This window comes from Muscardinus avellanarius, assembly GCF_963383645.1.
Source record: "Muscardinus avellanarius genome assembly, chromosome: 4".
Taxonomy (NCBI): domain Eukaryota; kingdom Metazoa; phylum Chordata; class Mammalia; order Rodentia; family Gliridae; genus Muscardinus; species Muscardinus avellanarius.
Window position 1 is genome coordinate 128903267 of NC_137789.1, and position 72089 is coordinate 128975355.

General features: G+C 39.6%; 2 protein-coding genes across 5 annotated transcripts; both read left to right on the plus strand.

The window, feature by feature from the left end:
* Positions 1–792: 792 nt before the first annotated feature.
* On the plus strand, positions 793–29340 carry CC2D2B (coiled-coil and C2 domain containing 2B; the record flags this gene model as incomplete). Of its 2 annotated transcripts, XM_080695072.1 has the most annotated exons (10): positions 793–813; positions 6225–6323; positions 8940–9137; positions 10152–10241; positions 13305–13418; positions 16035–16169; positions 16511–16633; positions 24947–25005; positions 26598–26775; positions 29152–29340. In XM_080695072.1, 10 exons carry the CDS (start codon positions 793–795, stop codon positions 29338–29340), a joined length of 1206 nt encoding a protein of 401 aa, XP_080551198.1. The 2 variants fall into 2 exon arrangements, with proteins under 2 accessions (XP_080551198.1, XP_080551199.1); XM_080695073.1 differs by lacking the exons at positions 24947–25005; positions 26598–26775.
* Positions 29341–40138: 10798 nt separating this feature from the next.
* On the plus strand, positions 40139–55738 carry CCNJ (cyclin J; the record flags this gene model as incomplete). 3 transcript variants are annotated; one of them, XM_080693794.1, is made up of 5 exons in its annotated part: positions 40139–40207; positions 47012–47222; positions 54228–54527; positions 54615–54774; positions 55327–55738. In XM_080693794.1, the coding sequence occupies 5 exons, from the start codon at positions 40139–40141 to the stop codon at positions 55736–55738; spliced, it is 1152 nt and encodes a 383-aa protein (XP_080549920.1). The 3 variants fall into 3 exon arrangements, with proteins under 3 accessions (XP_080549920.1, XP_080549921.1, XP_080549922.1); XM_080693795.1 differs by having other exon boundaries at positions 54648–54774; XM_080693796.1 differs by having other exon boundaries at positions 54651–54774.
* Positions 55739–72089: the final 16351 nt, after the last annotated feature.

Sequence of the window (72089 nt, forward strand, 5' to 3'; positions counted from 1 at the left end):
AAAAAAAAAACCTGGATTTAGGATTTAGGTTAAGGTTCTGTCATTTTCCAGTAGCATCACCATAAAAAAGGCATTTAACTTCTCTGAGCTTCAGTTTCCTCATGTAAAGTAATTTCCTCTATAGGACTATGTTTTTCACCTCTGATGATGAATGCCCAATGGAGATTCAATATGCAAGTTGAAGCTGAGAGCAGAAGTTCATTGATTGTGATATACACTATCCTTTCAGTTACTTCTAAAACATATCAAATCTGTAAACCATCAGCAGGCAGCCTGCAAAGTTGAATGTACTCCATTATCCTAGTTTCTGGTTGGAGAAAATAAATATGGAAAAGAGAATAAACTCTGTGATTAAGTAGTTGTTATTTATTAACTGAGAGCATAAGATAATTTCAACTATAGTATTAACTAGCAGAATTTAATATTGTGTAAAATCTTAATGCAACATACTCCAATGGATAGCTGTAGTGAAAACCTTTCTGCTTAACACTTAAACATTTAACTTTTCATCTTAAGATAGATAAAACATAAACTACCAGGCACATGCTGGCTCTGATGGAAGGTCACAGCTAGTCTTCAAATCATATACCTTTTTCAAGTGTATACTTTATAAAAGAAAAGGACATTGGTGAGTTTAGTGTCTTTTATGAACAATGCTCTTGTAAAATAAATGGATTTTGAAAAAATTAACATTTAAGTATTTTTTAAATTTGCAGGTCACCAGGACATGATTATAGCTTCTCAAGTTTATCTAAAATAAAAGACAATATATATATCAACATTTTTGATGAAATGATGATTGAAAAACATGAGGTAAAGTAAAATATTTACAATAATTAATGTTGAAATAATTTTAAGATGGTCAAACTGTCAGTGGAGGAGGTCTACAAATTCCCAGAGGAAACTGGAGGGGGACCTCAACTCAGGACAAGTAGAGTCCTGGGTACATGATGGTAAGAATTTCAGCACATGCCAGTCAGACACAGAAAGACAGTGATTTAGGAGGAGATACACATTCAGGGAAGAATGTGGGTTATCTCAAGAGTGAGATGCCTTTGTGTGTAAAGCAAAGAATATATGTACACATACATACACGTACATACATACATACATATATAATTCATATATACACATTCTTATATATACATATAATATACATATTCGAGGAAGAATTCTTGAATATATATAATATAATATGTATGTATGTATGTATGTATGTATGTATGTATGTATGTATTCAGGGAAGAATATGGACCATCTTAAGAAAGAGGAGCTTTAGGGGTAAAGCAAGGAATATACATTCAAGGGAGAATGCAGAATATATCAAGAACAAGAAGCAACAACTACTGGTCTAAGGTGTTAATGTTTATAAAGGGAGATTAGCTAGAAGTGGACTCAGGACAAAGTTATGTGATTTTTGTGCCAGTTTTTTTCTCTCACTTTTGCATTGCCTTTGTATAATGTTATGGGATCCTTAGAGGGGTCCCCTGGTTCTCTGGGTCCTGGCAGACCATGAAAGACAAAGGCCAAACCCAAAATGGTTTCCTCTCAGTCTTGGTTGTTGAACCTCCAGAAGGCCAGTTCCATTAGTCAAAAAGTGGGAGTAGTGGGTTTCGACTTTAATTTTTTTAATTTTATAGTTACTCTTTTCATATTAACTGATTGGTATCAGAATTAGAAGTTAGTGTTATATCCTATCTTTCCTGTAGGTGATGGCTATTGCCTCAAATTAATTAAAGTTACTCTACAAAACACAGGGAGCAGCTATAAAGCTTTACAAGGTAAATTAAAAAATGAAATTAACAAGAGCAGAAACAGATTCAGTTTATATAATAGTTCTATACCAAAATATATTTTTTAAATAATAACTTTTTTGCAGTACTGGGGATGGAACCCAAAGGCATTCTACCTCTGAACTATACCCCCAGCCCTATTTTTCATTCTTTATTTTGAAACAGAGTCTCACTAAGTTGCAAAGGGCCTCACTAAGTAGCTGAGGCTATCTGTGAACCTTAATCCTCCTGTCTCAGCCTCCCAAATGCTGGGATTGCAAGCATGTGCCACCACACCTGGCTTAAAATAACTTTTATAACTCTCATTTAGATTCACCATTTGTTTTTAAAAAGTTATACTTGTTGAACTGATTACCATAGCCATAAGCAATCTTTAGTCTTTTTATTTTTGTTTTTATGTGGATCATATTGAAAATGGCATACATTCAGACTGTGCTTGGTGCCCTCTCCCCGTCCCACTTCCTCTTTCCCACCACCCAACAATGAGTGTCCAGGTTGACCATGCTACATTCATACTTTTGTGCATATTAGGATGTAGCTTCTCCATTAATTAACCTCAGCCTTCTTCATCTCCTACCCTTCCATTTCAGCTTTGCTGAGGTATCCCCTCCATTATCTGGAATTCCTCTGGTATTCCTAATAGTCCCTAGTTTGGGCATATTTGAGAAAACATATCTCCCTTCTCTTCCTGTGCTTGACTGATCTCACTTAACAGAATATTTTCCAGGTCTTTCCATCTTCTTGAGAATTACATGATTTTGTTCTTCCTTGATTGCTGAGTAGAATTCCATTGTGTGTATTTCCCATAATTTTTCAATCCATTCATCAGATTTGTTGATGGAGACCTAGGTTGGTTCCATAGTTTGGCTATTACAAATTGTGCTGATATGACCATGAGTATGCATATGTTACTGTAGTTCTCTGATTTCAACCCTTTTGGAAAGATACCCAGGAGTGGTATAGCTGGATTATATGGTAGATCTATTCCCAGTGTTCTAAGGAATCTCCACGCTGATTTCCATAGTGGCATAGTGGCTGAACTAGTTTGTACTCCCACCAACAGTATAAAAGAGTTTCTCTTTCTCCACATCCTCACCAGCATTTGTTGTTATTTGATTTATTTATGCTTGCCACTCTGATGAGGGTTAGATGGAATCTCAGCATAGTTTTGATTTGCATCTCCCTGATGGCTAATGATGTTGAACAACTTTTCATGTCTCTATTGGCCATTTGTATCTCTTCTTTTGTGATGTGTCTATTCAATTCAGTTGCCCATTTCTTGATTGGGTTATGTGCACACCTCACATATTTAGCACTTCCTCAATTCCCACCCTATTGCCTCCCCCCTCCCTCCTTCTCATGTTTAGCTTAGTGATTGACTTTGATATGTTTGTGAATGTACATCATGTACATTAGGGAATTTCCTTCTTCCCTCTCCCATCCCCCTCAGTTACTTTGCCCTATTTGTTCATATATAGTTTTTCCTTCTTCATCTAATGACCCATTTTCTCCCTAGCTTCTGCAGACTAGGGAGAACATCCAATTTCTTACTTTTTGTGACTGATAAATCTCACTTAGCATAATGTTCTCCAGTTCCATCTATTTCCCTGTAAATGACGTTATTGTGTTTTTCTTTATGGCTGAGTAAAATTCCATTGTATACATATCCCATACTTTTGTAATCCATTCATCTGTTGATGGACATCTTAGCTGGTTTCATAGTTTGACAATTATGAATTGTGCAGCTATGAACATAGGTATGCATGCATTAGGTGATAGTTCAGTTTCCATTCTTTTGGGTGATACCCAGGATTGGTAGTGCTGGATCATATGATAGGTCACTCAGTACTTTGAAAAACTATGCTACAACAAAATGGAAAATCTGGAAGAAATTGGCTTTCGGCAACTTATTGAGACCCTGTTTCCAAATAAAATATAAAATAGGTCTGGGAGTGTAGCCCAGAGGTAGAGGCCCCTGGGTTTCATCCTGGTATCACAAAAATAAATAAATAAGTAAAGTGAAGGAAGCAGTGGGATAAATTAGAAGTAAGAAAGCTGACATAGAATAAGTCATATGCAACCGGGTGTGGTGGTGCACGCTTGTAATTTTAGTACTTGGGAGGCTGAGACAGGAGGATTGCAGGTTCTTGGCCAGTCTCAGCTACTTAGTGAGGCTCTCTGCAACTTAGTGAGTCCCTGTTTCAAAATAAAGAATAAAAAATAGGACTGGGGATGTAGCTTGGAAGTAGAACATCCCTTGGTTTAATCCCCCGTACAGCAAAACAAAACAAAACAAACAAACAAAAAAAAAAAAAACAAGAAAGAGGAGAAGGAGGAAGTCGTCTTAACCAAGGCAGAAAAAAATGCATTCAGGTAAACTTACCAAAGTCTGCCTTAGAATTGACCACATTGGACACCAAGAAGATATGTTGCTGGAGATTTTGAGAATTCCCAGGAGTATGGACCATGACTGTGATAATAGAAAGCAGAAAGCACAGGGGAAATATTTATTTTTATTTTTATTTTTTGTGGTACTGGGGGTGGAACCCAGAGGCTTTCTACTTCCGGGCTATACTCCCAGACCCATTTTTTTATATTTTATTTGGAAACAGGGTCTCACTGAGTTGCTGAGAGCCTCACTAAGTAGCTGAGGCTGGCTTCGAACCTGCGCGATCCTCCTGTCTCAGCCTCCCAAGCATGGGGATTACAAGTGTGTGGAGTTTCGACAAAAAAATGGCACATAAAATTGGGACTAAGGAAGGGGTGAAATTGCTGTGAAGAGATTAGACACTAAAGAGAAGTTAAGTTTTGCAAAGAGACCATAGGAGAAATATCTTCAGGACATCTCAGAAATCAAATTTGTTCATTAGAGGTTGCTTTGAAGAGACCTTTAGGGTGCCCGGCTCCCACAGGGTAGCCTAAATATTCATTTCCCCCGGGGATGGATTCTGGTTTTTAATCCATTTTGCCACCTTCTGTCTTTTTATTGGGGAGTTGAGGCCACTTACATTCAGTGTGATTATTGAGAAATAATTTTTAATTCCTAACATGTTAAGATTTTATTTCTGTTTGAGATACTGTTTATTCTTCTTTGTTTAGTTGTCTGTTGGATGGGAAATCTTGTTTCTTTGGTTCTGGCGTGTATTACCTATTTCTTCTTTGTAAATCTCCTTGAGTATTTTCTCTAGTGCTGCTTTTGAAGACATAAATTCCTTCAGTTTCTGTTTGTCACGGAAACTTCTTATTTCCCCATCTAATTTGATAGTTTTGTTAGGTAGGAAATTTTTGGCTGGAAGTTGTTTTCTTTCAGAGTTTGGAATATGTTACTCCAAACCCTTCTGGCTTTCATGACTTAGTTTGGGAACTCTGGAGAGATTCTAATTGGTTTGCCTCTGAATGTCACTTGGCCTTTTGTTTTTGTTGCCTTTAATATGCTCTCCTTGGCTTCCACATTAGTCATTTTGACAATTATGTGGCGTGGGGATCCTCTTCTCTGATCCTCTCTGGTTTTGAGCTCCATTCTGAGTCCCCCTCCTCTCTGGAGCCTGGTTCTGCGAGGGAAGATGGCGCCAGTGTGGCTCTGCCTCAGCGATGCGGGCTGGTTTCTTTTCTGGTCTCTGGTTGTTCTTCTAGCCTTCTTTTTCTCTGTCCCTTGTATTTACAGTTTTTATTCATCTGCTGGTGGTGTTTTCTGGCTATGAAAAGCGCTGATTTTGTGGTAATAGAGATCCATTGTTAGCGGGACTCATACATGCCGCTTTTCTCGGTCACCATATTCCCGGAAGTTTTTCGATTCTGGCTTGTTTTATCTATTCCTATGATCTCTGCCTTTTAACGTACATCCCCATTTGTATTTTGTATTATTATTAACTTGAGAAGAGTCCATCTTCCTATTTGTTTTCTGACTACCTCAACTATTCTCTGTTCTTTTTTCCTCTTTTCCAGCCTTCTTCTGGATCTGTATTTTTACAATTCCATTTTATTTTACCACTGGCTCATTGGATATACTTCTTTGTTTTCTTAAGTGTTGCTCTAGGGCTTACTATATATTCTTTATTTTACCCCAGTCTGCCTTTATATAACACAGTGCCACCCCACATACATTGTAAGAATGGGCTATTACAACACTTCAGTTTACCTCTCCTCTGCTTTGTGCCACTATTGTCATTTGACTTACACCCATCATAATCTACATAATAAGTCTTCATTTGCTTTCAATAACCAATTATCTTGTAAATAAATTAAAAGCAAGAAAAATATCTTTTATTTTTTATTCTTTCCTTAAAATATGTTTTCGATTTGCCATTTGATTTTCTTGGGAAATAAAGGACAATTTTTATTTACCTGTGAGTTTGTGAGACTACTAATCACATGATATTAAGTAATAGAAATTTTATTTTAGTAAATTTAATTTTAACTTTTAACTAATAGGATCACTGTGTCAAGAGCTGTAGTGGTCACTCGTTTGTAAGAAAGAACTGGCTTGGCTCCGTTGTCTTCCCGTTCTCTGCTCTTCTACAACAATCTGAGGTAATAAAAAAGTGGTTCTTTTTGAATTGTTCTAAATTTTGACTTTTGGTGAATAAAAACATTTTCCATTGTCTCGGAATCTGATTCTGTGATCCACAGGCTGAAAGGTTAATTAAAATCATCCTATAGGAGACTACCCTGGGTTTTCAGCACATTTGAAGGTTTGGACTCTCTCTAGAATAAGGGGCATTCAGAAATTTATCTCTTATATCCTTAGAATGTTTGGTCAGAAACAATATCTACCCTTAGGTCTTCTTAGAGCAACATTCGTATCTGTATATAAGAGTTTAATAAGGCCAAGTTCCTGAAACATTCTGATAAATAGTGTTGCTTTGTCATTACGGGTCCTGGGAATTTCCACCTGTCAGTATTGTTCAACAGTAATGGCTACAGCGATGGTTAAACTGATCTCCATGAGACTCTCAGAGGATCCTGCCATTGGGCTATCTTGCAAGAATATGCTTGTGCAACCAGCAGAGCGTGTAAACCCGAGGCTAGACTCTACGCAAGGCACTTGACATGTCTGAGGCCATGCCTCAGTGCAGTCGGCTGTCGTGCTTTAGTGGAGGTGCTGCAACAGGTGTTATGAGCACGTAGAGCAGGAATCTTTCACTCTCCCTTGGCTGGAGTGGGCATGGAAGGCTTAGAGAGTTCCGTGGTGGCTAAGAGAATAAGGAGAAGAATGAAAGGTCAGGAAAGACTTCACTGAAGATAAAACTTCTCAATCAAATTCTTAAACATTAATGCCTCACGCAAATAAGTACATTTGTGTGAGAAATAAACAGGTATGTATTAGGACTGAACTAAGCCATATGCAGCAGAACACTTGACTAACAGCGGCTGCTGCGAGGAAGGGTCTATTTGCCTCACCTATAAAGAAATCCAGGTGCCAGTGCAGTGGCTCAAGGGCAGCATCAAGAATCGAAGCTGCTTTGCTTTCCTGCCCCTCCATCATCATATGGCTTTCATCCTCAAAGCTGCAAAACGTTCCCTTCAGTTCCAGCCCCATATCTATGTTGCAGCTGGAGGTAGGGAGAAGCAAAATCAGGTAGTGCCTGTATCAGGCCCTTGAAAAACCACAGCAGATTTCTGCTTGCATCTTACATGACATGGCTGCCATCTGGCTGTTATATTACCAGCTAAAACTGCTGGTAAGAAAGGAGGAGAGAATGAGCTTAGGTCAGAGAGTAGAAGTGCCTGCAGAATGTGCAGTCACACGAAATTCCGACAGAGCATTTTGCAGAGAGTGATAGAGATCTGGGTTGGTGGAGGTATAGGGCTTCCTTCCTACATTTGTAAATCCCCGCAGACACTTCTCAGGCTTAGGCCGAACTGTACCACAGAAAGATAGTTAAGAATGTGGTCACAAAGGTGGACAAATCTGGACTACAGTCCTGGCTTCACTACCTGTTGGTTCTGTGCTCTTGCACAAATTACATCAGCCTCTGAGCCTCTGTTGGAAATAAGAGCAGCATCTATAATCTGTATCAAGCACTTGTCACAGTGGATGCATATAGGAAGTGATCAGTAACTATCAGCTATTATTATTATTATTGTAATTCATCTCTTCTCTCCATCTATTCATGCATACACACACACACACACACACACACACACAGAGAGAGAGAGAGAGAGAGAGAGAGAGAGAGAGAGAGAGAGAGAGAGAGAGAGGATCCCTAGTTATATAGATAGCAGGGTTGTCTTTCCTGCTGTTATTTTTTTTTCCTTTTTCTGTGCCCAATTCAAAGTGTATAATGATCTTTTAGCATCTTCTTTGAACCTAGTTTAGATTTTCTAAGAGCTTTCATCACTGTGGTGTACTTATTTGCTTCCTTGATTCATCCCTTTTTTGCCCCTTCTCTCTCCATAGTGCGTATTAGGTAGAAGCTCAGGTGTCAAGGTGCTCAGGTGTTCTCTGGTCATCCCAGAGAATCTGATGATTTTCGAGCAAGTGCATATTAGGAGAAGCCCATGCATCTGTGCAAGCCTGTTCCCTCTTCTAATGTTGATTTTTATCCTATGTCATTTATTATATAATATATTCTTTCAGATTAGTGGAACTTTTCAAGTAAACATTCCACCAGTTTTGCTTGGGTATACTTGGAGCAATACTTGTATATCTCCTAAAGAAGATCACAATGGACAGAATGTAAAAGAATGCACCTTCCTAAATATTTTTGCTACCATTGAACCTCAAATATCACATGTCACCTATAACCCAAAACTAGATAAGGTAGGTTTAACACTCAATTTCTTTTAAATATATCATCAAAGAAGTGTAAACTAACTGGGCATAGTGGCATACACTTGTCATTCAGGACTTGAGAGGCTGAGATAGGAGAATTTTAGGTTTAAGGCTGACCCCAACAACTTAGTGAGCCCCTCCACAACTTAGTGATACCCTGTTTCAAATTTTAAAAAATAAATCAAATAGGGCTGGGGGTATAGCTCAGAGATAAAAATGCCCCTGGGTCAATCCCCAGTACCATAAAAAGAAGAAGTGTAAACTAAAAATCAGTAATAATAATTTTAAAGCTGGCAAAAATAAACATTGGCTCATTATTTCTTGTGGGAACAATATGGCACAGTGTTGAAATACTTTAAATTTGATTTCAGTTTTCAGATCAAATAGATATTTTGCAGAGAGCACAGATTTTTGAAAAAAATTGCAAAACAGCATTTCCCAACAGAAGAATCGTGACTAATGTTCTTAATGATGAAGGGATACAGATCTTAGTAACGAGATATATCAAGGCATTAAATCCACCTCAACAACTTCTGGATATGTTTCTTCATGATTCTAATGCAACACTTGTAAGTTACAACTATTTTAACAGCTTCATTGTGACTAACAGGTGCCTATGAAGAGTCACATATACCTTTTATGTATTTGGGTTCAGGCTAGTCGATTGGCTTTTTTCAGAATATTTATACTGTTTGTGAGTTGTATAGCTCCCTTACCTGAGCTCTTTAAGCTAAAATCAAAAGTCCTGATTCATGTTGTCTTCTGCTACACTCAGCTTTTACAACATGGGTTTTCTCCTATGTGTCCGGACACCGAGTATCCCAGTAGATAATAAAACTCTCAGATTCATTTCAAGGACTATATTTTTAAAGCAAATAAATAATCCTAGCTCCTTTGCTTATCAAGGGTTGTGAACCACATGTATTAACTGCATGAAGTCACTAATGTAAACAGTCATAATAGTAAGTAGCCGCTATTGTACACGAACTAAAATGTTGATGGACCTTCTGTGTACACTTCTTTATGTGCATCCCTTTCTCCTGTCTTAACTTCATCTGCATCTTTGTCTCCAGCACTCCAGGGGTGGGAGGGGAAATCCACAGTCTAGCTTCAACTGTTTGAGAAAGCAGGTGGCACCACTCTCTCCTGTGGCTGCAATTTAAAACAAGCTTAACTTACAAGCTTAACTTGACAGTTTTTAACCTTTTTAAAAATAAATCAAACCTTTGCCATTGTTGAACATCTTTTAAAATTTTTTGACAGCTATACATTAAAGTACATGTTTAATGTACATACATATTTTATGTTTAAATTTTCCACAATCTGTTATACTAAAATAAAGTGGTTTGCCGCACATTCTGGGCTCAGTTCTCACTGAGTCCACATATCATCATAGCCATGTGACCCTGGGAAAGTTATTTTATCACTCTAAGCTTGTTCCTACTCCTGTAAAACTAGAATAACTACAGTGTCCACTTCATAGGCTTTTAGTATATACTAAATGAGATAAAACTTGTAAAACACCATGCTTGGTGATGGACATATAGTATACACTCAATAAATGTTAGTTACTATGATTCTAGGACCTCATTGCTCGATTTGTATCTTTGATTCCTTTTATGCCTGATACACTGGATGAAAATGATGGCTGTGATATATGGATGACATCAGAGGTAACAAATTGCATTTTATAGTTACAACATATTTCTTACCTGCTTTTCTTTTTAAAATATCATGTATGGATGCATACTTGGCCTTAGTACATTTTAAAATATTTGATAATTTTATACATCAGTTCTTTCTTTAACAATCCTTGGAAATAGTTTATGAAGACCAAAATTCTAAGTGGTAGCTCATGGATATTTTGATTCAGTGAGAAAGTCATGAGTACAGTATCATGATAATATCCCGAGAGAGGTATCACTTGTCACCATGAATTTGTTCAGACTGTGAAGTCTATAGCAAGCAGTACCACTTCCCCAAAGCTTTCCTTAGTCTCCCCCAATCTGAAGGAAGAGTTCATATAGCCCTGCCTTTCCTCAGCAATTGGATTAAAACTTCTCTTAGCTAGTTGCTAAATAAATACAGGACCTATCTGTGCAATATTTGGGATATATGCTAAAAAAAAAAAGATAGTATTTATGTGAAATTCAAATTTAACTAAGCTTTCTATATTTTTCTAAATATGGTGACCCTAATTACGACACTTCTTCCATGCCACCTTATTATATTTAGTTGTGTATGTACTGACTCCATAACCCACACCCTGAACACATCTCAATCATTACCTCCTTGAAGACAGAGTGAGACTTATTCTTTTGTTCATTGTTGGGGGTGCTGCTTTAAATTTAGCAGACATTCAATAAATATTTTTAATTAGAAAATACAAATATGATGAAAGCCTGAGAGAGGAATACTTTCATTGAGAACCAATAGTCCTGGCACTTATCTAGAATGTTTTAGGGGCTGCATTTGAGCTAAAATGTATTTAGAGAGCACAAAACTAAGTTAATAGGTCAGCTTCCCAGAATCTGCTAAGTTAGGCCAACGTAGACGAATGCCCATGGGTTTGGTTCAAGACCTAGTGATTCTAACCTGATAGAACTCAGAAAGGAGCTATTCAACCTAGGCTATTTTGAGAGTCTTTGATCAGAATGTGTTCAAAAGTATTAAAATCCTGCAAAATGTTGAAAGATGTTAAGCTAAAAATAATCAGTCAAACAACACTAGTAATTGATTATGTTTCTCAAGTCATAAATTATTTTTCCCACCTAACATACAGTTTGGGGAGTCAAGTAAACCTGAGTTTAAAACCTAGTTTCATGATTTAAAAGCTGCATGACCTAAGATAAATTATTTAACCTCACTTGACCTCAATTTCCTCATCAATGTCAAATAGAAGTTCTAGTTTCTCCTGGAACTCAGGAAAAATTAGTTATGTACTCTCAGTCTCTCTTACCCCATCATGAAATCTGGTCAGAGGAACCTCCTCTGGTTTTAGTTCTGTCCACACTATTCTCTCAGAAGGGCCTCCTTACCACCTCTCCTAAACCCCAGCCTGTGTTGTCACACGTAGACAAAACACAATGATATGGCCATACCATTGTTAAAATGTTGAAATGTGTCCACACTGATTGGACAGTGTGTCCACACTGTTCGATGCAAAGAGAGCTCACTAGCTCTCTCACCTCATCCCTATCTCCCTGACCTTCTCTGGGATTGTAAAGAACCAGAGATTATCTGTGTGTGGGTGTGTGTGTGTGTGTGTGTGTGTGTGTGTGTGTGTGTGTGTGTGTATTTGGTAGGCTTTGGAATTTTTTTCTCAGAAGCCAGTAATCCAGAGTTTTGTGTAAAATTTTCCATTAAAAACAAGTTCCATTTGGTCATGGTGGCATGCCCCTGCGATCCCAATACTCAAAAGGCTATGACAGGAGAATTGCAGGTTCGAGGACCAAAGACAGTCTCAGTAGTCTAGTGAGACTCCCAGCAAGCTTGTGAGACCCTTTTTCAAAACAAAAACTAAAAAGGACTGTGTTGTAGCGCAGAGATGAGTTCCCACGGGTTCAAACCCAGTACCAAAAAATAAATAAATAATTCTAAGGGGTCAAACAAAACATACCTGTAGAGTAGAATCAGGTCATAAACCACCAGGCTACCTCTTCTGCTGCCATTTTTCTCTCCAGCTACACCACTTTATCAGGCACCCTATATTTTATCTCTTAAAAGTTTCAATTATTCTTCCTGATTGGGATCCAATTCTTCCTCTCTTTGAATTGAATATTATACAGAATGTAACTCCATTGTCTAAGGTGTTACTTCCCCCCAAAACACTATGCCATTCCTTAATAGATAAGGTTCCTAAAATACTAGTTTGTATGTCCCTGCTTGACCAGACAGTATACTATTCATCCTAAATAAAAAATATCCTATCTTGCGTATAAATCATCTGGCCACTGTATACAATGGCCACAGTAAGTATCTCATAATAAAGGTGAAACCATTGTTGCAAGGCAATGTTCTCTTCTTCTAATGTCCCACAAAGCCAGAGCTTTCTGCTTTGCTGTCATCTAAGCAACTTGGTAAAATTGAGTGTGTTTGGGTTGGATGTGATGGGATATACCCAAATACTCAAAAGGCTGAAGCAAGAGGCCAGCTTCAGAAACTTAGTGAGACCCTATTTCAAAATAAAAAATAAAAATGGCTAGCTGGGCGTGGTGGCGCACACTTGTAATCCCAGCATTTGGGAGGCTGAGACCTGAGGATTGTGGTTCACGGACAGCCTCAGCTACTTAGCGAGGCCCTCTGCAACTCAGTGAGACCCTCTTTCAAAATAATTAAAAATTGGGCAGGGTGTGTAGCTCAGAGGTCAAATGCCTCTGGGTTCCATCCCCAAACCCGCATAAAATAAAATAAAATATACATATTAAGTATAAAATATGTTTGGGAGTATAGCCCAGAGATAGAAAAGCCCCTGGGTTCCACCCCCAGTACCACCAAAAAAAAAAAAAAAATGGCTGGGGATGTAGCCCAGTGGTAGAGCATGCCTGAGTTCAGTCCCCAGTACCACATGTAGTAGTAGTAGTAGTAGTAGTAGTAGTAGTAGTAGTAGTAGTAGTAGTAATGTGTGCTTGGAACTGGAGGAAAAAGAATGGCTCTCCACCTTTTGGACATGCATTATTCAGCTTTCCTTTTCTTTTTTGGTTGTTGCTGTTCTTGTTGATTTTGGTTTGAATTAGCGCTGCATCAATTTGGCTACTGGAAGTAAGGAAGAACATGCCATACTTCTTTGTAACTTCTTTCTGTATTTTGGAAAAAAGGCATTGGTCCTCCTGGGAACTTCATTATTAGAAGTAAGTGCTGGAATAGTGTGATCAAGACTAAATCAGATTTCAGCTGCAAGTTTAAAAAGGCTTCAACCCCAAGTTTGCATAGTTTCATGGGCAAACAATTACTAAAGAGGATAATGTTAGTTCTTCAAAATTTCTGCAACTAAAAAAAAAAACTTCCCCTTTTTTTACCCCTTTGTAAAATAGTACTAAAAATAACTCCTTGCAACTTCATGGAGTTATTGGGAATATTATATTACCTAGTACATACAAGATACTGAGAACAGCACCTGTTTGTAGCCAGTACATAACAAACTGTGATGGTGGGGTAGAGTATATAGCAATAGCATTAGTTATAGTGTAGAACCAGCATCACTGTTCTGTGTTCCTAATCCTGTATTTTAAGATCTTTAACAGATGGCCGGGTGTGGTGGCGCACCCGGGGCTTGGAAGGCGGAGACAGGAGGATCCCGCAGGTTCGAAGCCAGACGCGCTGGCATAAGAGACCCTGTTTCAAAAAAAAAAAAGGTCTGGGAAGGTAGCCCAGAGGTAGAAGGGCTTCCAGGAACCCAGTACCACCAAAAAAATCTTTAACAAATGATTCTCCGGCTCCATTTCCCATGTTTTAATCTTACAAGAGCCAGAAATACATGTTTTCCTATCTGATTTTTTTTTGAGGGGGGGTTGTACTGGGGTTCCTGGAAACCCTTGTACCTCCGGGCTACACTCCCAGACACCTATTTTTTATATTTTTATTTGGAAACAGGTCTTTTAAGCCAGCGAGGCTGGCTTCAAACCTGCGGGATCCTCCTGTCTCCTCATCCCAAGTGCGGGAATTACAAGCGTGTGCCACCACGCCCAGCCTATCTGAAGATTTTTATAGCTTAATTTATACACATCGCCTGAATTTATATTTCTAGTGTCCTGTTGAGGCTGTTTTTAGCCTACCCCAAGCATCTTTCTAGGTATAAGCTTTCCAGTCTTGCCTTACAGTTTCTTGTCATGGTCATTTATTTTCTTATATTCTTTTGGGAGCTTGTTATTTTTGTGTCAAGTTTATTAAGTAAATGCCTATTGTTAATTCCTCCATATTATCCTCAGCTTGGTTTTAAGTGCCACTAGGCGGCAGTCAACAGCCAGCAATATTTGAATAAATATTTGCCTTGGTGAACTACTGCCAAGAAGGAGGTCCTGCAGGGCTTCACCTCAGCTGCGTGGTTGAGGTGCAGCCTTCCCTTTACTAGGGGGAAGATGAACACGGTGCGAAAAGGCACCGGCTTTGGGATTAAAGAGGTGGAACTGTTGCCGGGCGTGGTGGCGCAGGTTTGTAATCCCCGCACTTGGGAGGCGGAGACAGGAGGATGGCGCAGGTTCGAAGCCAGCCACGCTGGCTTAAGAGACCCTGTTTCCAAATAAAAAATATAAAATAGGTCTGGGAGTGTAGCCCGGAGATAAAAGCTTCCAGGAACCCCAGGACCACCAAAAAAAAAAAAAAAAAAAAAAAAAAAAAGAGGCCAAACTGTACAGCATAATGTTAAGAGTATGGGTTTGGAGCACAATCAGACAGGAGCTGGCTCTCTCTATGTTCTCACCTGTGTTTGTTGCCCGAGCCTCAGTCATCCCCTCACAGAAGTGCAATAATGCACTTCCTGAGCCCCTTAACCTCTGACTTTTCACCTGAAGGGTAGGCGCAATACACTTCCCTCCTCCACAGAATGGGGAGTGAATTAAAGTGAGAAAACGAGCATGGATTCTTAGCATCGTGCCTAATACACAGAAATGCTCAACAGGTATTAAAAACCATTATTACTCTTAGTTCACATATTCATTCTTTGCTAAGAAAGTCTTGTGCTATAAAAGTTATGTGCCAAGCAAAGTAATAACAGTGTAACTACTTTTTATTCCTCAGACTGGTTTCCTATAGACTTTCTCTTTAGTCCCTAATTCCAAATATTGCCCTAAAATTTAATTTAGTGGATTTTTTAAAATGTATTTAAGAGCTCTGTCAGAGTCATAAACCAGTTTCCATTCCTTAACTCTTCCTGGTGTTCCAAGTATATCTAACCAAAGTGGAGATAATCCATATAGCACCTTTGTGTAAATTAGACAAAAGGGCCCCTTCTCTTAGAAAGTTGTTGTAACATACTGCCTTTGTTAGAATAACATATTTTATTGCTATCAGGATGCACCTGTAGGGCTACACATGGCAGCACCAACTCATAAATTCTCTCGCCTGAATCCTCATGCTAACTGAACCTAAATATTTCTGGAGATTTAGATATATTTTTTCTTTTATCAAAAAGAAAGTCTTAATCCTAAAGAAGGGGCTCTTGCTGGGTGTTTTGGTGCACGCTTGTAATCCCTGCGCTTGGGAGGCAGTTACAGGAGGATCACGCAAGTTCGTAGTCAGCTTTGCTCGCTTTAGACCCTGTTTCCAAATTTAAAAAAATATAAAATAGGTCTGGGAGTGTAGCCCGGAGGTAGAAGGGCTTCCAGGAACCCCATTAAAACTAAAGAACCCAAAAAAAAGTAAAACTAAAGAAGGGGTTCTTAAAAATCAGAATCATCATTAATTATAATTTCTACATACAGAGGTTAGTTAAATCCGTCAAAAATGACTAAATGTTTTTCCTTATTCAGGGGCATGTGGCTTATGTATTAACTCAAGAAACTGATGGATATTTGCTTTGGAATCCATCAACTGGGCAAAGTCACAAGCAGTTTGACCCATTTTGTCCTTTACAAAGTGTAGACTGTTTGTTTGACGATAAGAATGTAAGTATATAGAAGGGAATCTTACTCATCTCAAGGGTCATCTTGGTGATCCCTTAGCATCAGCTGGGGGACTTTGAAGACATAGGTATCAGCCAGAAACCCCGGGGTACAGAGACTGGACAGTCGTGTATCTTTAAAGCTCTCCCAGGTGTTTCTGTAAAGCCTACTACCAACGGGGTAGTCCTGTGGTCACAAAACCCTGGAATCTGTACTGGCCTCAGAACCTTCCTTGGCTTCTGCCACTTCATTGAGTAATAGGACAAAATTTCGCTCCATCCTAACCAGCTTTGGGTCTTGCATTCCCATGGGTTTACACTGACCTTATGTTAATGTTTTACTAGGTCTGGTTTAATATTCAACAAAATAATACACCAATGGCTGTGCATTTTGACTATTCAAAGGAAAGTTTCTGGAAACAGTTGCTTCCCAAAAATTTCCAAGGGATGAAAGCACAAAGTATTCAAGTAAGTCACACTCTTATTCAGGAGGGTCTGAGTGGGAAAAAGAACTTGAGGGGAAACATGTCAAGTATGAATTTAGACCTAATTTAAATTCTTTCCTCATAGCATATAATGTTCAAGATGATACAGTAAACTCTTACTTTGACCTAGCCCTTCTGTTCCACATTCATGGTGATGATTCGTTATAAAAATTAACAAGCAGAAATGTCTACCTGGGCTCCAAGCCATGGTAGTTATCTCTGGAATGGAAACAGGACAGAAATACTAGCAATGAGTGAGGCCAGGACAGGGATGGTGATGAGGTCTGAAAATGCTTCAGGAAAGTCCAGCCAGACTGAGCATCCCTCTTTGAAGCCAGGGACTATGACGGGGCTCTCCTACTCCCCTACTTGTGATATATGATGGGAAAACTGCAGGTATACTACCTGGGACTCAGGAGTCCAAAGGCCGGAGGCAGGAGGCAGGAGACTAGGAGCTCTCTCAATCCCTAGATGGCTTGGACAGCAAATCTGTGATGTTCCCAGTATCACTCTGGGGAAGGGCTTAGATATCATCTCTACCACAGCTGTTTGTGGACTGAGGGCCATGGGCAGGGTATACGCAACTGCAGAGTTTACAAACTACGAGCACTGAGCCCAAGTAGGGGAGAGAAAGGTACAGAAGTACAGAAAAGGAGAGAGAAAAACAGACAGAACAATAGAAAAATAGGCGAAAGTCAGTTCACACACACACAAAAAAAACACCTCAAATGCTCAATCTCACTCATAAGCATGAAAATACAATTTGCAACAATAAAATACTATTTCACATGCGTAACATTGGCCAAAAATAAAATGTTATTATACCAAGTGGAAAAGAGGTCAAGAAATGATAGAAATATAAGTAAATATCTGTCATCTATAAATATCTATAAACCCTTTGGAAAGCAATATGATGATATCTAGTAAAGTAAAAGATATTCAACCTTTCATCCACCAATTTAAACTTCTAACTATATACCCTAGAGTAATGTACACAAGGAGGTAAGTACAACAATGATCATCAAATAATTTCTTGAAATAGCCAATTCGTCAATTGGAAAATTGACCTATGAACTATGAAGCGGTCATACAATTAACCCTTCCATGCAGCAGTAAAATAAAAAATAAAATAAAAAATGTATGAACCCACAGATAGTAGTTCTCCACTTGACTGTACAGGCATTTCATCAGGACCTCTGAGAGTGGAGCCCATACATCAGTAGTTTTTATACCCCCTCAGGTGATTCTAGTGTGCAGCCAGGACTGAGGATCATTGACCTGAAGCCAAGCACATCACCATGAATGAATATTTGAAAATGTAATGTTATGGAAAATTAAGAAGATGTGAAATTACATGTATAGCACAAACATTTTATATTAGCACAAAGCATCTATATTTTAGCACAAATTACATGTAAAGAACAAAGCCATTTATATTTTTAAAATGGTGTGTGTGTGTGTGTGTGTGTGTGTATGTGTGTGTGTGCATGTGTGTAGAGAGAGGGGGAGGTATCCATTTGTGGAAATGATAAATACAAATTTTAATTTAGAGGTTACCTTTGGTAGAGAAAAATAAAGCAAGACCAGAGAGCAGAATATAGAGTACTTCAAGGCTGTCTGTAGTGTCTTAACTTCTTTTTTGAAAAAAATCTAAAATAAGCTGGGCATGGTGGCACATGCCTGTAATCCCAGTACCTGGGAGACTGAGACAGGAGGATTGCAGGCTTGAGGACAGACTCAGCAATGTAGCAAGGTTTTCAGCAACCTAGCAAGACCCTGTTTCCAAACAAAAAAGGTATAGCTTAGAGGTAGAATGCCTCTGAGTTCAATCCCCAGTAACACACACACACACACACACACACACACACACACACACACACACACACACACAGAAAAACGCAAAGATTAGATATAGCTGAGTAGTGAGTATGTGGATTATATTATTCAATATGCTTGAAAATTCAAGGCGACTCATGATATCAGAAACAATGATGGTGGTTATAATGGGGGGAACTCAAAGAATACCAAAGTTTATCAAGTAAAGAGTTCTCTCGGCTTCAATGTCTTTTTCTCACCCTCTAAGAAATTACTGTCCTGTCATTTCTTGTATATTTTTCTAAATATTCTCTATGCAGATCAAGTATACATACGTATTTTTATATTTCCTGTTTGAAACATCGTTTTTAAAAAGCGGAAATGTGCTTATCTCTCTTGAGCAAACCACATTTACAATCCCTGTAGTGCATGCCCAGCTTTTCCCATCCAATAGCTGTGGCTGAAGCATTGCTGCCTCCTAGAGGAAGAATCTATTTCCAGTTGAGGTTCTGTTCGGCCAACACATAATCATTCTCTTATTCATTCGGGCGATATTTATTGACTTCTTCACTGCTATGAGCCAATATTGTGTTAGATTGAGGGTAGAAGAAAAAAGTTTCAGTGTTTTAGAAATTTATGTTCTAGAGGAAGAAACAAGCAATTGAAATGGGGAATGGTCAGTGCTATTACTGGAAAAATGAATGAGGTTTATTTATTAGTTTTATTGGTGTATTATAGTCTCACATCATAATGGAATTCATAGAGACAGTGATGTAGGAGCACACCGCACTTGGTGGGCTTTCCCCCAGCCCTCTCTTCACTCCCCCCATGCCCTTCCCCATACAGGACATTGAGACTGACATTGGTATCCTCACATATGTGCATAATCTCAATCAAAGTTATTTCTTCATTGGTCTCCCCTCTCCCTTCTATCCTCTTCCCCTAGACTACCTCCCTGGCTCCACTGGAGTTTTCCTTCCATTATCTGAAGTCCCTCTGGTATCCTAACTACTCCCTAGCTTCCTCATATGAATGAAATCATGTGACCCTTCACTTTCTGTGATGAATTAGGTACAAGAGCGTGCAGCAGGAGGTCCTGAAAGAGGGTAGTCGCAGGGTCCAGTGGGGAAAGGTGAGCAGGAGCTTGCCTCCATGAAAGTTGGGGAAGAGAATGGACCCAGAAAAAGAAATGGCAGGTGGGAAGACCTGCAGTGGCCAGGAGCTACCTGACCAGGAGCTGACCACCCCGCATGGCCACTGCCAGGGAGTGAGCAGAGGTGAGCTGAGGGCTGAGCAGAGTCATGGTAAAGATTCGGGTCTTTATCCTCAGGGAAGTCAGAAGCCCACATCACCAAGGCAAGGGCTACCACAACCAAACTGGCATTTGTTAGGTCAGCTCAGTGGTACATGCCTATAATCCCAGTACTCTGGAGGCTGAGACAGGAGGATTGTAGGTTCAAGGCCAGCCTGGGTAACTTAGTGTGACCCTAAACATAAATAAAATAAAAAGTGAAAAGGGACTGGAGGTGTCGCTCAGTGGTAGAGCACCCCTGATTTTAATCCCCAGTGCCATGCACATACAAAAAAGAATTGAAATTTTAAGTGGTTTTTAAATGCTTTTCTGACTGAAAGTAGAAACTAACCCCTCTTTCAGATTGAAGGTTGAATCTATAGACAGAAAACCTATAAACTGAGCTTTGCTTGTATCTTTATTGATTTCTTCCTGTGAGTAAGTGGCCCTCCATCTTCCACCTTGGCACCTTCATCCCAGAAGAAAGCACTATCTGGAGCCAACTTAGTCTGTTACATGCAACTAAGAATACAAATTTAGATTTGAGTATGCGTGATGAGCATGTGGGCATACAGAGCTGGGACAACCTTTCTGAAGTTTAGAGGGATATGAGATCCTGGGGGGTGGGGAAGGGAGAGGATTTTGTCAGAAAAGGAAAGCAAACACTCATAAACTTACCAACTAAACACACCCAGGCCTCGTTTGGGGGCCTTGTTAGAGTTAAATATAAAATGTCCCCTAAAGAGCTCACTTATTAATATTCAGGGTTGATGTAATTGAGTCATGAGGGTTGTAATCCCAGAAGTGGCTAAATCCATTGCAATGGATTGACCGGGGTGGTACCCAGGTACCATGATGTGGGCACAGCTCACGTGCTCACCCTCTCTGCTTTCTGCCACCACATCCTGAGATCCGCAGTCCCCAGGCTCACATGGACTAAACTGGAAACTGTAAGAAAACAAGTCTTCTTTTCGCCAAGTTACATGGTCAGCCTTTTAGATTATAGCTGCAGGAATGCTGAAGGATACAAATAATGGAACCAGGGAAATGAGATTGCTACTATATCTAAGTGTGACCATGTGGATTGTGACTTTGTGGAACTGGTTTGTGAGAGGAAAGTGGAAGGGCCAGAATGAGGCTAGAAAGGCAGGTGGTAGAGGCTGTGCTGAGGAGATTATGAAGGGCAAAGGAGCTTCTCATCCAGTGAGGCTAAAGGGAGGGCCAAGAATTTCTATTTCTATCATGTTCCCAACTCTGAGTTGCCAGTCTGGGCCACATTTGGGGAACCTAGAAGTCTATTGAGTATTGCCCACTTCTGTACAACCTTCATTCCTACTGCCTCTGCCTGCCCTACTGCCTCTGTCAGCTGCCTCTACTTCTCAGCTATAAAGTGCCCAAGGTAAAAATTCTCTAAACCCAGCCCCTCACTTTCGTCCTCATTAGCCCAGCAGAGAGGAAGTTTGGGTTGAAAGAGAAAGTCCTCGCTTCTCCCTGCTGCTCCCAGCTGTTGGGGGGGTATGGGCCTGGAGCAAAAGCTTGAAGACAGACTGGAGGGTGAAACAGATTCTGTGTGTGTGTGTGAGTGTGTGTGTGTGTGTGTGTGTGTGTGTGTGTGTGTGTGTTCACACACATGCAAGCACAAATAATTGGCTCCTGCCAGTTGTAAGAAACAAACAAATAATCAGAGAAGGCTAATGTTAAACAAAGTTAGGAAAGTATTAACAATGAGCCCTGAGGTTCACTGGTTATTCCACATATGTCAGGCTTCACATATATTACTTTATTTTAAAATCATCACAAGGGCCGGGCGTGGTGGTGTATGCTTGTAATCCCGCACTTGGGAGGTGGAGAAAGGAGGATCACACAGGTTCGAAGCCAGCCACGCTGGCTTAAGAGACCCAGTTTCCAAATAAAAATATTTTTAAAAAATAGGTCTGGGAGTGTAGCCTGGAGGTAGAAGGGCTTCCAGGAACCCCAGTACCACCACCAAAAAAAAAAAAAGAAAATCATCACAAGGGCCTAGAACAGCAGGCACTATTATCATTCCTAATTTTATTTTATTTATTTTATTTTTTTATTGGTGCACTGTATTCATACATCATAGTGGGATACAAACTTTTGTAGACATACATGCACACATCACCCAGTCAGCCCCCACCCGATCCTCACCCCATTCCCTCCCCATCCCTCCCTCCCATGCTTGGCTTAGTGGTTGACATCTAGTATTATAGCAATTTATCCAAAGTTAAAAATGATAATCTCACATAACAGTTTCATTTGTCTGATACCAAGCTTTTGATGACTTAAAGATAACATTTCAATATTTCTTTTTACTTTCTTTCTTACCAGAGAATATTTTTTCTATTTTTTGGGGGTGAAACTATCATATATTTATATATTTATTTTTCAGAAAAAAAAATCTATCCTAATATGGAATATGGACTCTAGATACCCAAAACGGTCTTGAAAAAGAACAAAGCTAGAAGATATATTTTCTGATTTCAAACCATATAAAGCTACAATAATTGAAACACTGTAGTACTATTCTAAAGGCAGATATATAAACCATTGGAGTTAAATAAAAGCCTAGAGCTAAATTCTTCCCTATATTGTCAAGTTATTTTCGACAAGGTTTCCACGAACATTTGGTGGTGGAAATAATAATCTTTTAACTAAATATTGTTGAAAAATAATATTTACATGGAAAAGAATAAAATTGGACCCTTACCTAATCCCATATACAAATATTAACTCAAAATAGATAAAAGACCTAAATATAAATCTTAAGACTATAAACTTTTAGGAGAAAATCTGGGTCATAAAACCTCACAACATTGAAATTGGCAGTGATTTCTTAGATATGGTTTCAATGGCACAGGCAACAGAAGAGTATACAAACTCGCTAAAAAATAAAAAAAATATTGTATATCCAAAGACAATGTAAACAGAGTTAAAAGTTACTAATAGAATGGGATAAAATATTTCCAAATGTTATATCTGAAGGTATATTAATATTCCAACTAGAAATACTAAAAATTAACAACAATAAAGGCAAACAATACCATTTAGAGATAGGTAAAAGACTAACATAAATAATGAATCTCCACAGATAACCAATCTTAGTTGACTGTTGGATGGAAAATCTTGTTTCTCTGGTTCTGGTGTGTGTTACCTCTTTCTTCTTTGTAGTTAATCTCTTTGAGTATTTTCTCTAGTGCTGGTTTTGAAGACATAAATTCCTTCAGTTTCTGTTTGTCATGGAAGCTTCTTATTTTTCCATCTAATTTGATAGAAAGTTTTGCTGGGTAGGAAATTTTTGGCTGGAAGTTGTTTTCTTTCAGAGTTTGGAATATGTTACTCCAAGCCCTTCTGGCTCTCATGACTTGGTTTGGGAAGTCTGGAGTGATTCTAATTGGTTTGCCTCTGAATGTCACTTGGCCCTTTGCTTTTGTTGCCTTTAAGATTCTCTGCTTGGCTTCCACATTGGTCATTTTGACAATTATGTGGCGTGGGGATCCTCTTCTCCGATCCTGTCTAAAGGGAGTTCTATAAGTTTCCTGGACCTGTGTATCGACCTCTTCCTCTATGTTTGGAAAATTTTCTGCTATTACTTCCTTGAAGAGATTGTTGATCCCTTTGGTTTCACTTTCTTTTCCCTCCTCTATTCCAATTATTCTTAGGTTAGCTCTCTTAAAATGGGCCCATATTTCTTCAATGTCAGATTCCTGCTGTCAGATATTTTTTTCTAGATTAGAAACCATGCGTTCATTTTTGGAATGATCATCTTCTAAGAGCGAGATTCTGTTCTCCATGTGGTCTAATCGGTTGTTTGTGCTTTGAATTGAGGCCTTTACTTCATTAATTGCATCCTTTATCTCTTTTTGGCTCTCTCTGAGTTCTTTTCGAAGCACCTCTATTATTTCTACAGTTATTTTCCTGATTTGATCTTCTAGAAATCTCTGATTTTCTGTTTTATCGGGTTCTGATGTTGTGGGGTTGTGGGCATTCATTGCTCCAGTATTATTCCTTTTTCCCATGATTTCGGAAGTTTGTGCTTTCTCTGGGTTCTTCCCTTGGGTCACTATGACTTCACTTAAGGTGTTCTGGATATCGAGTCAATAGTATCTCAGACCCCACTACTCCTTTACTGGGTTGTATCACAGAGTCTCCGACCCAGAGAGTCGATAGAGGCTGCTTTAGACTATGGGGGGGGTGCCAGGTTGCACGTTCTCCTATGGTGTGATATCTCTGCCACTGCCACTCCCCCACTGGGTCAAGTCCCAGGGAGTACAGTACTGGGATTTCTCCTCTGTGGCCCGCAATTTGACTCACTGTTCTTGAGTATGCAGATGTAGCTGTACTGGACTTGGTGAATTCGCTCCTGCTGCCGCCGGTGGCAATATGGTGCCGCTGCTATGCCCTCGGCCGTGAGGCTGGCGTATTTCTTCTTGGTTTTGAGTTCCACTCTGAATCCCTGCAGCGTGTGCTGAGCTCAGCCACTGGGAGCTTTAGATGCTCTCTGCGCCTAGAAATCCCGCCTGGCTGTTCTGCAGCAGCTCACCTCGGCTTGCTGTAGCTGTCCAGCGAACTTGCCGCTGCCGCCAGCAGTATGGCGCTGCTGCCGCGTCCTCGGGCGTGAGGCTGGTGTATCTCCTCTGTGGCTCTGAGCTCTGTTCTCAGTCTGCTTTCTCTCTGGAGCCTGGTGATTTTTTTGTTTCTCTGGTGATGGTTCTTTCTGGCTATGAAAGGCGCTGATTTTGTGGTAATGGAGATTGGTTGTTAGCGGGGCTCTTAAGCCCCGCTTTTCTCCATCATTCCTGTTTTATAGAGGCAGTAACTGAGACTCGGTCTTTGACCTCACCAAAGCTGCAGTATATGGAAGGGAATAGTACAGCTGCCAAAGATTTTTTGACAAAATTAGAAACATGTCAAATGCCTGCTTAAGTAAATGAATGGGGATGGTATGTCAGTCTGACCCACAGAAAATATCTTTTTTTGTAAATCTGTCCTATCTCATGCTCTATTGAAGCAGTGTTTAAATCAAAGGAAATACTGTGATGTACATTTTACTTAAGGTAAAACTGAGTATTTTTGCCATGAGTGACTGGTTTGGGTCCCCTACCACAAGCACTATTGTATGAAGATTATCTCTCTAGAATCTTCCCTAACTTTAAATCTTCTGTATTTCAGCCTGAAGAAATCATATATTGTGATACTAATAAAAGCATGGTAGAGGATCTAAAGAACAGGTACCATGTTCTCTTGTTTAATCTCTTGTTTAGTCACTTTTCAGTCCTCTAACCCAGCCTTTCAAGATTCCTGTTAGAATCAATAACCAGAGCATGAAAAGGAAAGTTATAATGGTTAGTTCCACTGAACCACCTGTTTCTTGGTACAGACTTGGAAGAGTTATCCCTTTTATCACCCAGGACCCCTTGAAATAACAGTCTAAGTTAACTCAGGAAAACATTGTGAACCACTATTGGAAAGTTCTCAACACAGATACCTGTTGAGCTAAAGGTAACAATCACACAATAGCTAACATTGCTTGAAAGAACATAAAGGTAAATGGCCTGTGACCTGGGGTGTGGTAAAAACATCCCCGTTATATGAGACAACATTGGCTGCCAGTGCCGGGTCCTTCCGGCTTGCACAAATACTTACCCCTAGGTGTCTTAAGGAGTTGTTCCATCAAGCCTGAAGGCCTTGAAGCAGGCCTCACTCCAATTCCAAATATGTCAAAGGCTTCAGGGTCTGACTGGCCCCAGTGGCTGGCACAGTGACACAGTAGGCTGGCAGGCACACCACCACCAGCCAATCAAAACACAGTGTGCTGCTCCTTCTCACTAGCATACAATCCACTCCACCCCACCCCATCATTCCCACTCCTCATTTCCCAGTTCTTTTTTTTTTTTTTTTTTTTTTTGGTGGTGGTACTGGGGATGGAACCCAGGGGCCTTATACCTCCGGCTACACTTCCCAACCTATTTTATATTTTATTTGGAAAAAGGGTCTCTTAAGCCAACTGAGGCTGGCTTCGAACCTGCGCAATCCTCCTGTCTCTGTCTCCCAAGCGTGGGGATTACAAGCGTGTGCCACCATGCCCGGCCATTTCCCAGTTCTTAACAACAACAAAATGCATCCCAACTTCGAGTCTCATCAGATTTGCTTATAGAACTATTTAAAAATACAGGTTCTGGGGTTTGATGATGTAGCTCCGTGGTAGAGTACTTGTCTACCATGCATGAGGCTCTGGGTTCAATCCCCAGCACCACCACCACACATGCGTGCACACACACACACACACACACACACACACACACACACCATTTGCACTTAAAGAATTAAAAACTGTTAGGCATGCCGGGCATGGTGGTGCACACTTGTAATCCCTGTGCTTGGGAGGCAGAGACAGGAGGATTGCGCAGGTTCAAAGCCAGCATTGCTGGCTTAAGAGACCCTGTTTCCAAATAAAAATATAAAATAGGTCTGGGAGTGTAGCCCAGAGGTAGAAGGGTTTCCAGGAGCCCCAGTACCACCACTAATAATAATAATAATAATAATAATAATAATATTAATAATATTAATAATATAATAATAATAATAAAATAAATAAATAAATAAAAACAGCAGAGGGTGTAGCTCAGAGTTAGACTGCCGTAGCTCTGGGGCCCCGGCTTCATGAATGTGAATGGTGGCAGACAACCCTAGCTAAGGAGGTCTCTTTCCCTCCTAAATCCCAAAAGTATCATTCCTATACTTAAATAATCAAGTGGCAAAACTCTCACTGCACTTACTAAATGAATTGTAATTTGTCACAAAATTATTTTTGTATTCTTAGGATTAAAAGGACTCTAAAGTATAAAATGATGGACTGGAGACCTAAACACCCAACACGTTGGAATCGACAGTGTACTTCTATTTTGCGACAAATCCTTCCAAAGCTGGAACTTGGCACAGGAAGTTTCGTCTCATCTGAAGAACAAAGTGAATTTGAAAGGCTGCTGCAATTTTATTGGGTTTGTATATAATTTAGTGCAGTAATAGCATTTGTTTTATATCTATGTGGTTAATCGCTAAGTAATAGCAACATTAAGTATTTTTGAAATGTCTTTTATCTTGTTCCTGGAAGATAGATAAAACACATTTACTTATATACCAAAAAAAATTGCAAATGTAGCAAATGGTTACTACCAGAAACACATTGCATGGCATTTTCTTGGAATCAGTTGTGCGTTTTATGATGTATGAACTACAAACTTTGGAAAGAGATGCCCAGAAGGAAACCACACTGCAACTGAGAAACTGAAAAAAAAAAAATCTCTTATAATAGATTGGATTCCCTGTTACTGGTTCTGGGAAAAAAGGACTCCAGGGAAGCTCTAATATCTCCCATATGCAAATGACTCCCAAGTTCATACATTCAGACTGGACCTTTCTCCTGATCTCCCCTCTTCTATTTATCGGCCCACTGTCATCTTGGATAGTACAAAAGTATCTCAAACCCAGCAAGTACATAAGCAAACATGTTGAGTATTTGATATTTTGTTAGGATCCTCCTTTTCTTCTACTCTAAACCCAGAATATAGCATCCTTTTAATTCCCAATTCCCTATAAACTAATTCATTGGATTTTTTTAAATCTCAGGCTTCCAAGAGTGGGAATCCTTCACTGTACCAGCCAGGAGACTTAGATGTTTTCTAGGGGAATTTCCCAATAGGAAGAAGTAAAGGATCTCTTTGGAGTTGAGCCTTAGGCTGCCAGGGAGTTATCTGCAGGCGCTATTCATTCATGAAAAAGGAAGAAGTTTTCGTTTTGCTTGGTTTTAATAGAATTAGGTGGTAAACAGATAAGCAAAACATAGTAAAATATAAACCAAGGTTTAAAACATAAGAGTTCCTATGTAAAATTACCTGATTATTTAATAATACATAATAAGCAATAATGTACCTGAGCCAGGACTGAGGGCATACCCTTGTAATCCCAGTACTTGAGAGGCTGAGACAGGAGAATCACAGGTTCACAGCCAGCCTCAGCCATTTAATGAGTCCCTCCACAACTTAGTGAGATCCTGTTTCCAAATAAAAAATAAAATAGGACTGAGGGTATAACTCAGAGGTAGAATCCCCCTGAGTTCAATCCCCAGTGCCAATAATAATAATAATAATAGCAGCAGCAACAACAAACCTGGCCTGAACCCTGCAGCCTATGCTTAAATCCTGGCTTATCCATTCACTACCTTTGATGTGGGGTAGGTTATCTAATATCTCTATACCTTCTACTACACTCTACTAAATACACTCCACTGGATAACAGGGATAAAAACACTTACTTCATTTGTGGTTGTGATGAGGTTTATTTTTTTTTTTTTTTTTTTTTTTTTGGTGGTACTGGGGTTCCTGGAAGCCCTTCTACCTCCGGGCTACACTCCCAGACCTCTTTTTACATTTTATATTTGGAAACAGGGTCTCCTAAGCCAGCGCGCGGGGCTAGCTTCGAACCTGCGCGATCCTCCTGTCTCTGCCTCCCAAGCGCGGGGATTACAAGCGTGCGCCACCACGCCCGGCTTGTGATAAGGTTTAAATACATTAATATCACCATTGTACCCAGAGCCTACTAAGTGCTTACTTACTAAATTCTAACTCTGATTTTTATTCTGTGTCCTAAGTATTGTAGTAGGCACTCGAGTTATGACAATAAACCAGAAAGATATAATCCTATAATTATATCACAATGTCACACAGATTATAGACTAGTAGCTAGATCAGAAAGCCGATAATTAACAGTATATTTTATTAAGTAAGTTAAGGGAAGGACAGGATACTACTGAATCACATTGGAAGAACATGTGACTAGATTTCGGGCTCAGGAAAAGCCTCCTGTGGTAGGCAGCTACGGCTTGAAATGGGTTTGTGGTTGTCATCTGCATCTGCTTATTAAACAATTTTACATAGACCATTTTTCACTGTCACATAGTTGTCCCTTAACAAATATAAATTTAAAAATTGTTGAATAAATTCCTCCCAAATTCTCTTTTAGGTCTCTTATATGCAGGACCAAATGATTTGCACATCAGCAGTTTGCTCTCTAGAGAAGGTGCACATTTGTGGAATGTCAAATGTGTAGGTTCTGACATCAGACAGACCTGGTTTGCTTTTCTCTATCTGTAAAGTGGGTATTATAATAGAACCTACTTCACAGGGTAGTTTGGGGATTAAATGTGTCTATGAAACAATTAGCACCTCTACCTAGAACATAATCCATACCCACAGAAACTATTATAATTTTATAACTATCACTTTTTCAAGGCTTCTGTGGCCTTTTTGCACATAGTAATTCCAGATCACCTCCGTGATTATAGTGTTGGTTTTTGTGTTGCTCTGCCCTTGATCCAGGTCACAGGATTTCCCATCCAGATGCCATACACTGATGTTCAGTCTGTCGTCGATGCTGTGTATCAAACCGGAATTCACTCTGCTGAATGTCCCCAGACAGAATTTGCTTTAGCTGTATACATTCATCCATATCCAAACAATGTATTATCTGTGTGGGTCTATTTGGCTTCCTTAACCCGTTATCAGTGAAGAGGAAGAAGGAAAAAGGAAAAGACAGAAGCCATCAAAACTTTTCTGGTACTATGGTATTTTGCTACCTATCTTCAAGTCTAGCCATGTGCCAAGCCCAGTGTTTAATTCACTTAGAGAACCTAGCACTCCGAAGATTAATCCCCTCCCCCCTGGTCTTTGAGGATGAGTCTAGATGACCTCCTTCACCAGAGACCTCTTCCAGGAGGTCCCTTGGGCAGTCAGGCTATTTGGTGTCTCTGTCTACAGAGCTTATTTTGGGAAAGAAGCAATTCTGGTTTTTCCACTAAGGCCAATTCTTCTTAAATGTGGGCCTCACATTGCTTCTATTAAGATCATCTGGAGGGTTTTGTTGAAAATGCAGATTCTCAGATACCACCCAAGACCTACTGAATCAGAACCTCTGGGAGTGAAGTTTCCAGAACCTCCATGATGCTAAACAAGCTCCCCAGGTGATTCTAAGAGTGAAAACCCAGCTTTACAGAATGTTGTCATGACGTAAGTAAAGCTGGTACATTTGATGCTATTTCTGCTACATTTCCACTTAGAAGTTACTTAGACGGGAAGCTAAGGTCATTTGCTCTCATAATATAAAAGGTTATTTTACTGATAAAGAATAAAAAGGAAAGTCTACCCTTGTGCTGAGGCTGAGGTCAGCCCTGGGGCATTCTCGAAAGTTTGAACTTGGGATGCTTCTGACAGAAAATCCTCTTCGTAGTTGGAAGGGATTCTCTGGAAACTAATCTCACCTGACTGTGAGGCAGAGAGGAAGCAGTCTTACCAAGTCTGGAGTTGTTTGTTTTCTTGTTAAGCAGTCCCCCACTCTGCCTCTGGTACTTTCTTCCCCCTTCCTTTTCCAGTGGCAGCCATCTAGATCCTAGCAGCCCTTCTGGGAGCCCTTTGAGAAAGAGGGGCCAGAGATCTAAGCAGGAGGCGTTATGCTTTTTTCCATTTGATTAGTTCATGCTCCCTCAATCTAACGAGAAAAGTATCTATACAATTTACTTAAATGTAGCATAACAACTGATCATTTAAAGTATATAACTAAGGAATATAGATTTCCCAAAATTGACCGGAATAGTTTTATATGAGTGAAAGAGAAAGAAGATTCACCTCTTTCATCATCACAGCATGAGGCCCTCTTGGTTCACTCCCACAGAGAGCAGACACTTCTAAATTTACCCATAGGGAACTCCCCAATCTGTATCCCTTCCCCAAACATGCCTACAAAGGCTGGTTGTAGATTTGCCTCATTCATTTGCAGCGATGTTAGTCTTGGACCAAGCTTGAGATTACCAGAAGAGGTAGGGTAGGGATGAAGGTGAAGGAACTGCTTTTCCCTCTAGGTTAAAGCCTAATTTTATCTTCTGGCACACTTGAGAAAATTGACCAGGATGTTTGCTTTATCGGTGTTTATCTTTCTTTGTTTATTTTTGTTTATCTTTGTGCTTAAGAGTTATGAGAAACAAATTTCCTACTTAGATTGAGGTGCCTATGGAGTTGCCAAAGAAATGCAGAATTCAAGCAGTTCACTTGGGTGGGATTTTAAATGTTTCCGTACCTCTTTTACCAGCTGTGCCTGGCTGTAGAATGGGTGTAAGCCACTTACAAGTAAAGTAACAAGTATTGATAGGTTTCTCTTTATTGTATGCATTTTTAAACATGTATATGTGTTAATTTTTAACTAACTTCTTCCTGAAAATTGTGAAATTATTTATAATGAATCAGTTTTTTTATTCAGAGGTTTTTAAATACAAGATTTTAAGTGGCTTATTTTAAGTTTAAAGTTCTTTAAGTCATTCCATAAATAATTACAGAACATCCCTTATGTGCCAGAACTTCAATATGTGCTCAAATACAGCAATGAAAGACAAAGAGCCCGCCAGGGTGAAGCTTACACTCTTACAGGGAAGCAGACATTAACAAATGAACAGCAAGAGAGAGGACATTTCATGGTGAGAGGAGTGCCACAAGGGATACACTAGGAGGGGATGGTAGAAGACCTTGCTGGAGATGGGGGTAGACAGAGTGGTCAGGGAGGCCTCTCTAAAAGATGATGTTTAGCCAGGTGCAGTGGTACACACCTATAATTCCAGTACTTGGGAGGCTGAGATAGGAGGATCGCAGGTTTGAGGACAGTCTCAGCAACATAGTGAGACCTGTTTCCAAACAAAAAATCAAAAGGGCTGATAGAGCTTGGAGGTAGAATACCCCTGGGTTCAATCCCTAGTACCCCACCAAAGAGAGAGAGAGAAACAGAGAGAGGAGGGGGGATGATGGTGTTTAAGCTGAGGTTTTTAAATATGATTTATCAGAATTGCATTCAGATGCATGTAACAGAAACCTAATTACAGCAGCTTAACCAAGCAGGGATTACTTTTTCACAGAAAAGCCAGTCCAGAGGAGGCAGTCCAAGTCTAGTGTAATGACTCCATAATGTCATGGGCGTGCAAGTCTTCATACAACTTCTTGGCCATCTCTGAAGCAGTATCTATCTCCTAGCTTAGTGGCTTTCAAATTTAGTGTGTGTAAGAATCACTTGAAGAGCCTGATGGAACAGACTACTGGGCCCCATCCCTGGAGCTTTTTATTTAGTGGGTCTGATCATTTGCATTTTTGAGTTCCCAGTTGATGCCGAAGCTGTGAACCTGAGAAACACACTTTGAGAACCTCGGCTCTAGCTTCGTAGCCATTTTCATTACCAGAAAATGCAGAAAGGGGAAAAGAAGATAGAGGACACCAGCTGGTTTGCTCTTGTAAAAATCTTCCCACAACTGGGCATTGTAGCACATGCCTGTAATCCCAGTACCTGAGAAGTGGAGACAGGAGGATTTCAACTTCTAGGACAGCCTCAGCAACATAGTGAGACTCTGTCTAAAAATAAAAAATAAGAGCTGGGGGTGTATCTCAGAGATAGAATGTCCCTGGGTTTAACCCCCAGTACTCCTCCCCAAAAAAGCTTCCCACAAGACTGGACCCAGTGGCACATCCCTGTAGTCCCAGATACGAGGGGGGCTGAGGCAGAAAATCACTTGAGTTCAGGAGTTCGAGGCCATCCTAAACACAACATAATAAGACCTTGTCTTAAAAAAAAAAAGACGCCGGGCATGGTTGCACACTCTTGTAATCCCAGCACTTGGGAGGTGGAGACAGGAGGATCGCGCAGGTTAGAAGCCCCTCTCTGGTTTAAGAGACCCTGTTTCCAAATAAAAATATTAAAAATAGGTCTGAGAGTGTAGTCCAGAGAAGGCTTTCCAGGAACCCCAGTACCACCAAAAAAAAAAAAAAAAAAAGAAGAAAGAAAGAAAGAAGAAAAGAAAGAAAGAAAGAGGCTTCAGTAGCTTCTACTTACAGCCAATTGGACTGAATTGCATCACTTCTAGCCAAAGGGATGTTGGAAGATCAAATATTTTAAGTGAATATTGCTCTCCCAACTTGTTCCAACTTAAGTAGGCAAACTAACAGAGACTACCTCAGAGGAGAGGAAGCTAGTTGCAAAGAACCTGTGACAATGCCATTCAAGGCACAGGAAGCTTGGCTTGCAATGGGCCTCAGTCCTGAAAGAGACGTTCCTAAAGAGGGTAGAACCAGATCACACAGGCCATAGTAAACAATCTGGATTTTATTTAATATGTAATAGTATATCATCAAAAATTTTAAGCAAGCAAATAAAATACATTTCCTTTTTTATATTTGAGACTACTTTTAAAATTGTTTTTATACATACTCATTATTTTAATCACATGTGATTATGTTTTGTAGGCACAGGTTTATTCTCTGTGCTTGGAGCCCTATCCCACCATTCTCTTCTTCATCCATATTATTCACTTCTCCCATCTCCTTACAAACCAAGTATGTATCCTACCAGTTAATCGATGTCCTCCAATATTCATATGTTAATGCACAAACACATATGGACATACATCTGTTCCTGTTTGTTTTATAAAAATAAATCATGCTATGTATGCTTTTCAATATATTGCCTTTCTCCTTCAAAAATGGTGAAACCTCCAAGTGAATTAATTTGTTCTTCTTAAGGGATTTATAACATTCTATAGTATGTTCAGGACCACAACATACACTTAAGCATGTTATGCACCACCTAACTCAAAGTTTATGTGCATGGACCCCTGGAGTTATGTAATATGTGACAGCCCTGGTTTTGACTGTTATTTATTACAGCTTATTCAGCCATTCTGTGAATTTTCTTTGATCCAGTTGGCCAATGCGTTGTTTAATTTTTTTGTACACTGTTTTCCTACTAGTTCTGTCACTTATTGGAAGAGGAGTGTTGAAATTGACAGCTAAAATGAAGAGTTTATGGGGTTTTTTCAATTTTATGTTTGTTTCATGTATTTTGAAACTCTTAGTTTTTTTTTAAGCTCTTAGATGCATACACATTTAAGACTTATGACTTCTCAGTAAGTTAACCAGTTAACCCTTTTGTCACTGAATGACTTTTTTTTTTCTTTCTTATTTTCTTTTCTTTTTGCAGTACTAGGGATGGAACCCAGGGGCAGCGTACCTCCGAGCTACACTCCCAGCCCTTTTTTTTTCTTCTCAGTACTGGAGTTGGAACCCAGGGGCATTCTACCTCTGAGCTATACCCCCAGCCCTATTTTTTAGTCTTTTCATTTTTTGAAACAGGGTCTCACTGGGTTGCAAAGGTCTCACTAAGTACCTGAGGCTGTCCATGAACCATGATCCTCCGGTCTCAGCCTCCCAAATACTGGGATTACAAACATGCACCACCACGCCCAGCTCAGCCTTATTTTTTTTATTCTTTATTTTGAAACAGGATCTTGTTGAATTACAGAGGACCTCACTAAGTAGCTGAGGCTGGCCACGAACCATGAGCTGGGGTATCTATTATATCTATTCATCTTTCTTCAGGTTCACTGGCTACTCTGTCATCTCTATTGTACTGTTGAACCCGCCCAATGAGTGTTGTGTGTGTGTCTAGTTGTAAAAGTTCTTTGTTGAACTATCTTTCCAATCATTTCAGGAAAGTTTGTTTCTCATAAAGCATTAAGATAAAACTTCTTCTAAAGTCTGGTCAGATAGTTCTTTGTCATCTCAGTGATATCTGTTGATTGTCTTTTCCCGTGAGAGTTAGGATTTTCCTTGTTCTTCATATGATATGCTGAGTAACTCTGGATTGCATCCTAGGCAATTTGAATCCACTATGTTAGGAGATCTGTGTTTCATTTAAATATTATGGAAAGTGTTGAAATCTCTTGTCATATCCAAGAATCAACATAGTTGGGTCCAGCTTGTGAGTGCTGACTAGCCTCTGTGGGTTAAGGTTTCAATGCCAGTTCTTTTTCAAAGCATTTCAGTCCCATTCATATCTCTCTGTGCTGCTTAGTGGTGATTATGGTATGATTTTGAGTATTGGTCCCCAGTGTGGTGCTATTGAGAGGTACTATAGACCTTTAAGAGGTAGGACCTAGTGGGAGGTCCTTAGTTCACTAGGAGTATGCCCTCGATAGGACTGTAGGACCCTGGATGCTTTCTCTCTTCCTGGTTTGAGACTGTTTTTATACATGCTCCCACCAAGAAGGAAGGAAAGGAGGAAAGGAAGGGTATTGCCTCACTCTGTGAGCATTAGAAGGCTCCTCTCTGATTCTTTGTAACCAAAGGAATTTTCTTTGTAACCAAAGGAATTCTCTTTTTGTCCATACCCTCATGGTCATTTCTGGATTTCAGACTGCCTGAGTCTAAGCTGGCCGATCATAGAGGAAAAATGAGGTAACTCATCAATCATCAGTTTGGTGATATTTCAAATTACAGGCTCCCACAGTCATCTGCTACTATTTATTTTCAGTGGCTTCAAATAACTGTTCCAGGTGGCTTGCCCAGGTTTGCTTGCTTTTTCCTTCCTTCTTTTTTTTTTTTTTTTTTTTTCAGTACTGGGAACTGAACCAATGGGCCTTCTACCTTTGAGCTACACCCCTAATTGTATTAAAAAAAAAAAAAAACGGAGTCTCACTAAGTTACCCAGGATTGCCATTCTCCTGTCTCAGCCTCCCGAGGATTGGGATTACAGGTGTATGCAACTGTACCCAGCTGCCTAGGTTTTATAGCTGCATTCAGTGGGAGAGACAGGGAAAGGTTTATTTAATCCATTGTATTAGGATTCTCTGAAAAACAAATAGGATGTATGCATGTGCATATGTGTGTGTAAATACACACATATTTATTTGCATGTATATACACATATATAGTGGGTAGATAAAAATTAACATTAGCTCACGTGATCATGGAGACCCAAGAAGTGCCAAGATCTGCTATCAGCAATCTGGTGATCAGGAAAGACATGTTCCAATCTGAAAGCTGGCAGGCTCAAGGTACAAGAAGAGCCCATGTTTCAGTTACAGTCTGAAGGCCAGAAAAGATCTGTGTCCCAACCCAAAGAAATTAGGCAGGAGGAATTCCTCATACTTGATGGAGGACCAGTCTTTTAATTCTGCTCAGGCCTTCAACTAACTAGATGAGGACCACCCACACTGGGAAGGGCAAGCTGCTTTACTCCGTCTACTAATTCATAAATTAATCTTTGTCCAAAATTGCCCTCACAGACACACCCAGAATAATGTTTGACTAAACATCTGGGTATATTATGCACAGTCAAGTGGACACATAAAAATAACTACCCTATTTTATCTATAAGTATTATTTTATACTTTATTTATTTTTGGAAACAGGGTCTCTTAAGCCAGCGGGGCTGGCTTCGAACCAGTGCGATCCTCCTGTCTCTGCCTCCCAAGCGCAGGGATTACAAGCGTGCGCCACCACGCCCGGCCCTATGTAGTTTTTTATAAAGCAATACCTTTTGGTAAATTATAGATTATAAGTTCCTATATACTAAAAAAAAAATAAGGACTACTTTTAGCCTTAAAAAGTATCCTTAACATTTTGCACCATGCTAAAACAACTAGGAAATGTGACCTAGATATATCAGGCACATAACAGGGGCTGGTAGAGCACTTGCTCAGCATGTGCCAGGTCCTGAGTTCAACCCCCAGCACTGCAAACAAAACAAAACAAAACACACATAACAGATGTGACTTATCTCTTTATGATCACTGCAGCTTCTAGGTGTGAAATATCCTGAAGAGTGGCAATATGATTAGTTAAGAGAGTATTAAGCAAGTTCAAGTGAGAGATGATGGCCCCTTAAGCAAGTGATAGTGGATATGAATAGTAGTTGCAGCAAATTAATAGTACAAATAGCAACAAATCAAGAGCCAGAGCTGAGGGCTCCAGACTTCCAGTACTTTATATCCAGTAAAATATGATGTAAGCCATTGAAAAGATTCTTGGATGTTCTATTATGGAATGTTTACCAGAATGTATTGTGTGACCAAAAAAAAAAAAAGGGTACACAGTAGAATATGTAAGGTGCTACCATTTGCACTTAAAATAGGGTAAGGGAGTTATATACATGTGTGGTTACAAAGCCTTGGACATTTACAGAAGGGTATAAAAGAAAAGAGTAACAATGTTGCCTCTGGGAAGAGCTGAGATCAGGGGAGTGAGGGAATCTGCTAATCATTGAATTTTAACTTCTACTGTTTGAATATTTTATCTTTTGCATTCATATTTTAAAATTTAAGCAATTTAAAATCAGTGGCTTTTTACTGCCTGCAATTCAGGAAGTTATGAAAGCTTTCCAGAAAATCTGGCCCCACGCCTTGGCAAACCCACTTGTACTTGATGCTACAGCGCACTAGACTCCGCAGGTCTCAATCTTTGTTCTTTATGCAGGTGTTATACCCTTTTCACTTCCATCCTTTCATGCCTTTGCTGATCACTGCTTCTTAAACTTGAAAAGTCCTTCCTACGTCCTCTTCAGTCCAGATGTAAACTGGACTCCATTTTCATCCCAGGCATGCTCTCTGCTTACGGCCTCTGCATTTACCACTTCCTCTGCCAGAATTGCTCAACCACCAAATACCTGCAAGTGCCTTTACCGCCTCAGTCTTCTGCACACCTCACCTTAACAAAACGATGTCCACAGTTACACTCCAGCCTCTTTTTTTCCACAGCACTTGTCATCATGCAACATGTTTTTTTTTGTTCTTGTTATTATGCTTTCCTCTTTCTTGTAGAATATAAACTCTATGAAAGCAGAGAATTTACTTTATCTAGGAATTAAGTCAATGTCTTTTATCCAGCTCCCAATAAAGGAATTGAGACATCATAATAAACCTGAAATTTGCATTGTAGGGATACATAATCTAAGACACACTGGGGATACACAACACATGCATGCAAGTACACACAGACATTAATCTATAAAACAAATGAACACTATAGTTTTCTTTTTTTGTGGTACTGGGGCAGAATCCAAGGGGGTTCTACCTCTGAGTGACACCCCCAGCCATATTTTTTATTCTTTATTTTGTAACAGGGTCTCACTGAGTTGCAAAGGGCCTCACTAAAGTAGCTGAGGCTGTCCACGAACCATGATCCTCCTGTCTCAGCCTCCTAAATGCTGATATTACAAGTGTGCACCACCATGCCAGGCTGGAGTCTTCTTATGATGGGACAAATACAGAATATAATATGATTTCTGAGCGAATAATTCCCAATGAACATCTTCAAAGTAGAAACCATAAGAGACAACCTACTTATTACATTGATGATCACAGCTGCTGACCCATTTTTCTGAAAGGGTTCTTAAGTAGGTCCTGGACATTTAAGTCATTTGGAAGCCAAATTATTGTCATAAAGTTGCTTAGTAGTCATGAATTGGAAACTGATGAGGTAGGTACTATTTAAATACCATTAAAAATGGTATGGAAATCTTAACCTGATCTTAACCAAGAGATCTATGTCCTCTCTTGAAGACAGTCCAGTTTAAACAGGCCAAGGCAGTCTCTCCCTGGACTATTCTGGGTTCTGCCAACTTGTGCTTTCAAGTTTCCTTTTCTTGTCATTGGTTCCTGAAAGCTTACTCTCCTGAGTTTAAGTATTGTCTACAGATGGTTATGGTGCACATACATGGCTGCTACTGTTTTGCCGCTGCGATAAACCTGGGATTCACAGAACATATATTCATCATTCTGTGGTGGTTTTTTATTATCTTCTTTCTTTTTGCACACCGCATTCAAAACTGGTTGGGGTTTTATTTTTTGAATATTAATGTGTGTGTGTGTGTATGTATCTGGGGATGGAACCCAGGGGCATTTGACTTTCGAGCTACAGCCCCTGCCCTATTTTTTATTCTTTATTTTGAAACCGGGTCTCACTGAGTTGCAAAGGGCCTAAGTAGCTGAGGCTGTCCGCGAACCACGATTCTCTGTCTCAGCCTCCCAAATGCTGGGATTACAAATGTGCGCCACCAAGCCCGGCTTTTTTTTTTTTTTTTTTAAAATATTAAAAGAGTTAAACCAGTTTCAAAGTAGGAGCCATCGTCCTAAGGTGACCCCACTTCTTTTGTGTCCCCCAAACACGTTAAAACTCAATTAAGTTTCTGTTAATCACATTTCAGTTCCAGCATCACCTTGGGGTAGTTCCAGTTTTGCAGTTTTCTGATTTACCACCTTAAATAATCACATTCACCATGGATGTGACCAGCTAGGTTAGTAAAGGTAATGCTAATTCCTTTCATTCAGAGCTTTTGGAATTTCTAAAGCACAGGAAAAAAGGAGGGGGTGGGATTAATTCGCTTTCTAGAAGGGGGTGGGTTTTGAGGTAGAACTTAAAGCATTTCTCAGAGAAAGAGCGTTGGGGGTTGCAGAAACAGCTAATTTGGGAAGCCTGCAGGTCCCACCGAGCAGCCTGGGGCCCTGCGGGCCGTGGCCGTGTGAGGTAGGTCCAAGCCGTGAAGTTTTTCTAGCCAGCCTAGGGCGTCGGACTGTGCTCTGCCGGCCCGGAGGAGCCGCCGAGGTCTGCAGCAAGTGAGTGGCCTGGGCCGACTGCCCGCCTAAGGACCGAGGCTCGAGTGTCTCTGGCGCTATCTTCCGGCCGGGCCTCGGGGTCTCAGCGCCGGGGACGCCCCCTGCCCGGCACCCGGGACCGGGAGCTCGGAGCGCTGCAGAGCGGCCGCGGGGCTCCGCACCTGGCCCCGGCCCGGCGCTGATTGGACGGCTCCGGCGACCCCGCTGTATCGCGAGCCGCGATTGGCCGGCGGGGCGGCCAGTGCCCCGCGCTGGTTGTACGCGCTCCGCCGCCGGTCCTTTAACAATGGGCGGCGCGGGCGCCCCGGCGCAGGGCCGCAGCTGAGGCCGGCGCTTGGCGGCCGAGTGTCCGCGGCATGAGCGGGGCCGGCGCCCCCCGCACGGCGGCGGGGCTGGCGCGGTGAGGCCGCGGTTCTGGGTAAGGCGGCCGCCGCGGGCCTGGGCGGGGTGCGGGCGAGGCGGGGTCCCGCCGGCCCGGCCTTTTGTTCGCCCGGAGCCCGGGAGGGGCGAGCGCCCGGCCGGCCGCGGGGCCCGGGCTCGCGCTGGGCGCCCCCACCCCGGAGCTCCCGGGACCTCGGCTCCGCGGCCGCCCGCAGCGGGCCCCCACGTGCTGCAGCTCGGGCCGGCGACCCTCCTGGCGGCAGCCGCCGGCCGGCCCCTGCGAGTGGCTGCCGCCCGGGCTGCGTGCGCCCCGGGGCGGCTCTGCATGGGGCTCGGGACCGGCCAGGTGGAGGTGGGCGGCTTCGCCGGGCGGCCTCGCCGGGCGGCTGGAGGTCATCCCGTGCGGAGGGGCGCGGAGGGGCGCGGGGAAGGTGGCGGCGCTGACCGCGTCTGGGGCGTGTCTTCCAGACTGAAGCCGCCGCGTCTGGCCGGGCGCGCCGCCGGGTCCCATGGAGCTGGAGGGGCAGTGGTGGCGAGGACAGCTGGCTGCCGACATTCACCAAGCGCTTCGGTACAAGGTAACGCTGAAGCCCAATTTGCCTTTCGGGGTCTCGTGCTGGCTGTGAATCTCAGCTCCCAGTGAAGTTCAGATTTCCCAGGCCAGAAAGCACGAGTTTGCTTATTTGCTCAAGGCTAATTAACTTTTTCGTGCCTTCCCCGGGCTATATCAGAAGAACCTGCGACTTAAAAGAGGTGTGCGTGGGGGGGGGGGGTGCGAATGGGAAAATGGGAAGAGATTCCGATATTCCTATTTCCAAGTGGATCATGAATTTGACCACGTATGTATGGATAGATGGGTGTGTGCGTATATAAATATATACATATATACACGCGCGCGCGCGCGCGCTGATCTTTTACTGGGCAAAGCAGCCCTCCTTTTTCTGTAGTTGTAGCTACATGCAGCTCTCTCGTAATAAATCACATTCCCCAGCCTTTTCACTAACTTGCTGTGAGATATTGGACTAATTTTCTGTTTATCAGTTTGCTCAGTTGTAAATTGAGGAACAATAATAAAACATACCTTATGGGGTAATTGTAAAATTTAAATAAATTAGTTCTAGAAGGGGGCAGACGGTGCTAGAAAGCTCAGGTAATAACTTATTATTACTTGCCCCTAAAGACTTGGGGCATTCAAAAGGCTTAAAGGTAGAGTTACTCCTTCCTAATAGTAAAGGTGGAAAGTAGACCTTGTATGCTTAGTAGAGCTTGTATACTTAATTACAATTTAAAAAATACGCTTTTCTGGCACAAAGTCTGTGTATTATTGCTCTTAATATTACTCTGCATGTTATAAGGCAGATTAATGGGGCATCTCTGCTTCTTTGATAACCAGAAGAGAGACCAGATCCCAAACGATCTCTAGCTTAATTCAGTTTCACTGAAAAAGACCCATTCTCTTTAAGTGTGGAAGATTGAGAAAGGAGCAAAACAGCTGACTTTTTTTTAAATAAAAGGGATCTTAATCCTTAGAGTTGAAAGATTCTGGGATGATCAATCTGGAGTCTCAGTTTCTGACCAGGTTGAGTAGATTGGGAAATCTGATTTTGACTTAAATTGTTAAAGTTGCATTTGTTTCTAAAACTCGAGATTTCTAAGTGCTATTTACTAGTTCTGACTTTCAGCCTTTTACCCTTAATACACCTCAGCCCGCAAAGAGTGTGTTTGTACCACATAAAAGTTCCAACTGTGAAATGGTTCTCTGGAATGTTGAGTTGTATGCGTTCCACTTTTAAAACTGTGTATAGTTTTGATTTTTTTTTTTTTTTTTTTTTTTTTGCAGATGTCATCTTTCAGTTTGAAGTGTTCTTTTCTAAGGGATAGCCTTTTTATCCCTCTAGGATGTGGTGAACTTAATTATTTGTGAATGATGAATATACCTTTAATTGGCATGAAACATGTTTTTTCTTGATCCTTCAGTTCTTAAAATTCATACATAGATTTTTTTTTTTTCAGTACTAGGGATGGAACTCAGGGGCATTCTACCTCTGAGCTACACACTCAGTCCTATTTTTTTTTTTCTTTATTTTGAAATAGGGTGTCAGTTGCAAAGGGCCTCACTCAGTAGCTGAGGCTGTCCCCTAGCCACAATCCTCCTGTCTCAGCATCCCAAATGCTGGGATTTTAAGTGTGTGCTACCACTCCTGGCTTGCAGATAATTCTGATCCAGAGTAATTATCTGAGTTAATTTTGTCATGTGAGCTTAGAAATAGATTGTCTTAAAATTCAGAATTTGTAGCTGGGTGTGGTGGTGCATGCTTGTAATCCCCACACTTGGGAGGCTGAGACAGGAGGATCACACAGGTTCGAAGCCAGCTTTAGCTATTTAGTGAGGCTCTCAGTAACTTAGACCCTGTTTCCAAAAATAGGTCTGGGAGTATAGCCCAGAGGTAGAAAGCCTCTGGGTTCCACCCCCAGTACCACACACAAAAAAAATTAAGGATTGGTTTTGGTTTTTGGTGTGTGTGTGTGTGTGTGTGTGTGTTTTGCGATACTGGGGGTGAAACTCAGGGGTATTATACCTCCTAGCTATACCCCTATCCCTATTTTCTTTTCCTTTTTTTTTTTTTTTTTTTTAATTTTGAAACAGGGTCTCGCTGAGTTGCAAAGGGCCTCACTAAGTAGCTGAGGCTGTCCTTGAACCGTGATCCTCCTCTCTCAGCCTCCCAAATGCTGGGATTACAAGCGTATGCCACCATGCCTGGTAAACTCAGATTTTTTTTTAATGCTTTTTTGCATTGGTCTCTGGAGGACCTAAGGAATAAGACAGTCCTTGCACTCAAGTTGCTTATGAACTATCAGAGGACACACAAGGTAGCACAGAGTCTGAAGGAATGCCATTAATGATTGTCTTGAGCCACCTGTCGCATACTGCTTGGGATTGTCTTTAAGCACTAGGTAGGCCATATTCATGACTTGACACATTGGCCACACTTTGTAAAGAATTTATATTAATTGGTAGAACTTGAGCTTGTAGAGCTGGAGAGACCACTAATTGAAGTACATTGAAGTCAAAGTTAAAGTGAACTTTCCTCATAGAAAAAACCCTATTAATTCCTGGCTACTGGTGACTTAGTTGGATTAGTCACCTATTTATTGCACATATTGAGTACTACTATGTACGAAGTGTTAATACAGGTGTTAGAGCAGTAACAGTGACACAGACATGATCCCTCCCTTCACAGAATCCAATCAATTATAAACCAGAGCACTGGAGTTTAGATCTTTCTTTGGGCAATTGCCATTTGAATGCTGTGGAAGATGTCCTATGTTTAGACATGAGGTTTATGGAGAAATAATCAGTGTGACCAACAATTGCTTTTTTCTAGGGAAGAGGGAAGTCCTTTTCAATCCCAAATGCCAGCTGTACTGTTTTTGTAAAATACAATTTGCTGTTCAAAAAAAACCTACAAAGTAGCATGCCCCTTATATGCATGTCTCCTTTCTTCTCTTCATTTTGCTGCATATATGCCAGTGACATAGTCTGTTGTGGAAGGATTTTTAGGAGCCACAATGACAGATGAGAACAGTTGTAGATTTGTGCGAAACATTAAGAAAAAAAGGACTCAGCAGAGTTGCATTTAAAGTTTTGAGTATTCCTTTAGACCATCTCCATCCTGGCTGTTTAGTGAGCCCATTCTGGGAAGAGAATGGCACCTGGAGTGGTGGACTGAGGAGGACTTTAGAGATGGAGATGATGTATTTAGGTTTCTCTGCTTTTTTCTTATGGGATCCTGAGAAGCAGGTGGGAACAGAAGTGTTCAACTTAGGGGAATGGGAATAGACAGTAGAAGAAACCTATAGGCTGAGAAAAGCAGTCATTGTCTCATGCTTGCATAATTGTGGTACCTGGTCAAAGAGACAAACTTGACAGTCATCTGGTACACACTTGTACATTTAAAAAGACATAAAAAGAATGTATTGCACACATTATTTAAAATCTTCTATTGGTGGCCCTTGAAGTTTTTTTTTAACTTTTGCATTTTTTCACAATGCTGGAGATGGAACTTGGACTCATGCTCTCTAGGCAAGCAGTCTACCACCAAGCGACATCCCCAGCCCCTCTTGCTGCATTTTTTAAGTGAAGTTTATAAGGTTAACATCCTTAAATTCCAAATTAAATTTCACCAGTGTTTTCCAGATATGTTTCCTAGTGTGTCTTCAAGACCTTGTTCAGGCATCTTTTCTAAAAAAAAAAAAAAAAAAAACCTACCCTGGCTTTGTTTTTTTCCTAATTACCCAACCACTGAGTTGAGTTAGATACTCTTCCTTAGTGTTCTCATAATACCCTGATAAGTGATGAATGCACACAGTTGAACAACAGCAGCTTTGGACAATATAGGATATTTTAAATGAGGCTTCTCTAACCTTCACTATTCCCTAATCCTCTGAGATTATTTTTCCTTGAAAAGATGCCCAATAAATCAGTGTATCTTCAAATATAATATTTTGTTGTCGATACAGAGGTCATAGTATATTCACTTTTCTGTATCTTTCTGCCACACTACCCCCAATTTATTAGGTTTTTCCATATCGGCACATCTGGGTCGACTGGCAATTACTGATATGTAACTTCTCTTTTTTTATTCATTTATTATAAAATGTATATAACATAAAATTTATCATTTTAACCATTTTTTAGGTGCCAGTTCAGTGACATTAGGTATATTTACACTGTTTTGTTATCATTACTACTATCTTTAGAACTTTTTATCTTCCCAAGCCAAACTCCATTCTCATTGAACAATAATTTCCCAGTCTATCTCCTACTCATGGTAACCACCATTCTATTGTCCCTATGAATTTGACTATTCTAAATACTTCATGTAAGTGAAATCATACAGTAGTCCTTTTGTTTCCAATTTATTTCACTTAGCATATTGTCTTCAAGGATGAACCTTCTGCAAGATTTATCCTTTTTAAGACTGAATAATGGTTCATTATATGTGTTTGCCATGTTTTGTCTGTTCATCTACAGATAGGCATTTGGGTTTTTTCCATCACTTGGTTACTATGAATACTGGTATTATGAATATAGATGTACAAATATCTATTCAAGTCCGTACTTGCAGTTCTTTTGGATATATACCTAAAAGTGTAATTGATTTTTTGTGTGTGTGTGTGTGGGGGGGGGTCTGGGGATGGAACACAGGGCCATTCAACCTTCAAGCAATACCCCCTGCCCTATTTTTTATTCTTTATTTTGGAACTGGGTCTCACTGAGTTGCAGAGGGCCTCACTAAGTAGCTGAGGCTGTCCACGAACCACAATCCTCCAGTCTCAGCCTCCCGAATGCTGGGATTATAAGAGTGCGCCACCAACCTCAGCTGTAATTGATTTTTTTTTTTTTTTTGAGGAACTGCCATTACTGTTATCAGCAGCTACTGTACCATTCCGCATTCCCACTAGTACTCCACATCCTTGCCAATACTTTTAGCAATCTGAACAAGTACGAGGTATCTCAGTGGTTTCAATTCGTACTTCCTTAATGATTAACAACAAAGCTGAACATCTTTCCCTAGGCTTGTTGGCCATTTGTATATCTTTTTTGCAGAAATGTTAAGTCCTTTGCCCATTTTTAAGTGAGGTTGTTTGAGCCAGGCATGGTGGTGCATGCCTGGAATCCCAGTAGTTGGGAGGTTGAGACATGAAAATTTCAGGTTTGAGGACAGCCTTAGCAAGTAGTGAGACTCTTGTCAACCTACTGAGACCATGTTTCAAAATAAAAATAAAATAGGGCTAGGGGGTGTAGCTCAAAGGTAGAATTCCCCTGGGTTCAATTCCCAGCAACACACACACACACACACACACACACACAAAATCAGGTTGTTTATTATCAATGAGTTGTAGAAGTTCTTTACATAATTTGGATATTAACCCCTTAATAAAATAGTTATTTTCTCCTGTTCTGGTCATCTTTTCACTTTGTTGTTTTTTTTTTTTTTTTTTTTTTTGCCTCTGCTTTTGGTAACATACCGTGTTACTTCCTGCTATTGTGATATCTGCTGAGTTTAGTTGCAGTGTTATATTGATCATATAAAGTTGAAAGTGAATTTGGAAGCTCTGTGTTCTTGAAATCTTCTAATAATATATAAATATTTAACTTTTAAAAAATGAGTTGGTATAGCCGGGCGTGGTGGTACACGCTTGTAATCCCCGCGCTTGGTAGGCTGAGACAGGAGGATCGCACAGGTTCGAAGCCAGCCTCAGCTACTTAGGCTCTCGGCAACTTAGTGAGACCCTGCTTCCAAATGAAAAATAGTTCTGGAGTATAGCCTGGAGGTAGAAAGCCCTGCAGAGTTGGTATAGTTCTAAGATGGGGAAAGTATAGAAATAGGAAAGGATACTGGCATAGGAGAGAGCATAAAAGTGCTAAAAACGAAACAAGATTAAACGATACTAATAGATGAGCACTGGTCTCGTGAGCCCATGTATAACTCAGTACAATACATTACGCAGAATGCCAGGAGTATATTCACTAATTCCTTACTGTCTGACTAAAAGCCTTGAGGGGTGCGTTTGTATGTGTTTGAGTGGGGTAGGTTTGGTGAGTTTTTTGGTAAGGACATTCTTTTTCTGAAAAGACCTGATAGGGAAAACAGTTTTCCCTCATTTAAAATATTTTTAGAGTGTTTTTATTCCATGTAGCACAAAACACTTAAAATCGATTACATCAGGGGTAGTTAAGAATAAGAAGAAAAGCATGGTTTCAGATTAATTTTTAAATGTCATTCGTTATTCTCCCATTTCATTTCTGTGTTCTAGTCAAGAAGAGTGTGTTTGAGCCGGGTGTGGTGGCTCACACTTGTAATCCCAGCATTCGAGAGGCTAAGACCAGAGGATTGCGGTTCACGGACAGCCTCAGCTACTTAGTGAGGCCCTCTGCAACTCAGTGAGGCCCTGTTTCAAAAGAAAGAATAAGCCGTGCGTGGTGGCGCAGGCTTGTAATCCCCGCGCTTGGGAGGCGGAGACAGGAGGATCGCGTAGGTTCGAAGCCAGCCACGCTGGCTTAAGAGACCCTGTTTCCAAATAAAAATATAAAAATAGGTCTGGGAGTGTAGCCCGGAGATGGAAGGGCTTCCAGGAACCCCAGTACCACCAAAAAAAAGAGGAAAAAAAAGAAAGAAAGAATAAAAAATAGGTCAGGAGTTCTAGCTCAGAGGTCGAATTCCCCCAGGTTCCATCCCCAGACCCACACGCACACAAAAAGAAGAGTGTGTTTGGGGGCATTTGTAACACTAATTTATTGGAAAAACAACGTTAAGTGTTTGCATTGTGGGGATTCTATACATATGTCAGACTAAATGTTGACCCTCTTGTTTTAGGAGCTGAAGTTGCCCTCTTACAAAGGCCAGTCCCCTCAACTAAGTCTGAGGCGGTATTTTGCTGACTTGATCGCCATTGTGAGCAATCGCTTTACACTCTGCCCTTCTGCCAGACATCTTGCTGTTTATTTGCTGGACCTCTTCATGGATCGCTATGACATCTCTATCCAGCAACTACATTTAGTTGCGCTTTCCTGTCTGCTTCTGGCAAGTAAGTAGGAATCTGATCTGTATGACTGGAAATCTCCATTATTTATATAATAAAATAAATTTACATAGAACTTAGTAAATTATTACTAAATCCCATTCATTCAGCCTACTAATGTTGGAAATCTTGTATTAAAAGTGCTTCTTGGCATAGTAATTGTTAACCGGACATTAATAAGTGGCTCTAGTGTCTTTTCATCTGCCTAAACCTTACATGCTGAAGATTCTGATATAAATACAAATTCTAGGCGAACACAGATCTATTGAGTCAGAATCTACTTACTGGGACCTGGGTATTTTTTTTATTTTTTTAAAGTTCCAGGGGTGATTCTAATGTACATTTTCCAATTGGGAACCAGTGGTTAAAAATCAGTGATTTATAGCCAGTAGCAGTTTTGTCCCACGGGGATATTTGTCTGTGTGGAGACAATTTTGGTTGTCACAGCCAGGTAGGGGAATGCTACTAGCATCTAGTGCACAGAAACCTGGGCTGTTGCTCAACATCCTTTTACCCATAGGACAATTCCCTAGGACAAAGAATTATCTTGCTGAAAGTATCAGTGGAGCTAGGTGCCATACTCTTACAGTTAGAATACTTTCTACTGACTCTCAAGTTGGCTTAGTGAACTGAGAGTTCAACTGCCACAAACATGAAAACCTTTTTTGTACATTATGCCCAGTACAGAATGGGGCTCAAGAAAAAAAATTGATATCATATGTGTTTCTCAATACGAATGTACTGTTTGACCTTTTGTCGCCTCTTAACATCTTATCATAACTTTTTTCACTGCTTGTAATACCCTCACTGAAGAGAAAGGGCAGTAAAGGAAGTAAAATTGAGTTTTTCTTCTTTCAGTAATGGGAAAAAATTGTATTTGATATTGAAGTTGAATTGCTATATTGTATGTATGTGTGTGTATGTTTGTTTGTTTGTTTGTTTTTTGTTTGTTTGTTTTGCGGTACTGGGGATGGAACCCAGGGGCATAGCTAAACCTATGTTTCATCAGTGGCTATGAAGCACTTTGGGTTTTAATAGTTAATATTGGAAACACCTAGACACTATGTCAGAATCCACAAATACATGGCTTTTTGGTATCTTGCAGAATGTTACGTTTATTACAGTTTATAGGAGAGAGATACTGGAAATGAGATATAAAGTTAGGTTATTTTACTTTTGTGTGTGTGTGTATGGTACTAGGGATGGAACACAGGGGCTTTCTACCTCCGGGCTACACTCCCAGACCTATTTTATTTTGTTTGGAAACAGGGTCTCACTAAGTTGCTGAGAGCCTCACTAAGTAGCTGAGGCTGGCTTTGAACCTGCCCAATCCTCCTATCTCAGCTTCCCAAGTCCTGGGATTACAAGCGTACACAACTATACCCGGCTCGGGTTATTTTAAAAACTAGATCATTAGTGAAAAGTAATTTTTGCCTGCTGTGGCAACTGTCATTTTACCACTACCAAGGCCTACTTGCTCTGTCATAAAAGTAGTGTGGATCAAGCGAGATCAAAGCAGACTGTGAAATGATGAATAAAGCATATGGTTCATGGACTGACTTAACTTTATGACCAAAGTTTCCTTACACTAATAACTTATTAAATGAGTTAGGGGCTACTAAGCTAAAAAATTTATGCCACTACTAAAGTTTACTGAAGGTTGTAGTTGTAAGGATTTTGGCCACCATACAGTGCTTGGTATTGGTGCTGAATTCCTACTGTTGCAATTTGGGGAGAGTACTTTATTTTCAGTACTGGGGATGGAGCAATACCCCCAGCCCTATTTTTTTATTCTCTGTTTTGAACAGAGTCTCACTGAGTTGCAAAGGGCCTCGCTAAACTACAGTCCTTCTGTCTCAGCCTCCCAAATACTGGGATTACAGGCATGTGCCACCACGCCCAGCTTATTTTTACACTATCTTACTTTGGTTTGAATTGAGTTTTCAGGATTTTTTTTTAATCTTTAAATTGCATATTTCTGTTAAAGGTCACAGTACATTTATTTTATTGAATATAACTTGATTTAATTTACATGGTAATGTGTAGTTTTTAAGCTTACTTTCTAGTTATTAGGCTTTAGCATCTATATTTGCTGTTGTCCGAGAATGAATTATCACTTATTACTGAAATTATCACTAAATACCTCCTCCCTTTGTTTTACTGACATCCTTGACCCCTTTTCCCTGAGGAAGAAGTACTGCTTATATATACACTCTTTTCCACTGGAAAGTGGGTCTTAGACCCTTCATGTAAGCAGTGGTCAAAATGGCTGAGCTGCCAGCCCTACAGTAGGATCAGGAAGTTAAGTGCCTGGCCATAAGAGGCCAACAGTCTGTCCTCTCCAGGATGCTTATAAACTGATAGCCTATTTTCAGTATCTGATGTCTGTTTTAAATTTGTGGCATTTGTTGGGTCTGATGGTGCACACTGTAATCCCAGCATTTGGGAGGCTGAGACAAGAGGATTGCGGTTTGTCTGCAGCCTCGGCTACTTAGTGAGGTCCTTTGCTAACTTAGTGAGACCCTGTTTCAAAAAAATAAAGAATAGAACACAGCTGGCATGGTGGTGCATACTTGTAATCCCAGCATCCAGGGGGCAGAGACTAGAGAATCATGGTTTGCGAATAGCCTCAGCTAATTAGCGAGGCCCTTCGCAACTCAGTGAGACCCTGTTTCAAAATTAAAAAGACTAAAAATATAGGGCTGGGCTAGTATAGTTCGGAGGTAGGATGCCATGGGTTCATCCCCAGTACTGGGGGAAAAAAAATTTTTTTTTTCTTCTGAGGTACAACCTACCAGACCTTTTTATTTTTTGTTTTGAACAGGGTCTCTCTAGGTTGCTGATTGTTTCACTACATTGCTGGGGCTGTCCTTGAACCTGCAATGCTCCTGTCTCTGCCTTTATAGAATGGACCCTGGTTTTCCAGAGAAATTTTCATATTCCATTTCTTTTCATATGTATGGCTTCACTTGGCTTCTCTGGCCAGCATTAAACTTATGGAGAGTTAGGCTTTGAATAATTTGCTCAAGATGAAACCAAAAGTGAAATTGTAGGCTTTTAGTAGTAGCAGTTTGTAACAAGTGCTTGGGCACCAATACTGGGCTAACAGTCTTTATACTCTTATTTTGTGTTAGGTGAGAAATTATATGTTTGATTTACATCTCAATTTGGTTTTCTTTTTGGAGAACACAGGGCATTTTACTTTTGGCCCAGATGCCCAGCCCTAATTTTATTTTGAAACAGGGCTTTGCAAAGTTGCTTTAATGAGCTTAGAATTTTTTTTTCTATGAGCTACCTTTTTGTTTTACCCATTTTTCTATTAGATTGATAGTCTTACAAATTTGTGAGGATTCTTAGTATATATTAAGGATAACCTCTCCACTTAGTAATAAAAGATTAGAATGTAAGTTGGCAGAGCTTACAGTGATATCAGATCTGTGCCCTACTCAGTGTGTAGGTCTTCCCTACCCCGTTCCTGCCATTCATTGCTCGCTTTGAACATGTGTTGGTTTCCGTGGTTGATCTGAACATTTCCTCTAAAGGAAAGACAACCTGGTATTTTGTTTCTGTGTGGCCTCCAATTCTTTATTTTCTGGGAAGCTGATATGAATTTCCTGTGCCCTTATTTCCTGTTTGGGGCCTTTATCAATATAATCATATGGCTTCTGGTATTTCCTTTCAATTGAAGACTGATCTTTGTGATCTGTGTGGTAACATATGGATAAGTAGATTTAAAGTACATACATGTAGCCTAACAAAACCATAGACTTGAAAGCAGGTACTCATTGACATTATCACAATTTTTTAAAATTCTTTAATATTCTGGTAACTGAGTATATCACTCTATATACATCATCTAAAAGTTCCAAAAATCTTAAACCTGAAGTAGAATCTCAACTGTGGTAACTTTTTTGACCTAAATGAGTTGGCCAACCTTACTGCCTTGGTTTCTTTAGCTGTTAAATTGATCATATACAATTTATTTTCGATGTTGTAAGTTTTAAGGAGATAATATGAAATGTCCTTGGTCCCTGAATTATGGTGAATTATGGTACATTAATTTCTTCAAAGGAACTTCAAGCATGATATAAATAAACTCATTAATTTTTACAATATTCCTTTGAAGTATACTGCCAGTATTGCTGCTGCTAAACAAATGGCAGAGTGCTTTGAAAGCCTTAATGATTCATCCAGAGAGCTTGAACCAAATTCCTAAGTCGTTCTGAAGAATTTCAATTCATTATACTGAAAAAAGTGTTTTTCTCTCCTCTTTTTTAAGTGGATGCTGGATAACTATGTAGTAAAAACACTTATTTTCAACTTCACTAAGTATATGTTATTGGCAAATTTTTGAAAGTCATCTTTAGATGATTTGAATCCAGAAAACGATAGTCATAAGGTCTGAATTATGTAAGTGTTGCATCAGCTCCTATCTTCAGCTTTATTTAGTTAAAGACCAATTTAAACCTAAAATAGTTCAAAGTATCACAGGAGTAGTAAGAACCACCATCTCCCCTCCTTTGGGCTAGGGCTACAACAACAGAGGCCACAGCGCTCTATACAGATGTTCAGTGTATAGGGAACAATTCCCCAGTTCTTCTAAGACCAAGACAGGCGGCAGCACTGTTCCCTATACACTGAACATCTGTATAGAGTGCTGTGGCCTCTGTTGTTGTAGCAGCTTTAATATGTGGTGCAAACTCACCCTTTTAGAAAAGAAACTTCACAAGGAAACTTTTGGTTTCTCCTACTTTGGCAATCTTTCTGGGTCTTCTCTAAAAAGATTTTTAAATGCATAAAATAAAAGTATACGATTTCCATGGAACCAAGTATATTGAAATTGTTACCAAACTAATGATATACAAAGATTTTTTTTTTTAAGCATCAGGGTAAAACAGAACATAATACTGGGAGGTAGAAGACTTTAGTTATAATTCTGTTCTTCCATCAACTGACAGGGAACAAAGACCCAAAAGACCTTTTGGCCAGGCCAAGTGGCACATGCTTAAAATCTCAGTGTTTAAGAGACTGAGACAGGATCACAGTTTGTGGACAGCCTCTGCTACTTAGTAAAGTCTTTGCCAATTTAGTGAGACCCTGTTTCAAAAATAAGAAAATAGGGCTGGAGGGTGCAGCTCAGATGTAGACTGCCCCTAGATTCAGTCCCCGGTACTAAAAAAAAAAAAAAAAAAAAGAGGAGAGAGAGACACCTTTTGGTTCTATTACTGTGTATGGAAAATCTCTGTTTTATTGCTTTTGTTTTGTTTTATAGTATGTAGGATTGACCCAGGGCCTAGTACATGCTAGGCAAGTACTCTACCACTGACTTATATACCCATCCTGAAAAGCCTTAATAGTACCTGATAGTTAGTGAATTTTCTCTAGCTATAAGTTCAGAAATATCTAAAATACATGTCTTATATATGGTAAAATGCTTCTTTGGAAATTAAAGTCTATTCTATAGAAATTTGGGGGGTCTGGAGAGGGGATCTTATTCTTTATCGGTACATGATTGAAACCTTACAGATGACTATTTGCTCAAAGGTTAATGCCTTCACTTATCAGATTGTCTTTACTCCTAATTTTGAGTAAGGGGATTTAATATAGAAGGCATCTATTCCCCCCCCCCCTTCTCTCTCTCTCTCTCTCTCTTTGTGGTACTGGGGTTCCTGGAAACCTTTCTGCCTCCGGGCTACACTCCCAGACTATTTTTATACTTTTTTATTTGGAAACAGGGTCTCTTAAGCCACCATGGCTGGCTTCGAACCTGCGCGATCCTCCTGTCTCCGGCTCCCAAGCACAGGGATTACAAATCCCTCTCTTTTAAAAATATACTTAACTAAGTTGTGTTTGTTTTGAATACAGAAGAGGAAGAATAAAGGTTTTTGTGGAATGATAATGCTTGTGTTATTCACTCAGACCCATTTCTTTTATCTCTCTTTGGAATTGAGATTATGCTAAAAAAAATAATCCCAAGAAGAAACACTTAAAAAAATTTTTTTGTGGTATTAGGAATTGAACCCAGGTACTTTCTAACTTCAAGCTACACCCCCAGCCCATTTTTTTGTTTGTTTGGGAACAAGTTCTCCTAGATTGCTAAGGCTGTCCTCGAACTTTCAATCCTCCTGTCTCAGCCTCTCAAGTACTAAAATTATAGGCACGTGCACCACACTTGGCAGAGCTTAACTTTTTTTTTTTATACTTAGGATTTAACCCAGAGGTATATTATCTCCGAGCTACACCCCTAGTCCTATGTTTTATTATTTATTTTGAGACAGGATCTCACTATGTTGTGGAGGGCCCTATTAGCTGAGGCTGGCCATGAACCTGCGATCCTTCTGTCTCAGCCTCCCAAGTACTCGGCTTACAAGTGTGTGCCACCATGCCAGGCTCAGATAAAGTTCTAATATTAATTTTTTTTTCTTCTGTGCTGGGGTTGAACCCAGGGACATTCTACCACTGATCTATACTCCCAGCCCTGTTTTTTTTTTTTTTATTTTGTAAAAGGGTTTCACTAAGTTGCAAGGCCTAAGTACCCAAGGCTGGCCACAAACCTGCGATCTTCCTGTCTCAGCCTCCCAAGATGACAAGCATGCACCACCACACCAGGCATAAATTCTTTATCTTCTACTCGAGTATTTTCACCAACCACCACCTTCCCACAAAAGGGAAACTTTCTGAAAAAAATCAGCTGATGAGATTTGAGAGCTGCCCCCCATTGGAACACACGACTATTTCTTTATACAAAGTAGGATACAGATCAAAGTGCCCATGTATCCCAAGCATATTTTTTCAGAGGTTAGGGAAATAGAGAGGATGGTCATATGGGGAAAGGAAATATTTATAAATAAAAATCAAAGAGTTCTGGCACAATCATATCTGGGTAAGGTAGTAGAGAAAATGTCTTTGAACCTAAATCCTGGTAGTAAGATAACAAATTCCATTTAACTGACTAAACATGTAATGATCACTTACCTAACATTTTCTCTACTCTCTCCACTTTCTAATAAGGTAAATTTGAAGAAAAAGAAGATAGTGTGCCTAAACTGGAGCAGCTCAACAGCCTGGGTTGTATGACTAATATGAATCTAGTGTTAACAAAACAAAATTTGCTCCATATGGAACTATTATTATTAGAAACCTTCCAGTGGAACCTCTGCCTTCCAACAGCTGCCCACTTCATTGAGTATTATCTCTCCGAAGCAGTTCATGAAACAGATCTTCACGATGGCTGGCCAATGATATGCTTGGAAAAAACTAAACTCTACATGGCCAAATATGCAGATTACTTCCTGGAAGTATCTCTGCAAGGTGAGTTGTTAGGAATGCCAGTAAGTAACTTGTGTGCTTGTGACTTGTGTTTTCTGTCGCTTAAGTTCATTTTTGGTGTCTCCACAGATTATGCCTTTCTAAATTATGCACCTTCTTTAGTAGCAGCTGCATGTGTGGCTTCTTCAAGGATTATACTTCGTCTTTCTCCAACGTGGCCTACAAGACTGCATCGTCTTACTGCTTACTCCTGGGATTTCTTAGTGCAGTGTATTGAACGGCTGTTGATGTGAGCCTTTGTTCTTGTGTTTGTAATTTCTCATTAACATTTTCTTAATGTATAAGGTGCCCTAAAAACAACTTCTCAAAAGCACTGAGTTCTTATGGTACTTGCTTCTGTCAGCTGTTTGCTGCAATGAGCAAGCCACGGTATAAGTCACTGTGTGAGGGGAGTTCTTCCTGGCTGTTAATAAGTTAGAAGTTACCGTTGCTCATAGTATTAGTCTGGTTACATAAGGAAAATAGCTGTTCTTATATGTCTATAGGCTCATAACTCTGAAATTAGTCCATATAAACCTTGCCCCATTTCCATTTCCACACTGAATTTCAGAGGTCACCAGAATGTTACTGACTGGCAGGCACACTTAAATGCTTATTTTGGACACACCTTCCAATCTGGAAATAGCTTTAGAAGGGTATAAGAGCAGTCTTGCTGTTAGAATTACAGTGCAGTGATTGCTATGTAGTGGTGGCAGCTTATAGAGTCAGCTCTTGAGGTAGAGTGGGAATTTCTTACAAATTCTTCTCGAGTAATGTTGTTTCCTTTCTCTCATTGTTTCAGTGCTCATGATAATGATGTGAAAGAAGCAAACAAACAGAGAGGACAGGCAGGCCCTCAGTCTGCACAACTAGGTGTGTTCCAGACAGCCTCCCAGCCCTCACGGCCAGTTCATTTTCAGCAACCTCAGTATCTCCCTCAGACCCAGCAGACCTCCCTGCAGTATCGCCATCCTGTATCAGAACAACCAAGCTGTCAGCAGATTGTATCTACCACTCACACCTCATCTTACACACTACAGACATGTCCTGCTGGCTTCCAAACTAGTGTTCAGGGCCTCGGGCATGTGCAGACTGGTGTTGGGATGTCTCTGGCAATACCGGTAGAAGTTAAGCCCTGTCTGAGTGTTTCTTATAACCGGAGTTACCAGATAAATGAACACTACCCTTGTATTACCCCATGCTTTGAAAGGTGATTATGTGAAAAGGCAGTAACTGGCCTAGACTCTTGTGACTTGAAGTTCTGGGGCAATCTTTTTGTCAACTTCTTTTCAAAAGGAAAGGGATCCAAATGACATCAGAAGTCTTCAGGTACCATCACAAGGAGGACAGTATCTCTTTCAAGGCACCATGAATATCTCAGAGGACTAAGCAAACACCTTAACATTGTATGTGTCAAATCCTGTTACAGCCAATCCCTGTATGACACAAGTGTTCAAGCCTGGCTGGTGGTCCACATATTTCAAAAATAATACAACAAAAATTAGGACAGACTCCAGTTTGCCATTTTGAGATTTACCTGTGGTAGGCCCTGAGCCTTATGTTGGCTCATATGTCAAAGACTGTTGTTTATCTGTGGACTTGCCAAACTGTCTTTATGAAGGAAAGTTTCAGTATTAATTTTTGAAGAGATCCTTTTTTATTTTGTAGTTCTGAGTTTTCTTTTTTACCTACAGTTTAATATCTTACTAAGGGAAACGTGAATTGATGTGCTATACCAATCTGTGCAGTAAGATAACATTTTTTAAGATGATTCTATATAACTTCCTATCATAAATAATAGAGGTAATCTAAATTTTTGTACTAAATTTAGGAATGGAGTAGATCTCTTGAAATCATGGTCATAATTTTTGTTTTGTTTTCTTGTTGTTGCTGTTTTGTTTTTTCCCAAAAGTGATCAGCCTCAAAACACATTTAACTCAGGGAATTTGTACTACTTGGAAACACGTAACTGTAATGCAACATGCTTTGGGAATGTTATAGTGTGAACTACCTTTATAACATAGGTCAAAATACTCCTGCTAGAATGTTTGCAAATGAGAACATAATATTGTAGCACAAAACTGAATGAAGTGGTGGTTCCTATGATTCATAATATGTATACAGGTTTTGCAATTAATTCTCAGTGCAATCAATGATTTATACTCAGATTTGATAATACTCTTTAAAAAGTTTTCTCAAGAGAAAGGTATAACTGTAAATCAGTACTAGAATAATGTCCCATAGATTTATTTTGGAGTGGAGGGTGGCCAGGGTAGTACTCAGGTTGTGCTAGTTCAGCACTTTGTCATGTAGAAGACAGGTTTTATAAGCAACCTTGGGATCTAGTTAGCAGTCTAAGCAGGCATGGATACTGATTACTAAGTTTCAACAGCCACTTTCATTTAGCTGGCCCCACAACTGCCCTGGGATATGTCACTGTACTGGTAGTGAGTGAAAACATAATAATAGTCATTATAGCAAGGGCAACTTGGAAGAAAATGTTTGGGGGGAATAAAAAAGAAAAAAGTGAAATATGTGGTAAACTATACATTGTGCTCTTATCTGTGGGAGAAGAGATTTGGTGGAGGGAAGCTTTCTGGTTTAAAATTAATAAGCTGTGTCTATTTGTGTTTTTTTTTTTTTTAAGATAGCACTTGAATAGAAGGGCATCAGCAATGGCAGATAAGTGACTGCCACATTATGCATTGAAGACAAACTTACTATTGAGATGTGGGTATGCAGCAGGAGTCAGTAATCAAGCCGGTGGCCTTTGTTAGGAAGGGAAGGAAGGGGCTCAACACAGCAACGGACTGATCCAGTGGCTCCACGGGTGGGTGGCTTCTGCCATATAAATTCTTAGAGAAATATCCCTTCTTTAAAAGTAAAATGACTTTTATATTTAGAGTATTTAGGGCTTAATGTGCATTTATTAGTCTGGTAAATAAAAAAACACTCAGGTAAGAACACTTGCTAATTGCAGTTTTCAGGCATGAAAATTGCTTTTCTGAAAATATCACTTTTCCTCTAAAAAGGCTGCTAATTGGATTTTAGTAGTTCTTACCTTAAGAAAACTTGAATTATTTGGGGGAAATAAGTTCAAACAATAATATATCTTTCACATTCACAAATAGAACCTAGCAACCTGGAGTCCAGTTTTCAGTATTTTAACTACCTCAGTAATGCTATGAATGTAAGATAGTGGGATAGAGATCCTAACTTGAAACAGCAACCAGTGCCTGTGGTCATTTAATGTCTTGTCAGATGCTTTTATTGATTGGTTTATATGTCATTCTTGTTATAGAAGAATATGCCTTTTTAAAAGCTTATTAACACTTTCCCAATTTATATTTTAAAAAGTTAACACTGGATTAATCTTTGGGGGGGACTGAAAAAAATAACTGATTACTATTGCTGCATACCCGGGGTGGGGTTGGGTGGTTGAAGAACCAGAACTATTTTTAAAACATTAGGTTTCAATATATACAATTCACCGCTGTTAGCTTTTGGGGGTGGGTGTTATGTGGGTTTTGTTTTAATTTATTGATTAGTCTTTAAATTTTTTTTTATATTACCAGACCATCGTTAAGTGTGTACTGTGAAGAGATTAATAATATGTATAAGGGCTTTACCAAAGTCCACAAAAACACTACTCAAGTACAGACTGCAAACCAAAATGTATCTGTTACGATATTAATTGCAAATAGCGAGTATGGTGCTAAAGTCTACACCAATGGAATTAGATGAGTGCTATGCACTTAATTTTAAAATAAAACTAGTTTTCACTAAAATGGCCTTGGTGCTTTTAATTACAGAATTGTTTTAAATACAGAATTGTAATTTGTAGCTTCATTGAGCCATGTCTTGGGTCAGACTTGTAATCATGACTATATTTACTAAGAGGCTTCGAGACGTTTTGGGACTAGGCCCTTCATCATGTATTCCATCCTGAGCACTGAAGCCACAAAAGTGTACTGGACACCACTGGTGCCTTTTGAGCTCAAAATTAGTAGTACCTTAACAACTACAGATTCTGATGTATTAAGTAAGCAATGATGTAAGCTTCAGAAAACCTAAAGTCTCAGCTCCAAGAAAATTAGGTACACAAAATGATCAAGGACATGAGAAGGAATAAAGTCAATAGTGTGTAATGTTCCGATTACCTAAGTGTTAGTATAATTTGCTACTTAATTCAATTAAACCTTAGCAGATGAAATTTGAAGAGTAAAATTTAATAGCTTTGTGAAGGTAGGTTTAGGAAGTTAAACCTCCTAAAAACCATTTATAAAATTAGTTCCTTAAGTATTGGCACTTGCTCTGCCACTGTGCTAGGGTTTTAATAATAGCCCTAAGCAGTTAATACAGTGTTTTGGAGGGCTAGGGGGCTGAATTTAAGAAAAAGCAATAGCTATTCTAAAACCAGGCATGAAGCTTTGCTTTGAGGCCATTCTGTACAGTTGATAACTGTTTCTCAAACCCACTGGAAAAAGACTCAGCCTCCCTAGCCACAAGTAGTATACATCTAGTTTGGTAAATATGACTGGCACACTGGGAGATATTAAAATATTATCAGAAACCAGTTTAATATAGTGTTAGCTTAAGAAACAGTATCCACTTTTAAATACTTTAGATTAAAAAAAGAGCTGAGCATGATGGTGCACGCTTGTAATCCCCAGCATCTGGGTTCACAGCCAGCCTCTGCTACTTAGGACCTCTGCAACTCAGTGAGACCCTGTTTCAAAATAAAGAATAAAAAAGGAGGGCTGAGATTGTAGCCAGAGGCAGAATGTCCCTGAGTTCCATCCCCAGTACAGCAAAAAAAAAAAAAAAAAAAAAAAAAAAAAAAAAAAAACAGCATGAAGACCAGGCTCAAGCCTTCCATGAGAAGAGTACTCCACTACTGTTCTTGTTTATGAGTTTTCCTCTACCCACAAAGCCTTATCAGCTACTCAAAGGGACTTGTGAATAAGAATGTTAGGATCCACTGTCTTGTGTTTACTTGTGAGATTTCTCCTAATAGGATATATTCCTTTTTTTTCTCAATAAACTTTTTCGTTCAGAACATTTTAGATTTATAAAACTATTTCTAAGAATACAGAGAGTTTCAACATATTAACAGAAGCCCATACTTTATTCCAATTTCCTTAGATTTCCTCTGTCTTTTTTTTTTCCATCCCAAGTTGCTATCTAGGATGTGACATAACATTTATTAGTTTTTGGAGGGGAGGGGTGAAACTGAGAGGCATTTAACTTTGAGTAAAACTCTCAGCTTTTTTTTTCCTTTTTTAAAACAGGGTCAGCCGGGCGTGGTGGTGCACTCTTGTAATCACCGTGCTTGGGAGGCTGAGACGGTAGGATCGCACAGGTTCGAAGCCAGCCTCAGCTACTTAGTGAGGCTTTCAGCAACTTAGTGAGACCTGTTTCCAAATAAAATATATATTTAAAAAAAGGTCTGGGAGTATAGCCCAGAGGTAGAAAGCCTCTGGGTTCCACCCCCAGTACCACCAAAAAAAAAAAAAAAAACAGGGTCTTGCCAGGTGTGGTAGTGCACATTTGTAATCCCTGCGCTTGGGAAGCGGAGACAAGAGGATCGTGCAGGTTTGAAGCCAGCTGCGCTGGCTTAAGAGACCCTGTTTCCAAATAAAAATATAAAAAATAGGTCTGGGAGTGTATCCCGGAGGTAGAAGGGTTTCCAGGAACCCCAGTACCACAAAAAATAAAAAACAAATAAAACAGGGTACAGGGTCTTCCTAAATTGCCAGCCTCAGCTACTTAGACCCTCCACAACTTAGACTGTTTCAAAATAATAAAGAAAAAAGAGGGCTAGGGGTGTAGCTGATGTCAAATACAATCCCCAGTACATAGATACATATATACATACATGTATATATACATATACATGTGTGTGTGTGTGTGTGTGTGTGTATATAAACTTTTTTTTTTTCTTTTGGTGGTACTGGGGGTAGAACCCAGGGGCCTTCTACCTCCAGGCTATACTCCCAGACCTATTTTCTACTTTATTTGAAAACAGGGTCCTACTAAGTTGCTGAGAGCCTCACTAAGTAACTGAGGCTGCCTTCCTCCTGTCTCAGCCTCCCAAGCCGCGGGGATTACAAGCGTGTGCCATCATGCCCAGCCTATATATATAATCTTAACATTTTGATAGATCAACTTAACATTTATGAAGAAATTCTGAGAAGGGAAGTAAATATAGACCAGACATAACAGATGGAAGAGATAACAAAGGACACTGACAGAAATAGAGTTAACCTGTCACTGTGCCAACAGCAAAACTCAGTCTTAGGATGAGTCCATGACAAGTGAAATTGCTTTCTCTTTTGACCTATCTAGATGCCTAAGATCAGAAGGCCCTGAGAATGGCCAAGCCTAATCTGCAGCTCACCCAAGAAAAATAAAATTAATAGTTTCCAAACTGCAACAACACTCCCATTTCTGCCTTGGTTAAATAATATCAACCTATTTCTGGTTCCCCCTATGCATAAGCACACAGTGTACTAATAATTGACCATATTCTTGAATGATACAAAGTCTAATATGAACTTTGAAAACCCTAATTAAGCATTAATCCACAAAGAAAAATTGCAATCAAGTCTAAAAGGTAGAATAAATGTAGAAAACATTCTCATGTGACAAAATAAATATGTATTAGGACCAAAAGAAGGGAAAAAAGAACTTGTTTAGGTCAAATATTCTAAACCTAAAATTTCAGAATAGCTAGAAAATCACTATAAAGAAAATTCTATAAAAATCTTGAGTTCTGTGAAAAAAAAATTGTGCTCACAAAAAAATTAACATCCATGAGACAGGAAGATTGTGGTTCACAGTCGGCCTCAGCTAGTTAGTGAGGCCCTTTGCAACTCAGTAAGACCCTGTTTCAAAAATAAAAAGAATAAAGCCGGGTGTTGAGGCACACACTTGTAATCCCAGCATTCGGGAGGCTAAGACCGGAGGAGGATTGGAGGATCCAGGTTCCCGGACAGCCTCAGCTACTTGGTGAGGCCCTTTGCAACTTAGTGAGACCCAGTTTCAATTCAAAGAATAAAAAAAAAAAAAACTAGGGCAGGGGGTGTAGCTCAGAGGTTGAATACCCCTAGGTTCCATCTCCAGACCCACAAAAATAAATTAATTAATTAATAAAATAAAAGAATAAAAAAAAGAGGGCTGGAGGTGTAGCTTGGAGGTAGAGTGCCCCTGGGTTCCATCCCCAGTACTGCAAAAAAAAAAAAAAAAAAAGAAAAAAGAAAAAGAAAGAAAGAGAAAAGAAAAAGAAAATTAACATCCACTGAAAAAGTTTAAGAAAGAACAAGTAAAACAAAAACAAAATAAAAGCCAGGCACGGTGACACACGCTTGTAATCCCTGCACTTGGGAGGCTGAGTCAGGATCGCACAGGTTTGAAGCCAGCCTCAGCTACTTAGTGAAGTTCTCAGCAACTTAGACCCTGTTTCCAAATAAAAAATATAAAGTAGGTCTGGGAGTATAGCCCAGAGGTAGAAAGCCTCTGGGTTCCACCCCCAGTACCATAAATAAACAAACAAATAAATAAATAAATACGACAAAGGGAGAGGTTAATGAGTTATTTTTAAAACCCCAAATAAATACATAAACATGAAATGCAACTGTTAAAAAAAAGGAAGTAAATTTAAAAGTTAGAAAGGAGGAGGTAAAAGTACCATAATTTCCACTATGATCGTATACCTAGAAACTAAAAGATAATAAACTTAAACACTATTACAGACACTAAACAAATTAGCTGGGTACATAATTAAAATATCTTTCATATATACAAATAACCAGTTAGACGTAATGCAAGATATACTCAATTACAATGGCCACCAAAAGAATATAAAATGCCTTAGCAATATATGCAAGGTACAATATCTACATAAAAAAAACCTTAAAATACTCATGAGTAAATGACACAGAATAATAATTGAACAAGGCACACTGTATCTTGCATAAGAGTAAACATCACAAAGACATCAATTCTCCTTAATCTATAAATTTAAAGTATCTCAAAAGTTGATATTTTTAAATTACTTAAACAGCCAGGCATGGTGGTATATGCCTGTAAACCCAGTACTTGGGAGGCCGAGACTGGAGTATAACAGGTTTGAAGCCAATCTCATCAACTTAGCAAGATCCTGTTTCCAAATAAAAAATAAAATAGGGCAGAGGCTATCGCTCAGAGGTCGAATGCCCCTGGATTCAATCCCCAGCACCACAAATAAAATAAAACAAAATATAATGACTTAAATAAGCACATTAACCAGGAGAACTCTAAAAAAGAATAATGACACAAATCATGCATGGCATGTTAAAATATAAGCCTACAATAAGTAAAAAAATGATGTCACTGGCAAATAAGTTGACAATTTAGTGAAACAAAATAGAAGTTCTGGAAATAAACATAGAGCATCATATGGTAAAGGTGGCATCTTAAATTAGTGGAGGAAAATACTGATTATTTAATAAACTGAGTTCGATCAACTGGGTAGCCACCTGGAAAAAATAAAATTGTGTCCACACTTCAAAATTTTAAATTTTGTTTTAAGAGAGACTATAGAAGAATTATTTTGTAATCTCAAAGAGAGGATAGCCTTTCTGAGTAAGATTTCTAAATGCAAGAAAATTTTAATTATATAAAAATTATAAAACTTCTGTGTTGAGATAAATAACAACATGGGTAAAGTATTTACAAATAATCTTGAGACAGGGATAATTTTCTTAATATCCAAAGAGGGATTTAAGAACGATTTTCAGAAAAAATATGGATGTCTTATTTTCATAAATGATAGCGTTGGTGAGAGTTTAGGTAATCTCCTACATCACTTATGAAACTGTCTGATAGAACAAATTGCATGAGGAGCAGTTTTGTCAATACATATATATCAAATCTTCTGACTCAGAAATTCCACTTTATTGTTGGCCGTGGTGGTGCGCGCTTGTAATCCCAGCATTTGGGAGTCTGAGACAGGAGGATCATGGTTCCCAGACAGCCTCAGCTACTTAGGCCCTTTGCAACTCAGTGAGACCCTGTTTAAAAATAAAGAATAAAAAAATAGGGCTTGGGGTGTTGCTCAAGAGGTAGAATACCCCTGGGTTCCATCCCCAGTATCACACACACAAAAAAAAATTCCACTTTAGGAATTTGTCCTACAGTTACACACATTAGAAATGATACAGGTACAGATTTCTTATGTCACCATTATTGGTAAAAGCAAAAGATTCTAAAAAAAAATTCACCAATGGGGATATTACTTAGAATAAACATTGCTTAAAATGTACCATTTTTAAAAATTTTTAATTTTATAATTACCCAGAATTTGATTTCCTTGTTTCTAACACTCAGTTAATTTCATTAACTTTTTCAGGTATACAGTCAGATAAACAGAAGAATAATTAATTTTGCCTCCTTTTCAAAACACTTAACTCTTATTTCATTGTCTCATTTCATCTTGCTAGTGATTCCATCCAAAATTAAATAACACGGTGGTGTGCTGGCTGGGATTTTATCCTGTACAAGAGTAGCAGTACTAATACATACAGCGTTTAAAATATATATTATGACAGACTACAATAAGTGCTATGTTGTTGTTCCCCTGCTCAAAATAAAGTTGTTTCTTAACTGTACCTGTTTGCTATATCCCTGGAGCAGCTAAAGATGCTTGGTTTCATACATATTGAATATATAAAGCATGTTAGGTACATATATGTATATAATATGTTTCGGGTATACTTACAGTCATAAAAATAATGTGTTGAATATCTGTAAGTATATACACTCACATACCTTTAGTCAGTACCTAATTCAGAGTTATTTTGTAGACAGACATCGTTGAAGATTTTTTGAGAAAAGTAGTTGCCACATTTTAGGAAGATCAATCTAATTAGAATCTGGAGGTATATTCAGTAACCCCCAATGGGAATTTTCTCTACAGTGTGGGGATGAAAATTCAACTGAGATTAGGGACATTTTCATTGAGCACAGGGTCAGAGAAAGGCTAGAGATGAAATTCTTGAAGGCTGTGGGGCAGATAACCACCTAGCCTTTCTTCTGTTGATCGCGTGTCCCCTTCAGTGGCTGGTCATCCTCTGTGAGGCAGTGGAGGGGTGGACCTGAACGACAGCTGTGACAGAGAATGCCCAAGGCTGAGAGAGCTGCTGCTTTTCAGGATCCAAACAGAGCTGACCACCTGGCATCTGAGCAGCAGTGTCTACAATGGCTGTCTGGTAGAAGATCTGTTCCTGACGTTCAGAGTGCTTCTCCGTTTCTTTATCAGGGAAAGGGTGGTTTGGTTATAAAGCCTTAGAACACTCCCCAAGAAGTGTTTTAAGGTCATTTTTTCCATCATAAAAGGAGCCAATATACAATTTAAGAGCGATAACTATCTACAAAAACATTAATATAATTTCTGTAGACCTTCTCTAAAGGCCATCCACCATGGATCAGAAAAAGTGAAAATTATGGGTGAAAAGCACCAGGTGTAGCAAGACAGGTGCTTCAACCTCTAATCATTTCCAGGTACCCTTAAGTGTAAAGAATAGTGTAAGTGCCTTATTGCTACAGCTTGATGTTGAGGTCATAATTACATACTTTGACCCATCAACTGTAGCATAAAATATGACAGAAGGCTGAGGATGTAGCTAAATGGTAGAGCACTTGCCTAGCATGTGTGAGGCCTTGGATTTGATTCCCCAGCACCACAAAGGCGAGACAGGGAGAGAAAGTGAGGTATCACCTGTGTCCTTGATGAAATCACTATGCCTCTTGAGGCAACTTAACCCTCCAGCCTAGAGTTCCTGTTATAAGTTAATTTAATAATTTTTTTTTTTTTTTTTTGGTGGTACTGGGGTTCCTGGAAGCCATTCTACCTCCGGAATACACTCCCAGACCTATTTTATATTTTGAAACAGGGTCTCTTAAGCCAGCGCGGTTGGCTTTGAACCTGCGCGATCCTCCTGTCTCCGCCTCCCAAGTGCAGGGATTGCAAGCGTGCGCCACCACGCCAGGCTAATTTAATAATCTTTATGTCTGAATTTGTTACTTGCAGCCAAGAACATTAGAACTAATATAGGCATCTTTGTATCATTCCTGGTATCCTTCTCCAATGTGGCCAGATATATGTACCTTTCATTGTGTTCTCCTAAAATGCTATTTTCTGGATATCTGAAAAATCTCAATTAAAAGGGTTTTTAATACACATGCATAATCACACATGCTACTCCCTATTTACTTTTCCAAGGGCTAAATATGTTTATACTTCCCATGACTTTTGGAGATGCATTATATTCATGACTCCCAGTGTCACAGCTGTTAGTGCTGTTAAGGTTATTATCACTACCAAACATGGTTTTTTATTTTATTTTTTTGTGGGTCTGGGGATGGAACCCAGGGGCATTCAACCTCCGAGCTACACCCCCTGCCCTATTTTTTATTCTTTATTTTGAAACAGGGTCTCACTAAGTTGCGGAGGGCTTTACTAAGTAGGTAAGTCTGTCTGAGAACCACAATCCTCTGGTCTCAACCTCCCAAATGCTGGGATTACAAGCGTGCGCCACCACACCTGGCCTCAAACATCGTTTTTTAAACAAACAAAAAATTCAGCTAATTATACCTAATCATATAGATGTTTTAATTTATAAATGTCCTAAGTCAATAATATGAAGGAGGAGCTGGGCGTGGTGGTGCACGCTTGTAATCCCAGTACTTGGGAGGGTGAGACAGGAGGATCGTGCAGGTTCAAAGCCAGCCTCAGCAGCTTAGTGAGGCTCTCAGCAACTTATTGAGGACCTGTTTTCAAATAAAATATAAAATATGTCCGGAAGTATAGCATGGAGGTAGAAGGCCCCTGGGCTCCATCCCTAATACCACTAAATAAATAAATAAATAAATAAAATGAAGGACTTGCACATCTTACAAATTCATTCAGATGTACAGACATAGAAAAGTGTTCTTCTTATTCAAACCTTACTGATGGCACTCAAGTAAGTTTTGCAAGTGAAAAACTCTAAAAAATTTTCACGATCACCAAAAATATGCAGAGGAAAACAATTTTACCACGGGTAAGTGTCTTAGAAATAATGTCTAAATTTGCACTTGTGTTAGAGATAGAGAGGGGAGGAGGGTAAAGGAACCATTTAGAATAATAAAATATTATCCCACTGACCCATCCAAACAAGCTAAATGATCCCATGCTTGTTTATAAAATTAAGTTTTACATTTAAAAGCATAGAGACACTCTTCAATTTGGGACTAATTCTCAAGGGTTTGTGATTCAACTTTCTCAAAGTTAAGGCTTAATCATACTCAATATATGTAATAAGCTTCAAGGAGCGCCCTGATTGTGCAGTATATAGTTGGGGTTTTTTTTTGTTTGTTTGTTTATTTGTTTGTTGTTGTTTTTGTTTTTTGTGGTACCGGGGTTCCTGGAAACCCTTCTACCTCCGGGCTACACTCCCAGCACCTATTTTTTATATTTTTTTTAAAAATTGGAAACAGGGTCTCCTAAGCCAGCAAGGCTGGCTTCAAGCCTGCATGATCCTCCTGTCTCCGCCTCCCAAGCCCAGTATATAGTTTTTAAAAAGTGCATACACACACAAACTTCTTTAAACTAGTAATTATTTCACTGCCAAAAAGAATGTCAAAATTGTTTCTGTTAACTACTAACAAAATTTATATTCAATCTAATTGAGTATTCATATTAAAAACCAATTATACAGACAACAAATTTCTTCTCTTAAATTTCTATTAACACCGGGCATGGTGGCGCACGCTTGTAATCCCCGAGCTTGGGAGGCGAAGACAGGAGGATCACACTGGTTCGAAGCCAGCCATGCTGGCTTAAGTGACCCTGTTTCCAAATAAAAATATAAAAATAGGTCTGGGAGTGTAGCCTGGAGGTAGAAGGGCTTCCAGGAACCCCAGTACCACACAAAAAAAATTCCATTATCACTACCCTAATCTTAGTTATCATTATCTCAAAATGGGACAATTGCTCCTTTTAAGTCTACCCTGTTGTACTCTATTTCCTTCTTCAACCACAACCAAAATCTTCTCAAAGTTCAAATCTAGACTCAAGGATCATCTCCTCCTCACTCTCTCCAAGAGCCAAGCCCTTCTTCTAGTTCAGGGTGCTCTCCTACCACAGGTCATTTGCACATTTTAGCCCTTATATCATGGGCTTAGTTTCCTTCCCTCTTCACCTAGTTTACATTTACTCATGCTTTCAGATTTCAGCTTGAGTATCACTCAAGGACGACCTCCTGGTCTCCTAATACAATCAAATTCTCATCATAAATTTTCACAGAACCTTATGCTTCTATGTGTAGCACTGTTTACATTTGTATTTTTATACTTGTCTGTGATCATCTGATTACTGGTGATCTATGATACTAAACCATTAGCCTTATGGGCAGTTTTATCAATTCTTACTCATCATTTACATGCCTAGCCTTGAACATACAGTGGGTGCACAATAATGTACCATATGGGGAAAATAATGGCAAACTTTATCTACTATGCAATAGCCCTAAAACAAGTATGAATCTCACCATTTTCCCCTAGTTGTTTCCAATGATGAAAGGAATCCCATTATACAGTCTCTAGCTAGAAAATTCATTTTTTAAAGACATGGTATATGAAGAAGATCAAGCTGGATCTTCTTAGTACACACTTGTTTTGGAGGAAATGGTAATGTATGAACTGCATAAAGGAACTGTGTCCAGAATGCAAATATCCTATTACTTGTGACCACATGATATCAACACCAGGACCACTTCCTTCTTTTGTCACTAGAAGTAACTTCATCAAGTGAAAAAATTTTCAACATCCTGTCTGCCCCATTCTCTGAAGATTTTATCCTAGCCAATATATGAACCCTAGAAGAAGTTAGAACCCTATTCAATCTAATCTCCAAGTAAAGATAACAGCTCTATCACTCCATTTTCTCCTTTTCATGGTAGTTATCTCTCTCTCTCTCTCTCTCTCTCTCTCTCTCTCTCTCTCTCTCTCTCTCTCTCTTCTGGTCTGGGGATGGAACCCAGGGGCATTCTACCTCCGAGCTAAACCCCAGCCCTATTTTTTATTCTTTATTTTGAAACAGAGTCTCACTGAGTTGCAGAGGGCCTCACTAAGTAGCTGAGGCTGGCTGCGAACAAGCAATCCTCCAGTCTCAGCCTCCTGAATGCTGGGAGTACATGCGTGGACCACCATGCCCGGCTTTAACTCTCCTGATTTTGTTTTCATGACATAAATCAAGGCAAATCAGAGTGGGGGCTAAGGGTTAGAAACAGAAGACTGTTTACAATGTTAGGTTGGGAGAACAAGTTTAGTTGTTATATTTGTGGTGGGGGAGGAGTGGTACTGGGAATTGTTGGTGCTGGGGATGGAGGCCAGGGTTTTGTGCATGCTAGGCAAATGCTCTACCACACCCAAGCCCAGTGCTAAAGTCTTGAAGAAAGAGAGTGGTCAAACTGTCATTTGTTGAATAGAGGTAAAGTCAGATAAGGCATGACAAATACCCAGAGGACCAAAACAAAGTGGTAGCTGGCAATTTTAGTCAGGATAAATATTACAATTGGAAGCTGGGCACAGTGGCGGACACTTGTAATCCCAGCATTTGGGAGGCTGAGACTGGAGGATCAGTCTGTGAACAGCCTCAGCTACTTAGTGAGACTCTCTGCACTCAATGAGACCGTGTTTCAAAGTTAGGGCTGGGTATGTAGCTCAGAGGTAGAATGCTCCTGTGTTCCATCCTCAGTACTATTAAAAAATTATATATATATATGTATATATATACATATATACATATATACACACATATATATGTGTATACACACACACACACACACACACACACACACACACACACACACATATATATATATATATTGCAATTGGGCTGGGCGTGGTAGCTCATGCTTGTAATTCCAGTTCTTGGGAAGTTGATACAGGAAGATTTCAGGTTTGTGGTCAGATTCAGAAATTTAGCAAGGCCCTCCCTAACTTAGTGACACCCTATTGCAAAATAAAAAATAGGGCTGAGAGTAGAATGCCCCTGGGTTCAATCCTCAGTATCCTTTCCACCACACACACACAAACTTCAGTCGATTGAAGAATAAAACGGACGTATGAACTAGGAAACTTTGAATAGACACCGGGTGTGGTGGTGCACACTTGCAATCCCAACACTTGTGAGGCTGAGACAGGAGGAGCGCAGGTTCACAGCCAGCCTCCGCTACTTAGTGAAACCCTCTGCAACTTAGTGAGACCCTGTTTCAATGTAAAAAATAAAAGGACTTAATGTTGTTCGAGGTAGAATACCCCTGGGTTCAATCCCAAGATCAAGAACAAATAAATAGGGCTAGAGATATAGCTCATGGGTAACATGCCCCTGGGTTCAATCCTCAATACCAACAATAAAAAATAAATTAAAGCTAGGCATGGTGGCACATGCTTGTAATCCCAGTACTTGGAAAGCTGAGGCAGGAGGATTCCAGGTTCTCGGCCAGCTTCAGCTACTTACTGAGACCCTCTGCAACTGAGTGAGACCTTTTTTCAATATAAAGAATAAAAAATAGGACTGGGGGTTTAACTTGGAAGTAGAATGCCCTGAGCTCAATTCCCAGTACCACACAGACACATAGGCACACACACACTTCAGGTTCAGAACTGTGGTAGAAATATCATTCATATAGTATTTTATGCAGAAATTATGATAAATCTCAGATTAAAAGAAAGATGCTCTTAGTGTTATTTAAAATATACAGAAGATAAAAGTTTGCCCAAGTACCTGAGAATGGCAGTGGAAAAGGTTTTTATACAAAAATATTAAAAACATAAAAAACTACTCATAGGTAAAGTGATATCCTATCACATCAAGTAACAATGTTAGGGCCAAAAATGCAGAACACAGAGAGGAACATCAGAAAAAAAATTCAGAGGAAAGACTCATTAAAGTGACTCAAAAGGGATAGAGTTCTCTCTCCTCTCTATTCCCTTGTTAATTAAGCCAAGTCCAGGCTCCAAAGTTTAGTAGTTGCCTGGTCACTAGGTAGAGTGACAGGTCATGCTCAAACCCCAACCTGATGCACACTTCCTCTTTAGTATTTCCTCTCCCCTGGCTACATACTCCCAGAAGCAGCTACTTGGCATTGAAGACCTGTTCATTGTTACTTCTATCTTTTATCTGTTACTTGACTTGTCTGGAGACCTACCTACATTGGTTTTGGTTACTAAGCCAAAGTCCTAGGTGAATTCACATGGTGGGGAGGGAGTGTTACTGTAATTCATCTATAGGGAAACAGAAGGATGGAGAAAAAAATATTTGGAAATGATAAAAATACTTAAAGAGAACTTTTTTTGGTGACAGTACTAGGGATTGAACCCAGAGGCATTCTACCTCTGAGCTACAACCCTAGCTCTTTTTATTTATTGTTTTTGAAACCAGGACTAACTAGGTTGCCCAGAGTTTCCAACCTGTGATCCTCCTATCTCAGCCTCTTCTAAGAACTGGGATTACAGGCATATGCCACCACACCCTGTTTAAGAAAAAAAATTTTTGAGACAGTGTCTCCCTTTGTTGCCAGGCTGGGCTGGAATTCATGATTCTCCTATCTCTCAATCTTCTGAGTACTGGGTTTATAGGTGTGTATCACAGTGCCTGGCTCTCAATTAATTTGGCAAACCTTTACCAAGCATTCTACATTCTGGATATTGGGATTCAAATATGAAAAATATAGAAATGGCTCCTATTTTCCTGCTACCATTAAACTTAAGTTTTGTCTTGAGTTATTTACATTAAAAACACACAATTCAGCAATTAAATGTTCTATAAAGGCAAAGATGTCATAGAATCAGAGTTGAAAAGCTCATCAATTTATTCTAAGATAGACATTATTTTACATTCTGCTATCTCTGAAATCAGTGACATCTTACAATGTGGTCAGACCAGGCAGGAATAGAGATGGAGTTGTTGCTACCAGTGGCAAGGAAAACTTGTAGAATGAGTATGAGAGGCTTGAAAGAAAATCTTAGATTCAATGGTGAAAGCACCTTTTAAGGATTCTTGATTCAAGACTCAGTACAAATGTATTTATAAACATAATCTCAAATAAGACATAAGAAAAAATATTTAAAATGTATGAATGGATGTTATTTTTACTTTCTTTAAAATGCTATAATTATACATACAAATATAAGACAAGTACAAGAAATACAAGTTTTGAAGCTTAAAATATATCATAGGGAGACATAATCTGGCCGGAAGCATGAGATAATAACTGTTCATGATTTACTTAATGTACTTTAAAGCACTTTCTCATCTATTACCAACTTAGAGCTATGCACATAACTATAAAAAGAATGCCATGTTATTTTCTCTTCATACAATGGGAAGTTCAGAAAAGAGGTAAAAGTCTACAATTTTTCCTTTTAAAGTCTTTGTAGATCAGCTCTTCTCATTTTGAGAGTTTAAGTGAAAATATAAATTTCACTGCTTTATTATAGTCAATCTGTTTTAAATATTGGTTTCTACATTTTTGTTTC